At 36.6% G+C, this 72,089-nt stretch overlaps 1 protein-coding gene and 1 pseudogene across 5 annotated transcripts; both read right to left on the minus strand.

Moving 5' to 3' along the window:
- Positions 1–4,515: 4,515 nt before the first annotated feature.
- TMEM196 (transmembrane protein 196) lies at positions 4,516–57,572 on the minus strand. 5 transcript variants are annotated; one of them, XM_044246173.1, is made up of 5 exons: positions 56,465–57,572; positions 15,629–15,685; positions 11,258–11,512; positions 10,032–10,105; positions 7,283–7,334 (listed from the first exon to the last, which is right to left on the minus strand). In XM_044246173.1, exons 1-5 carry the CDS (start codon positions 56,609–56,611, stop codon positions 7,328–7,330), a joined length of 540 nt encoding a protein of 179 aa, XP_044102108.1. In that variant the 5' UTR covers positions 56,612–57,572; the 3' UTR covers positions 7,283–7,327. The 5 variants fall into 5 exon arrangements, with proteins under 5 accessions (XP_044102111.1, XP_044102109.1, XP_044102108.1 ...); XM_044246172.1 differs by having other exon boundaries at positions 56,447–57,572; XM_044246177.1 differs by lacking the exon at positions 56,465–57,572 and adding an exon at positions 54,664–54,706.
- Positions 27,475–27,597, minus strand: LOC122905661 (annotated as a pseudogene).
- Positions 57,573–72,089: the final 14,517 nt, after the last annotated feature.

Here is a 72,089-nt window from a genome sequence, read left to right on the forward strand (position 1 = left end):
GGTGGTGGGGCTCCTTTCTGGAGCTATGATGTCATCTTCATATGATTTACTGTCCTTTTATGAGGCCTATGGCTGTTAGGTTGTAGGTAGGTGAGGCTGGTATTTCTTCTAAGGCCCTAGTTCCTTTCCAAATGGACTTTTCTAAAAAAAAAAAAAGGATTTTATTTATTTATTTGACACATAGAGTTCGTGAAAGAGAGAGAGCACAATCAGGGGGCGCTGCAGACAGAGGGAGAGGAAGAAGCATACTCCACTGAGCAGGGAGCCTAATGCTGGGCTCTATCCAGGACCCTGGGATCATGATCTGAGCTGAAGGCAGAGGTTTAACCCACTGAGCCACCCAGGTGCCCTCCAACTAGATTTTACTGCAACAAAGTTTCAACATCTTTTGAAAGGTTTTCAAATCCAAGGAATTAGCCAGTAATATTAACCATGGTGCTTTCAAGAATACCTTTGGACATTCTCATTTAGTTCCATCTGCCTTTAGCTCACTGCAGAACAAAAATAGAAAACCATTTCCTTTTTTTTTTTTTTTTTTAACCATTACCTTAAAGCTGTAGTTTAATAAACCACCTGCTGCCTGCAGAGTCTGTGTGGGCATGAATTCACAGATCCTTGACACTAAATACATTCCGAAGAATGTGATAAGGAAAGTTTGAGGGTGGAAAGTAGATAAAAATGAAAATTAGACACGATGTATTTTGATACACAATTTACTCTCAAGTCATTAAACAAAATGCATATTAATGGATCATATCCAGACTCCCTCTTATGGCCACAGGGGACTCTTAATAATTCTGCACTTTGGAAATTATTACAATAATGAATTCATCTTTATCCTGTGGCAAAGGGGACTTTCCCACTTGTGAAAGAATGCAACAGTGAGTAGAACTTTTTAAGGGAAGATATTACATAAAAACCACAATTTTCCAATAAAATAAAAAATCTAGACCTCCAATATTCACACTGAAAGGGGTGTTCCTCGTTGAGAAGGACCAATGACTAATGAAATCTTCCCTTGTGTCTCACTTTCCCTTGATGTTTCTTGTGACTCCTGCTGTCATGCACATACTGGCTTTAGACAAACACTGTATAAAGTGTCAGCTCCCTTGAACAAAACCTCTTCCTCCAATGTTCTTGGCACAGATGAGTAGGCTAAGCTAGAGATATGAAAGAAGAAATGACAGACACTACAAGCAATGAACTTACCTGGTAAATAAAGGCAAAATTTTGGTCATAACAAAATTAGTTTTTTTCTACAGCTTGCTGATCCCATCCCCTCAAGAAACCCAGGGGGAAAATAATCTTGCCTCAGTTTCTCACGGCTTCCTGCCTGTCTCCAATGACCTCATAGATTTTTCCATCCTCTTTACATTCAAGATATGGACAGCTCCTGTTTTCTCTTGAGTTGTCCTTTAGGATCCTTCTTTGGCATTCATGTCTCCAGCTGGAGCACACGCCTGTCTGCTGGTGACTAACATTTTTGTTGAAGCTGCTTTTGTCACTAGCTGCTGCCCGCTTGGTGACCAAGGCTGGATTTCACCAGTGGTTCGGGGGTGGGAGACCCGTTAAACAAATCCGAGTGCCTAGAGCAAGGTGAGTAGCTATAGCAGTCAAAACTTGACAACTACAGAGAGTAAAGTCTCAGGTTCAAATGCAGGACCCAGAAACTGAAATCAAAGCACTGCCACAGAACCAGAAATTTGGATCTGAAATCAGAAGAAGCTGAACAAATACAGGGCCGTGGTTCCAAGGGGATGGAGTTACGGTTTTATGGACTGGAGAGTACATAAGTTACATGACATGATTGAATGGCTCTAAGATTCATGGGTACAGCAAGAAATGACCTTACCTTTCAGGTGAAATATTAATAATGTCTTACCACGTTATCCACATTTCATGTTAAATAAATTATATTAATATGACTGAGGAATATTCACATTTATAGTTGATGCACATTATCACAACCCTTGATAAATGGTTTTCACCTGCTGTACTACCATCCTTTTTGTTGATAGATAGCACTAGGCTAGTATTATCACTACTTACTCTCTTGTGTCTTGGAAACATTCTTTCTAGCAATTTGTTTTATCTTAGAAGACCTAGAACCCTCTTAATAAGTTTAAAATTTTCTTCTCAAAGATCAATGTAAATGTATTGATAAAATTAGAAGATAAAAAAGACAGAGAAGTCCAGATCTCAAAAGATATTTTAGATATTGGGAGTGAAGTGCACATCTAGCCAGCATTCGTACACTTCGAGGACTTATGTATGAGTAAGACTGAATATCACCTCTTTCCTTGGCTGATTGACAATGGGGGACAGAATGAGGGATGGTAGAACCCCCCACAATGGGAACTGTAGATTTTCTTTCCTGAGCAATGATCTTGGAGAGCCCGAGGGATATCTTCCAGTCCTCCATCAGGATGTTGTGAAATGACATTGGAGGACCCCTGTCTTAGGGAGGAAGGGAGGACAAATATCCTGATTGATTAGTAACAAGGAGCAGTCATGAGTCCTGATTCCTTGAGGTTAGCTAAACACTTGAGGCAAATTTGACAAGATTTTAGAATTTTCTGTGAAGCTCCAGCCCAATTCTAGTCTCTCTGGCAATTTTCAGCAGCATAGTACATTTTGGCTTTTGGGGTAGGGCTTGCAATATATTATGTGGCTAAGGGAGTAGAGCCTCTGGGGGTTAATGAAGAGAAAACTTTGAAATCAAAAGTCCCTAGCTGATGTGAAGGAAAGTTTAAAGATGGAACCTAGTTCTTAAGGATTTCTAGTAAAATGAAGGCTACGTCCTTATAACTAGTTAATATAGACAATGTTGAACTATTAAAATATTGAAATCAATCTGTTTAGACCTAGAGTTTGACTTTTTATAATACATTTCCTGGGAAATACATTCCTAGTAAAAGACCCTTATATCAGTAAATATTTTTACTGGCATAAAGAATAATAAAAAAACACTTTTGTATAATTTTACTAGGCATCGACATTTCAAGCAATTTCTGAGTTGGTTTCCTCTGCTCTGAGTAACTCACAACCTGTGATTTATGGTTTTGGAATAATTGAATTTCTTGGCTGTCACATACTTTGAGTAAGAAGTATTACATATGTTTCCAGGAAAATAATTTAAGGAAGACAAGAATGAAGTGATGCCAAGTTCTGAAACTTTATTTGGAAACCGTGTTCTAACCAAATGGTACTTAAGATGCTCTATCTAAATTTCTGAAACATGTTTGCTAAATAATCTTTGAAAATGCAGCCTTGGACATACGGTTTCTAAACATGCCACTTTTGAGCTTAAGTCAGTGAAAAGAGTAGAGGACCACAGATTGTTGTTCTCACCTTCCCAAGCATAAGAAATGCAGAATTTTTCATTGATGCATGGTAATAGGCTGAGTAAATTTCTTCAAAAATAGAAGTTACACAACATCTCATTTTACCTGTCAAACACAAAATATTTAGTTATTTATAGGAATATTTCTATGACCAGAATTTTTTTTTTTAAAACATGAAAACTCAAGCAACTTTTAGACTTTATTATGGATTTGGCCTACACTGTATTTTTTCTTGTTCTTCTTGGTCTATGGACTTAACTGGTCCATCAACTTCAAATTTCATGGAGAGTTTACCAATTTTTTTTTACATTTTATTTTAATGATAAGGACTGTGGTTTTGACTAGCATTGACTGATAAGACTTTCTGAGGTGATGTTTACCCTGTGTGGTTATCGAGTACCCGGAATGTGGCTAGCTCTATTCAGCTGAGAAACTGAATACTTAATTTTGTTTTGATTAATTTATATATACATTTAATCACACATGGATAGATTAGTGGCTACACTATCAAAGAATATAGGTAGACCTTAGAAAAGTGAGTTTATGACCCTGAGCAATTCACGTCTACATTTCTACGTAGCATTAACACTGCTGCTTTGGATTGTGTTCTAGGGTTTTCCTCAGTGGCTCTCAATTAGCAGGCAATACTTACCTGCCAAAGAGAGAAGTGAAAATTTGTTAGGACATTTTTGTTTGTCCTGGGGTATCCTCCTGACATTTACTAGATAGGGGACCAGAGATGCTTAATGGCTTAAAATGTAAAAGGCAGTTTGCACAATTACTGTCCACCCCAAAAGCCAGTAGCAACAATTTGACAAGCACCAGGTCAGCAGAGTTCTCTGAATACTGTGATTTCATCTGTGAGATCCCCTGCAACTTCAGTCCTATCTATAGCTAAATCTGTCTCCTACAATGTGTATCTTATCAATGCCTGCCTCCAGGGGACCTCACTTTCTTATGGTCATTTGTTCTGCATCTTCAACCACTCCTCCTCGACATTTCCCGTTGCAGAAAATACCCTGTCTGAATTCCATATCCACTAGCTGGGACTCTCTCTCCTCTTCATTCACAGCACCCTGTCCTCTGCCAATCTAGGGGACAATCCTGTCCCCCAGAACCTAGTGGGGGAAACTATTTTTTCTATTATGATGAAAAGAGAGTTCACACCATATGCAGTTTCAAAGCACACCATTTTATTACATAGACACATCAATAGAGTTATCATACCATGTTCCACTTCTAAACAACTGTAGATGTGTGTGTGTGTTTAAACACACACATGTTTAAGTTTCCAAGCAGAATCCACTTTTATTCTTTTATGCTTACAATAACTTCACCTTTTTGTAGCTAGTTTCTACAGCACACCACCACACTAGTGTCACATATTTTGTTTCTTCATTTACTTTCCCCCAAGGGTAGGCTCACACTAAAACTATAATGTAGTCACTTAAAGTATTCTAGTTCATAGATCAATTTATTGTGAAAGTTGAATTTTCAAGTACTCGAACAATGTCTTCCTAACGTCCCCTAATTATCTCAGAAAGAATCACTCTACGTCCCAAATAAATCCCTCTAAATAACTGAGCCCTGAAAATATTGGGTTAAAAGAACTACATTTAAAGACGTATCTATGTCTGGTTATATACACGGTAGCCTATTTGGGTAACTGTCATGATTGCATCTCTTCTTAAGTCTATATTGAAGCAGTGATATGCCTACTTTGTCCTTTGATGGGTGATTTCATAAATTATTTCAAAAGGCATTAAAACATCTTACTGATGTATTAGAACTCTGTATTATACAAATATGTCTACAAAGAAATGCCACCTAGAGTCAGTGGTTATTCCTTCAGTACAAAACTACATCCTTGAGTAAATTCAGTAGAGCCACATATATATAAAATATCTGTATCTATAGTTTAGATTTTCAGTGATAAAGCTTATGCCTGTTGATGGCATCAAAAGAATAGTGATAATGTTAATTCACTATTTGAGGTTGCATTTATGGGCAGCTTCTGTAATCTACTGGATATTGAAGTTATTCATATGAGTTAGGAGCCTTCAAGCACTACAGCAAACAACCATAGCCCAGCTATTTTATTTGACTATCTACAGCCAGAATTTTTTTTATGAGTCAACTTAAATAGGGTAGGTGATGATCACGATACTCTAAAACTAGAAGACCTTCAGATTTTCATTAACTGGAGTTATTATTTTGTTATCATAATTAAAACCCATATTTTGTTTCTAAATGATAACATGTTCTCATCCTGAGTGTTAAAGGTTGAATTTACCTGTGGTTCAATAAGTAACTCATACAAATGACCTGAAAATTGATTAGCTTTGGGGAAAAATGAAAGTATCCAATACAATGAAAACCACATATTTTGAAATATTAGATTTCTTTATCTGTTATCAGAGGTTGTGTTCTCATAAATATTTTCAAAGACCGTGCTATTTTCTTGCCTATTCATATTGTCACAGGTGGCTATTTTAACATTTCCCTGTGGAAAAGAAGGACTGAATCTAACTACATAAATGTAAGCCTATCTTTTTATTTCGTTCTACAAAGAACTCTTTCAGGTTCTTTGGATATGCATATTCTTAAAAATGGTCTGTTTATATTATTTTCATAAATTATAAAATTTTAAAAATATCTAAATTAAATTCTAGCAAAGTAAATTTTAACTTTACCTTTTGCGCAGACATCATCTGTCCTTTTATATAATTTAATTGGGCTGCAAAGTGTTTGAAATGTAAGTATCATGAAAATCACGTGTCATTGTATCTACATTAATAAATGTGTAAGTATGTGATTTAAAGTTGTTATGTTTATAAATCAGTATTAATCATCGTTATTACAGAAATGCCATTAATAGTAAAATAGCCAGATAAGTAATCTATCTTTATACTACACTATTCAGATCACTCAACTCCATAAATATCAGTCACAATGATATTTACACACAGCAGACATAATAAAAAGAATAAAAATGAACAAATTTAGTAGAAATCAAACGTGATTTTTGTGGGCATAGAAAAGCCTTGAAAAATTGCTTTCCCATCTCTTTGGGAATAGAATCCTGATAATACCCCAACAGCATTACAATTTCTTTTTGATTATCTATTTACATTCATGTATGCTATAAATATATGCTGTATATATTTTCTATATTTACAGTATATATACACACACATACACACATGTGTTATTTTATTCTTAGGCTCATTCATGAACATGCAGATCAATCTGCACAGTATAATCAAAACATATTTATTTTCCTTAAATGATATTCATTTATAACTTTTCACCCTTGTGCAAAAATGCAAAAATATCATACAGATTAGTATGGTTTCTCTCTAAAAAAATTTTCTTCTTTATGCTTTAGGGTTTTTAGTCATTTATAAATAAATTATGAAATATAGTTCATTCACAAATTGGAAATAACTTTAATGTTTTTACACCAAGGCATTACTGAGGTTTTGAATTGTGGTATTCTTGAAGCCACTGTCTTTCAAAACAAAGACATAAATAACTTATTGTTATTTCTTGATATTTGTACTTTATTTATATGAAATATGTCATTACAAATTTAATACTCATGCTAGTCAAATAGTGTTTTTGTAGAATATGAATTTTTCTTTCTGTTTATTCCTTTTTTTTTTTTTTCCTGAAAAGTCTTTAGAACAATCTGGAATGTCTGTTCAAATTACTGCACCAGAACATTTCTGGAAGATTCTCACGCAAAAAGAAAAAAAAAAAAAAAAAGCTGAAGAAGTAATTGAGGCAAACTGAGGGAGAATGATTATACTGGGTGCCCATGAGGGAAAACAGCAAATACAAGAACTGCTTTAATTTTATCCCCTACTCCTTTGGTATCTCCTTTCCTCATGAAAATCCTAAAAAATGTTCAGTTCTTTAAAACATTGATTATACTCTTCCGTTAAATATCAGTTGTGGTCCTCCATTGCTCATGTTGTCTGTCATTTCCTGTTAGGAAAATAAGATGAATTAGTTAAAATTTACTTTCAGAGTAAGATATTGATTTGGCTAATGGGTTTGCAAAACAGAAATTTCAAGCCACTGAAAAACTTCCTGAATTTTGGGGAAGGGCAAGGATTGATACTGTTGTTGCATTTGAGAAAATGGAATTTCATGGCATCTTGGAGCACATGAAAATGCTGAAATGATAGTCTGTTAGACCAAAGTCTTCAATGCACAAAAACACTTCATTCTGCCCCCAGTGCCCTGAGTCTCTCCTTTTCTTTCTCAACTTTATTTTGGAAAGAACTCACCTAGAAAGAAGATGGTTAAATGCCTACACTTACCCCTTGCATTGGCTTCTCTGCTGAGCGTGTCAGCGAAGTGCCCACATAGCGTAGGGGTTATCTCATTCTATAGAAAAATGTGTGGCCTTTTTGCAAAGAACTGAAATAGGTACACAGGGGGATTATTGCTTATATGCAACGGTGGATCACAGTGGGGAAGATTGGCTTTCATGACACTATCATTCATACAGTTAAAAAAAAAAAAAAAAAGCCCAACCAAACAAATAGTAAAACTACTTAATACGTTTCTTAAGGGATCAATTACGAGGACGCTAATAAGGAAAACTACATGGAAGGCAAATGAAAACTTAGATAGAAAGGATGAACTAACGTTAAGTTCCATTTGCAATTTGAGAAAATGTTACTTTAAAAAAAATTTAGATGTTTTGAACTCATACTTATCATTGAACATTAAACTCCTCCCTAAATATGAGAAGGTAATGAGATGCGAAGCCCATTCACATGTATAATGGTTAGTGTGCCATATTATAAGGAATATTTAAGCAAAAATAATCTAAAAATCTTTCCACATGTGAACAAGCCTATTTGCAAAAGTGTAGTAAGGAAAATTCAAATCCAAATTCTTGTTCATTTACCTTAAGCCTATCAGTTTATATTTGATTGACATTTGGGGGAGAATTAGAAATGTGTGCTTTTGTAAACTTTAGAAATTCTTCCCAATATTTATTTGAAAAATGAAAAGGTATCCATGCCCTATTTTGACTCTCTTCTCTTAGAAAATCCAATATAGGAGATGAAATAGAATAAAGATACTAGCTTCTTGCTTTGGCTGGTTTGGAAAGTTGCTCAGGCAGAGGATCTGTGAGGGACGGGAAGGTAGAAATTGGCCTGGGTTTTGAACTTTGCTTTTGAAAACTTTGTTGTTTTGAAAGATGTGGTAGAACTTCTCCCAAGAAAATTGGGAGAAAGGAGACAAGAGGCACTGGGGACGTGTCCTACTATCACATCAAGCTCTGTCTCTCCAGGCAAAGTGCCTGGCCTCTTCCAGGTCCTAAGGAGTAATCTCGTACCTGGCTGGCTATCCACTATATCTCCCTGGTAAAGTGCCAAGAAAATACTAGAAAAAAGCCGAGAAACTCAAACTCTTTTAGGATGAAGACTCTGACAGGAAGTGAAGAAGGTTCTTTGGCACCAGCAGCCTGTTTCTGTGGCCTGGTGATGGTTCAGTGACTGGCTCACTGGGCGTGCAGATGGTAAAAGTAGGCGTGGAAACACAGTGGGATTGTTGGGCTGAGATTAAGTTCATCAGCAGGAAACCCGATTTGAGGCTTCATTCAAAAACTCACTGTGGGTGGCAAGTTAAATAGAAGCGATTCTTCAAAAATGATCTTTAACAAAATTTACTCATATGGCTTTTTCTATTCCGCATACGAGTACAAAAACAATTTCATAATGAACTGATAAAAGTAAAATTCTTAGGTGCTTCTTCTCTCTAAATGAATTTGCATTCAGAACAGTAGCTTAGAAACCATAAAAACTAATCTAATGTAGAATATTTAATTGCAGCATTAAGAAAAAAAAATCCAGTTTTCAAAAAGCTTAAAAATGAAAAGCATTTTCCTAACTAAACTCATACTAATGTGGACACTGTAAAATCAAGGGTAGGAGAAAAGAGCAAAAATTGGATTTTAAACGCATTAGCATTTTTAGTTTATTTGCAAATAGGCATGTCCAATTTGGTAAGAAGAATATGTTCTAAATTTGGGCAGGACCAAATGTGACTATTTGCAAGTGGATATACTCTCCACCACTGGGCCATAGTATCAATGAGACTTTCTGGATTTCCACTTATATCACTTAACCAAAGAGAGAATGACGACTATTTCTTTTTAGCAACCGTAAGTATAGGAAATAAATGTGAAATGTATCACAACAGATAATTTTGTCAAAAGACAGGTCTCGCACAGCATTTTTACTGTATTAGTGTCAAACTTATGTCATTTACTCATGCAACTTTGGCATGAAGGAGATACTGTTTGTCGTTATCAGATACACCTATTATTAAAAACAGAACTTGGGTCTGTGAATGATGGTATTGAGTCAGAATCATGATGTAGCAGAAAATAAAGGAGTCATGAATCATCCAAACAGGAGTGTGTTTGGATGCTTATAGGAGGCTGAATATTTTAAATACTCAACCAACTTTCAAGCTGCAAGACTCTGCCATGTAGGTTTCTGTTGGGTCCTCAAAGTAGTTCTCTTGACAGTGATACTTTGAGGAGCAACAAGCATCTCAGCATCAGGTCAGACTGATCTGCTGACATCATGGCTTCCTAGAAAGAGGCATCGCTTCCTGTGGTGACATTACAACATGGTAACTCCCTAGAAATCAGCGTACCTTGTAGGTAACTCTGGTGTCGGGGGCACCACCGGGCAGCTGGGCAAGTCGGTTATTTCAATAGCCCTCAATCTCTAATATAAATATAACAATCATATAATAAATATTGTACAAACATACACACACACAAAAACTAAATCACAGTAGTATAAAAATAGAGCACAAATAAGCTACTATCCAAATACTTAACGGTAATCTATTTTTAACAACCCATTTCTTTAAATTATCAGTCCCGCTAATTACACCATAGTTTTTTTTAAGAACAAGCGTACATCAGTTCCAAATCACTTTTTTCATGGAGCAATTTAAGAATATCTACTCTCTTTATTTGAATGTATTGATTGCATACAAAATAGAAACACTTAAAACTATGGAATACATATTTTTTTCTTCAGAATCACATTACGAAGGAATATGAGGTAGTAACTCTTGCTTACTCTGTCTTCTATTCTGTGGTTCTATTTCCATGATATCAAGTGAAATATTATCTTAGCCAGTTTAGTTTACAGATGTTTTAGCTTTTCCTTCATAGATCCAATAACAGGAACTGAATTAAGAAATACGTGCAAAATGCAACAGAAACACAGCTCACTATATCATCTGTCCTTCAAGCAATAAATGTTATTACTTCCTGTTTGAATGAGTTTTATGAAACAATTAGGCAAGAATATTATTTAAAATATAGGCAAAGCTACCCAAATATGCATGAAGTTTAGATGAGAATTTAATGTTGCCTTATGTGGACTGTACTATCTGCACTGGCAGGCAAGGCTTTTTGTTGCCTTATTAAAAGGTCCTTTTATGCTTCAAAATCTAATTTACATAATCAGATGCATCTACTTACAAGCACAAGAGGTGAGCTAGAAAGGGGAATTCATCAGATTTCTAAAACTGGCATTGTTGAGAGGGTATTTAGTTTTATGTGTTTTTCCTCAGTATAATACACAAAAATCCATATTTATAAGCCATTCACTATTTTATGAAATGCTATTTTAGGAACTGTGTTTTGGTATAGATAGAGAGCTATGAAACTGTTGAAAATAGGTGTGCCCAAAATAGCAGAGAAAAAAAAATAATACAAAATTTCTATTCTTAGCCCAATAGGGCCAAAGTTGTAGAAAATCCAATTCCTCAAATTCTCGTCTAAAGCTGCCAGTTGACTGACCAAGATTTGACTGCAGTCTCCGTCACATGCTAGCGGTGGGCTGAAGAGGCACAAAACTTACTTTCTCAGCCATTTCATGGGAGTGGTGCAGTGAGTGCTCCCTCTCCGAGAACATCCTCCTCTGTTCGTAGCTGGCTAGTCGACAAGTTAGCCAGGAAGAGAGGGTGCAGCCGCCGATCCCGATGCACGCAAGGGACATGGAGGCAAGATGTAAAGGATAGAGGGAAGAGGTCTTCTTTGTCACTGCCCGAAGGAACTGAACATTCAGGATGCCCCCAATGAGTCCACAGATGCAGCAGGCAGAGAAAAGGATCATCTGGGAAGAAAAAAGAAAGGGAGTGTCAAAATTGAGGGAGCCAGGCAGACCCAGAACACAGTGCCTTGTCCTGCTGCACCTCAAGGATGTCTGAGCTACAGTCAAGGGAAGGGGCTTTGGTGCTTCTCAGAGGGCAGGCACTCTCCTTCACCAAGTTTCTGTGCAAGCGGACTCAGTGGGGAGAGCACAGACTGCAGTGTTTCAGGACAGCTGACTGTATAAAGGCTAAGGACACATCTTTTGAAAACCCTGAAGTAAGCAAAATTTGTCTTCAAGGTAGATTCAGACTTAAATCATATTTAGTTACTATGTGCTTCCTATGCGAGGAACCTGAACAGATACCATCTCACCCAGCAAACCTCTGAGAGAAATTGTAATAGACATTTTGGAATATGAATGGTGAGCAGGTAACACTCAAGTTTAGGGACTGAATCCAGATTTTCTGACTCTAAACCTAGTTTCACTATGTTAATCCCCCTAAAATATAGAAATATCTTCTCATTGAACTGTCAGGAGTCCCACCAAACTTCAGATCTTGATACTTCTCTAGAAATGTGGGTGTGGGGAGTTTGCTTCCTTCTCTTTTTCATTCCTGGGAGTTTTATTGTGTGTCTGTCTCCCCAAATGATAGTTTAGGGACTCCCTGTAAACTGGCCCTTAATATTACAATTTTTTTTGTTACTCTGTGCACCACAGTGAAGAATATACAATAGACATTCCAAAAATACTGTCTTGTTGTTTTGGGGGAAACACAGGATAGGGCTTTGCTTTTGATCCTATTACTGGTTTGATCTGGATCTCTGTTAAGAGACCTTGGGGGTGTTATTCTACCTAAATATCATAAATTTAACTGAATATTCCAAAAGCTTTAATGATTTTATTTTATATTTGCATTTAGTTCAAATTCCCCCATGGGCTCTCCTTATACTTTATAGTGTGATACTAATATAATTATCCACATTTACTTCCATTTTTCTCCAGAACATGGTCTTCACTCCAGTCCTCTGCCTTGCCAATCCTACAGCTTGTTCATTCCCACCTCAATGACATTTTCCATTTCCTGGAAATGATGTCGCTTCTTTCTTGGACTCCTAGATGAAAGACCCAAAGGCAGTCCTAACTTCTTCAGAAAGCCTTCCTGGATTTGCTGCTCTCCTCCTTTGGCAAAATTCCATTGGGCAAATAAGTATGTAACATAATATAACATTTAATTTTACAGTATCAGGAATTATTTGCTGTTGATGTGAGCTGAGTTTAAAATGTATTTATTGAGCACCTAGCATCTTTTAGGCCCTGAGTGAGGGAGCTTCTGGCATTATTAAAAAAAGAATAACTCATAGTTATTGCCCTTGTGTATGCTGGGCTCTTATGTGAGAGAGATCCAACATTTCAACCTGGCATGGCAAATATTAAGAAAGACGGATGAATTGGTTGCCCTTGGAATGAGGAGGAGCTCATGAGCTTCAGACAAAGCTTCCCTGATAACATGTCATCTAAACTAAGGGCATACAGTTCCCAGAAAAGGGTAAGACCCCAGATATCTGAAATAGCTTAGTGAAATAGCATGATGGGCAGAAAGAATTATAAGCACTTTGCAACTTGTAACTCTAACTTAATTCAGCATCCTTATTGTGTCTGTTTCGCAGTATCTATCTCCAAGACTGCAAATCCAATGATGGATGAGTATATTTTTACAGTGGATTAAATATAATACTGAGTATCAATGACCAAATAATTGAATCATCCCAAGTGGGAACCTGTTGCTCCCAGTTTCATATAGAATCAATATACTATCTTTAAAGTATATTCAGACAGTATGCAGTTTCTTAGGAAATACTTTGGTGTTGGCTCATTCTCAGAAAATACAGGAAGATGTTACACTCTAGCCTTCAAATAATGAATACTGTTAATTAAGAAAGTAAATGACAAATTACTTGACTATTATAAGAAAACATGTAATCTCTCCTGCTATTAGTCTCATTCAGTCTTGAAAGTCATGACATTTCATTAACACGCGCCAACAGAACATTCTCACCTAGGAATTAAAATGTTAAAATCTATACCTACATTTATAACCACACATGATTTTCAAACCTCACCAGACTAGAGAATTTAGACTCCAGAGATATTTGGAGTGGAGAAATTATCATGCAATTTGATTGAAGGGTAGAGAACCCTTGATAGCTAAATGTCATCTATGGGAATATCAAAGAGTAAAAGAGGTTAAAGTGAATGGTGGTTTATAAAAAGTTCAGCTCTAATGAATTTTTTATAACTCTTAAGAGAATTTAGAAAAACAGAAAAAAGACACTAGTGCCTTTTTAAAAATTCCTTCTTTTCCCTTCTCCTATGAACTGAATATTTGTGTCCCTCTAAATTCAACTGTTGAAGGCTAATCCCTAATGCTACAGTATCTGAAGGTGGGAACATAATTTGGTCAGGAAGATAATCTTGCAAGATAATTAGATCAGGAAGGTGGAGTCCTCCTAATTAAGGTCAGTGTCTTTATAAAAGAGATTCTAGAGAGTTCTCTTTCCCCTTTTGCCAGATGAGGACACAGTCAAACATTTGCAACCTGGAAGAGAATCTTACCAGAACCCAACTACACTCATCTGGGTCCCTAATCTGGGTCCAGCCTCCAGACCCCTGAGAAAGAGATTTCTGTTGTTTATAAGCCACCCAGGCTACATTCTTTGTTATAACAACCCAAATAGATGAAGACATCTCTCCCCCTTTTCCTTCCCCTGTTCCTTCTCCTCTGCCTCGCCCTATTTTTCCTCTCCCTTCCTATTTCTGTCTTTGCCCTTTTCTTCCTTTCTCTTCCTCTTTCTCTCCCCCTTTCTTTTATTCCTTCCTTCCTTCCATCCTTCCTCTCTCTCTCCCTCTCTTTTCATTCCTTCCTTTCACCGTTTCTCCCTCCCTCCCTTCTTCCCTTCCTTCTCTCTTTCCCCTCTTCTCTCTCTCCCTTTTTCTCTTTCTTTCTTCCAAATCCCAAGAAATTGTTATTATATAGCCATAAAGACTCTGGTAAAATAAAAGTAGGGAGGGAATGAAGGTCATGTTTAATAAGTGATGGGAGATTCATAGATGCAAACTATAAGCCTCCAAAAATTTGTATCTAACACTTTCCCTTTAGGTAATTTTAAAAAATTACATCTCACATGGCTAAAGCAATAGGTGCTTCATTTTTTTGGTCACAAGAGGTACACACACACACACACACACACACACAAAATATGTGATTTGAAAACGTAGTTAAACAAAAATAACTAATACTCACATCCCTGCCCTCCTGAGATAACTGGCCTCCCCCTGGAAACCTCCTTTTAGGATCAAAGACCACTTTCTAGGGTCCAAGTGTAGTATTAATTTTGCTAACTTAACAACAGTCTCTGATCTTTCCTATCGCACACAAAAAAACGAAAAATGCTTTTTCCCTCTTTTGAACTCTCCAAAAAAACATCATGGAGGGAAGTGGGGAATCCCCACTTCAGCACTTCAGCATACAGAAGTTCTCCTCCAGCCATTATCACAGTTAACTGGGAGCATGTTCCATACCCCGGAAACCCATGATAATACTGTAAAACATCTGAAAACACTTATGTTTGCATTCACAGTAATAAAATAAAATTAAATAAAAAAATAATTGGGAAGTAACTGTAACTATAACAACACAGCTGTTTTGCTGCATTGCTAAATTGACTTCACAGTCAAAGCCAGTAATCCGTAGGCCCAGTTCCACATTTAAACAGTTAAATTTCCCATGAACTCAAGCCATGTCTTTTTTAGCTTATTGAAAGATTCATGTATCTGAGTGTTTAGGCGTCTATAAACTGGAAAAGTGGAGACTGTCAACCACAGCAGTCATTATGGGTTCCATATTCATGCATTTAAAGAGTATCTCAAAGCTTTTCTTTCTTTTTTGTCATAGTCTCTAATATTCTTGATAGGCTTTTTTTTTTTTTTAATGAAAAAGCCACTATTTATTTGTCAGTCCTCTTTTCATCCTAAATAAGTAATATTCAGTATGTGAAAGTTGGCTTGTCATCATTTCCATTTTTGGGTTCCTACATTTCAAATACTTCAATGCAAAATACAAACAAGGCAGAAACTTACGACAAGTCCAGATTTTTTTTTGGCGCACAATATTCCACATATGCCACAAAGAAGGAACTGGAAGGGAAAAGAACAACAATTATTCTATATTCAAAGATAAGAAAAGCTCTATTTTATTTTATTTTATTTTATTTTTTAGCTTATAGCTCACTCATGACACTTGCTCCAGGGAAGAATGAAAATTTTACATTCCCATCAAAAGCTGGAAAGGAAAATACCTCATTCTAGAAGAGTCAGAGATAAAAAGGCTAACTTTAGTGAAAATTTGTTCTTTGCCAAGTTGATATAGATAATCCTGGTACTTAAGCAAAACTGGAGTCAGTTTTATATCAGGCAAAATTATGAAGTAAATAAATTTGGAGTTTTGTTCCTCCTATTTTCTTTCATTGTCTTCTTATCCCTTTCTACTTTCTTAGGGAGAAAAGTGGTGTGATATATTCATTCATAATTGATTTCTAAGCAATTAGAAATCAATGGGCTCTACTACAGGTCAATCTCACACAAACAAGAAGAGAAGGCATCAGAAAGGGAGATGTCCTTTAGGGACATTCTTTTTACCTCTTAAACTATGTCAGATAAAATGGTGACCTCATTCTACCAGAAATATGGTCCGTGTGCATACGTTGTTAGAACTCAAGGAGATGAAGCTGTTGGTGGCATGTCATTTCTTGTAAATAAGCACATAGGTCACATAATTGCTTTGCAAAGAAGAAGCATCCAATAGTCTACCAATGACACACTATTAGATACTTTGGTTATCGGAAAATGGTAAATCATTTAACTCGGTTAGAAACATTTAGAGCCAAAAGAAAAAAAAAGAAACATTTAGAGCCATTTGAATGTGCATTTATACATACATCTGGCTGGAAGCAAACCATATAAATAAAATAATACAGTCATTAATAAATAATAAGCCCACCAAGGGCTTTCAGACTAGCAAATAAAGCTTATAAAACAGTGCAGTTAAGTTTTTCCTTTTGATCTTCTTTTAAATTGTTTTATCTCAAGTCAGAACTAATAATGTAAGTGGTTTTAATTGGGTTTCACACATCGGTAGACTTTATAAATATATACATAAAAATATTCTAAGAATTATCTAAAATAAATAAAATGCTTGTGAGAAACATCATCAAAATTGGGAAAAGAAATAATAAGTTACTGAAGTTTCCCTTTGCAGGGATCTTTCCATATAAGGGAACAAAATAATTATAAAGCAGGCAATGATGCAGCAAGACAGATCAGAGCACAAGGATATATAAGGATTTGCTTAAAACATAGATGATCTTTCAAACTAAAGGTAAAAAGATCAAGATCCAATGGAATTAGGGCAGTTTACAAACTTTCCCTAACATAATACACAAAATATCTATGAAACAGTTTGAATATGTAAATGTATAAAAAAAAAGTATAGTAACATTCAGCAAAGTTAAATATTAATGTAATTTTAGAGGAGTGAGAAGGATTTATATAACATAACAGCAAAGTCACAGACCAAAATGGAAAGTACTTATAAATATTAATACATAAAAATATATTTTTATGTATTATATAATACATATGTATTATATTTATGTATTAAATAATACACCTCTCAAAAGCAAAAAATAAATTGGGATCATATTTAGAAAGCCTATGACAAACAAGGGTTAACATATTATTAATTTAATGAAGTAATTTTAATACCTGAAACCATGAGAACATAAAAATTCAGAACTTTATAAAACTTGAATACTCGTATAGCTTTCAGAAGTTTTAAAAAGCTACTTCTGAGTAACCATTTGTCACCCCCCACCTTTGTGTCTTGGGTCCAAATGAACTTGTCCTTAAGAGTCCATAAAAATATATTTTTATGTATTATATAATACATATGTATTATATTTATGTATTAAATAATACACCTCTCAAAAGCAAAAAATAAATTGGGATCATATTTAGAAAGCCTATGACAAACAAGGGTTAACATATTATTAATTTAATGAAGTAATTTTAATACCTGAAACCATGAGAACATAAAAATTCAGAACTTTATAAAACTTGAATACTCGTATAGCTTTCAGAAGTTTTAAAAAGCTACTTCTGAGTAACCATTTGTCACCCCCCACCTTTGTGTCTTGGGTCCAAATGAACTTGTCCTTAAGAGTCCTTAGGACTCCTCCTTACCGATCCTGTCTCATGTCTATTAAGGCTGTGCTCAAGCCATTCCACTTTGTACCCCTCGGTGCTTCCAAGCTTCAGATCAAACCCTCAGCATGCCCTTGTCCTTGCTTGCCTGACTAACCCATTACTCACGCTGAAAGTCCACTCACCCAGAACTCATTCCTGAAGTAATATGAAAGCAATATAGTTTTGTGTTCCTTGGATCTCTTCTGAAATCTGTAAACATTGCCATTATTTATTCACAGCCAAGCTCGAGGGGACCTCAGGAGTTTAGGCCCAGTTCTCCTTCCCAGCCACTTGGTTAGAACATCTAAGTGGCAATAAAATTACTTCCTTCTATGGTCCACTAAGGAAGGAAGGAAGGTCTGGGCTTGGGGGTGTGGGGGAGGTAGAATATAAGGGGAATCAAACAATATGTTTCTACTCCCAATCAGGCCTGGAGAATAAATACTTCCTGATAGTTACTTCTGTCAGGGTATCTAAAATCCTCATTCCCTGGAGGAAACTTGTAATCTGAGAAAACATCTACATATGTAATGGGCAGTATATAAAATCAAGAAATTTATGAGGAGGCTTTAAGGGATGTTAGCTGAAATTTAGCCATCACAGTTTATAGAGAAGTATAAAAACAGCACAAGAAAGCAGTAAATGATCTTTCAATTTCACAGGCAGTCTGTAACCCCAAATCAGAACGCTGGAATGGATCTTAAAAGATGACTTAACTTAGTCCTTGCAGTTTGCACATGGGGAAGTACAGGTCCACACAGGCTTGGTGACTTGCTGAAGTCACTCATCAAGGTCACAAATCACCCATGTAATCTAAGGCTTTTTTAAGTGTCTGAGTTAATTTACTTCTAATAATGTAATGAAATGCTCTTCAAAAGGATTTTTCAGTGCTAGTACAGGACATCATACTAGCAAATCCAACCAGAAGTATTCAATGAACACCTGGTCATCTATAATTGCTCTCTTTGCCCTTCCTGTTGTTAATTTTTGTTGTAATAAGAATGATTATAAGACCAATCATAAAACAGTCTACAATTAAGCAAACCTTATTATATAGGGAATTTGTTATATTTCAAAATTTTTTTTTTTTTTTTTTTTTTTGCTCAATATAACTTTATCAAGGGTGCAAAACGCTCATACCACATTATGAAACAAGTGAAAAACAGATCTGTTTAAAAAAACAAAATTGACAGCTGGAAACATGTATATCTGAATTAGAGACACACTTTTACATGAGACAAATAATTGTATTTCTGAGAAAATAGGCTATGTAAACCCAGGAAGAGTTATTTGCTTTGCTTTTACTATAAAGTTATATAAATTAAATGATCTAATGACAGGGAGTGCAACTATGTAATGAAGCTCATTAGCCTTCTGAGCGGAATTCATCTGATTCTAACTTAGATTAAATTCAATAGATGACTAAGGTTGTGATTCATTGTAGGATGAAATGGAGCTGTAATGGAAATAGCATTCTGTATTTTGAGTGGATGCTCTTCATGCACAGAGCCTTCTGCTTTTGCTTAGGATGGAAAAAGAACAAAGATGTCATTCCCATGTAAACAATAAGAAAAAGCCAAAAAATGAAGACAGGGGTAACTTTGAGAGCCCATCAGAATGCTGAAGTCCAAGGCAATGAAATACCTGCAATTCAAAGAAGAATAAGGCCCTGGAAGGAAATTCTGGACACACACTGTGTCTTTTGTTGCAGAGACAGGAGAAGGGGATGTGGGTTGTCGCATAAGTGGGTGTGGGTGAGGGAGGGGGAGGCGGAGGAAAGCTCTGCTCTGTCCTTAGGCTTTCTTTGTTATGAAGCAAATGCTTTAAGCCCCTTGCAAAGGGTAGCAAAGCTTATCATTTCCAGGATTTATGCAAATACAGATTGCAACTCTAACTAGAGGAATTAGAGAAAAAGATAAATGCACCAAAGATAATCACTGTAATAGCACAATCAGTTCCTAACTAGAATGACTGCCTTTTGCACTAACAGCCTAGGAGAATATATGAAGAAAAAATACGGACAAGATTCTGAAAAAAAAAAAGTACATTTGAACTTTTGACATCCAGTCAAATTCTCTTTCACACAAGAGGTTACAAAAAAGACAGGATCATTTGGGCAAAAGCACTGTGGTGGGCTGAATTATGGCTCTTCCGAGAGATGTATGTCCTAATGCTCCAGAATCCATGAATGTTACCTATACAACAACAACAACAAAACCTTTGCAGATATGATTAAGGATTGTCCAGGTAGGCCCTAAATATCATCACAAGGGTCCTTTAAGAGGAAGAGAAGAAGGCGGAAAGAGACAGAAGGTTCCAAGAAGACACAGAGGGACACAGGGAAGGAGATGTGAAGAGTCCACACTGCTGGCTGTGAGGGGGAGGAGGACTGTGAGGCCCAGGATGTAGGCAGCCTCTGTGAGCTGGAAATGGATCCTTTCCTGCAGCCTCCAGAAGGAATCTAGCCCCACAGACCTATTTTAGATTTCTGGCCCCCAGAACCGCGAGAGAATAAATTTCTGTTGTTTTAAGCCACTAAGTTTGTGGTAGTTTGTTCCAGCAGGAATAGGCTAAGACAGGCTCCAAAACACTGTACACGACACACTCTACAAGAATTACTAGAAGTTGCTAAGGAAAACAAGCAGGGAAAACCATGAGATAAGAAAGAAATGTAGGAGAAAAACATAAAAGAAAACAAAACAATAAATCTTTTACATTCAAAAGTATTGATTGGAAAAATTAGTATCTGTTTAGAATGGATATCGCAGGCGATTCTGGCCTGAGACAGGGTGAGGTGGGGGTAAAGAGGATGTAAAGAGAGTTCAAAGACTCTTATCATTTAGCAGAATAACATAATAATTATAATACGCAATAATAACTAGAATAGCTAACTAGTTCTAGATATTGACGGAAAGTACAACTTTATTTTATTTTATTTTTTTGCATCTTGTAAGTCTTTAATTTTGCTCTAGGAAATTCAAGGTAGGGAAACAATTTGATTTTGATTTACTGGTGGCTCTATTAATACCTACAAATAACAAAAGTTTGCTTTGACAACTAAAGTGCAAGCGTTTTTACAAATATTTTACTTTTATATATTTTTAGGCATTTAAGTGACTTTAAAAAAAATTTTTATTTATGGGACGCCAGGGTGGCTCAGTTGGTTGGACGACTGCCTTCGGCTCGGGTCATGATCCCGGAGTCCCGGGATCGAGTCCCACATCGGGCTCCCAGCTCCATGGGGAGTCTGCTTCTCTCTCTGACCTTCTCCTCGCTCATGCTCTCTCTCACTGTCTCTCTCTCAAATAAATAAACAAAATATTAAAAAAAAATTTTATTTAATATATTTTTATTTTATTTAATATATTTTTATCCCCAGGTGTACAGGTCATTGAATCGCCGGGTTTACACACTTCACAGCAGGAAAGTACAACTTTAAATCTGTGCCTTGAAATACAGAGACTGAGAAAATAAAAATAAAGAGAAAAATACAATTTGATAGTAAAGACTGAACTGACAGATGCCAGGAAAGTTTTAAAAAGTGAAAGGAAATAAAGTGAAACTATAAAATAAGCTGGTATAAGTAATTCAGTAGTGTTAGCAATCAGACTAAATGTGAATGCATTCAGTTTTCCTCATTAGAGGGAAATAGAAGGGAAAAAACAGTCCACTAGGTAAAGAACGAAAGGGATTTGCTAAAAGATCCCTAAAATGAACAAATGAATGAAAACCTCTTCTTTCCTTCTGCCTTTCTGTCTCTGTCTGCCTCTCTGTTTCATTTCTCTCTGACTTAGATGTTTGTTAATGAATACTTTATGGAGTATTTCTTTCTGTCCAAGAAAAGTTTATTCTGGGAAAAGACTTTGAGTAAAAAAAAAATAGGGATCTTGGGGCACCTGGGTGGCTCAGTGGGTTAAAGCCTCTGCCTTCGGCTCAGGTCATGATCCTAGGGTCCTGGGATCGAGCCCCACATCGGGCTCTCGGCTCTGCAGGGCGCCTGCTTCCTCCTCTCTCTCTCTCTCTCTCTCTGCCTACTTGTGATTTCTGTCTGTCAAATAAATAAATAAAATCTTAAAAAAAAAAAAGGGATCTTGTAGAATTTCTCAATTTTAAGTTATATAATGGACAAATGTTGAAACCGTGGTTGTAATGGAAGCAGATAAAAACAGGGACCAGAAGAACAAGGAAGTGTTAGGTGAAGGGATTATGAAAGATAGTGGGCCAATCTTATTTTAAGAGGGCTATTAAAACTTTTGCCACATCACATTGAACCATCTCAGATGAAACAATCTTCACTGAAATTCACTGCCCATTACACAAGATACACATAGTAGAAAGTAGAAACAATGCTACTCCCCCCCCCTCCCGTCAACATAATGAGCTGAACCACAAATTGAACTTAAAACTTTGATAAGCTTTGGGACACCTGGGTGGCTCAGTGGGTTAAAGCCTCTGCCTTCGGCTCAGGTCATGATCTCAGGGTCCTGGGATCCAGGCTCTCTGCTCAGCGGGGAGTCTGCTTCTCCCCACCCCCACCTCTGCCTGCCTCTCAGCCTACTTGTGATCTGTCAAATAAATAAAATCTTTAAAAAAATACTTTGATAAGCTTTAATGATTTATATAATTTTGTGAAAATTAATGGTTTCTTTAAAAGACAGAGAAAAATGATCAAGAAAACAAATATTAAATTTTGAGAGACTGATTGGAAAGAAATCTATTTCTGGTTAAACTGTGTATCTCTCCTTGTACATGGATTGAAAGTTTGATGATTTGCTTTGCTACCACCCGTTCTTGTGTATTTTTATTCTACTTCAATCACCTGTTCAAGTATGATAACTGGAGTCTCTTAAAGAATTATTTTGTAGCTTAGCACACAAAACGCTACTGTGCTAATGTAGTTCATATTTTCCCTGATATTGTTGCTGATGTGATAGTGATTTTCTGGCTGTCCTTATCAGGATGAGTAGTTTTATTATCAATTAAATATAATGAATTATAAGCCACTGCATAAAGTAGATGTAGCTTCCATGACCATCACATTGCATTTTTAATTGGAAAGTTCTTTTCAGTTCAACACAGTCATAGTAGTGGCTGAAATACAGTATTTATGTTGCAAAGCATTTTGATTGTCTCTCAATTCTCTAGCGGAAAAAATGTATTGAAAAAGGGATTTTTCTTTCACGATGGGCAAGGAAGTAAAGAAAAGAAATTATGGAGCAAAGAAACAGTTTTGAACCTCATGCTATGTAAAAGTGCAATTGAATGTATTATTTCATTTGCCATTACTGGTACTGTTAGGGTGAGAGATTATCTATTTTTATATCCGACTTTGCCACAGCTATGCTGTTGAAAAGAAGTTTCTAGATAACACGATGGAATTTCAAACTGAATGAATGAATTGGTAGATGGGTAGTTGAATGTATCACAGGATACAAGGGGAGGGGCAGGAACTAATCAGATTTAGCCAATTACCGATGCATAACTGGGTGCAATTGTTCTTTTCATTGAATCAAATCGCATTAACTTCTTTTTTGTTTTCCTGAAACACTCCTGATTGGTCAGATTAGGTTAATTCTCTTCTCAATGGTGGCATTTGAAAATAATTTGGATGGTATTGACCTTTTAAATGTCACAATCCTAGCTTTGTGGGTTTCAAAAGTTTCCTTCCCAAACCTCAGATGTCCTTGAGATGTCAGCATGAGTAGAACTTTCTATTAAAAAAAAAAAAAAAATGTTGGGGTGCCTGGGTGGCTCAGTGGGTTAAAGCCTCTGCCTTTAACTCAGGTCATGGTCCCAGGTCCTGGGATCGAGCCCCACATCAGGCTCTCTGCTCGACGAGGAGCCTGCTTCCTCCTTTCTCTCTGCCTATCTCCTCTGCCTACTTGTAATCTCTGTCAAATAAATAAATAAAAACCTTTTTTAAAAAAGTGCTGAAAAAAATATTACCTTGACACTGAATGGTAACTGCCAGAAGATCCTTTTTAAATGTGAGTAACTTCCCAAACTAAAAAAGGTTGTAATCTTTTAAAAACCTTTATTGATGTATAGTTGACATATAACATTATATTAGTTTGTATTCTTAATTATGTGAGACAGAAAATGGCTTGGGAAAGGGCCCTATGATTATATATCCCAGCTGTTGATTTATTTTCTCTCAATAGACAAAGCATAGGTATTTCCCCTTGGTGTAACTAGAAATTGGGCAGTGTCTCAACACTCTCAACTGAATGCTCTTACTTACTATCACCTAGTCTGTTCTGTAAACAGCTCTGACTGATTATAATTCAATCTCCACTTTAAATGTCCTTTATACAGACACTGTCCCTTGATGCACACACTATCCCAGTCACATTCAGAAACTTGCTCCTGGAAGAAATCAGATACTTGTCATTTAGTCAAGATCAAATAATGTAAAAAATAGTCAACAGGTATCACCAAAAGCTTCAGGACATTAAAAAAATCAGAATATAATTTGTTAAAACGTGAGATCAATCGGTCTGTTACTCTGGGGTTCTTTTAAGCCCTTGGGTACTATGGCTGGCAAGCGTTTCTGCCTGAAAGCAGAGATTCTAAAGGAAAAAGAAGAGTTCCTCATTTTATAATTATAAGCCATGGCCTGTTCCTGGATGGACCATAACTAAAGGCAGGTAACTACCATCTATATGTGTTCCCTCTGAGGAAAAAGAGAATACTATGGTAGGCAGAGTAGGGTCCCTAAAAACAACTTCATTAAACTTTAGAGCTTATGTCACAATTATAACAATCCAGACCACATGAATCCTCCTTGAAATCTTTTGTAAGACCTCAAAGTGAAGGGATCTCTTCCCGGTTGAGGGCAGATGTCTCATCTGAATTCCATCTGAATATTTATCCAGTTCCAAGTACCAAGATTTCCCTCAACAACCAGATAATCCAAGAAAACACTTTTGGCTAACTTCATGATTAGACCCAATTCAGATTATATGACCTCAGTTAAGAAGCCTTGACAAGAATTTTTCAAGTAATTGCCTCTGTGAACCATTTTTATCAGAATGACATGGGGATATCTGTTATAAATGCACAGTCATGGGCCCCCACTGAATCAAATTTTGGTGGGGTGGGGTCCCAGAATCTGCATCTTGGATAAATTCCGCAGTAACTGTGATGCTCCTTAGAGTAGGAAAACCTTAGGTATAGAATCACAGGACTGATTTATTTCTCCCGTTTGGCTTAGGTGAGCTGACACCACCCGGAGCTGGCCACATGTGGGACCCACCATGGGACCCTGAAGGGAGGAGCGATGGATGGATGTCTAATACCAGACTCCAGAGACTCCCTAGGCTTATGATGAACGAAGGTTCTTCTCTTTCCCGAAGGATTTAACAGAGTATTTGTCTCTTCATTCCCAGGGGCAAAGACAGTTATCAGAAGCACCCCAGGAGAAGTAAGGGTGTTTTGCTCATTCATATTTCTATCAACCATGATTGGGAGGGTAGGGAAGGAAATTGATGTTGTCTTTTCTGGATCCTACTGTAGACATTTTATGCACTTGCATGGCAAGATTTACGTACCTTCTCTTTGACAGGTTCACGTCCCCCATCAAAGAATAGTGGCTTTTAAGGTCTTTATGCTTTTTCTCCTCCCCCACCCCATTTCCCCGATGATAAATCACTTCTGGTGATCAGAACACCTAGACTAAAGCAAAAGTGGAGCTCTCCGTGCTCCACAGAGAGCCTCTAAGGAAGAGAACTGGTTCTTTAAAGGACATTAACAAAGGGAAGTTTTCTTGCCCAACTTTTTCTCTTTATTGTTGTCTGTCTCCCTCTCTCTTTTAAGAGAGTCTGGAACAGGTGATTAGAGTCTTGCAAAAGTTAACACAGAGAAGAATTTTACTCCTACTCTGTGGTTCAGTATTATAGTTTATATGACTTAGCCAAGCTACAGTTCTCATAACGAATATTTTGGATCGGGTAGGAAATAATAGTTTTCTTCCTGAATGTATTTATGCCAGAGACTGTCAGCATACATAATTGGACTGTGAAAACCATTAGGTTGGAAAGAGTAAGTTAGTATGTTTCCAAACTCCATGGGTAATCACAGTTGCAGAGCACTATTTTTAACACACCTGAAATTTACTAGCGGTGCAAGTGTCCTTTCTCTCCACTTCCCTATTTAGTTAACTTCAAACTGATTTTAAATAACGCCAAACATGCATGACATCTTTCCTGTATCCTCATCCAATCTGACTGCCAGAGAGCCTTCAAGCAAGATAAACAGGGAAACTTGTAAATCAATCCTCAAAAGAGGTCAGTGGAAAATTTACAAAACTGAGAGCTGATTAAAAATTCCTCATTGCCTTAAAAGATCTAAAATAATATCTCTTAAGAACACAAATTAGGGGGCGCTTGGGTGGCTCAGTGGCTTAAGCCGCTGCCTTCAGCTCAGGTCATGATGTCAGGGTCCTGGGATAGAGTCCCGCATGGGGCTCTCTGCTCAGCAGGGGGCCTGCTTCCTCCTCTCTCTCTCTCTCTCTGCCTGCCTCTCTGCCTACTTGTGCTCTCTCTCTGTCAAATAAATAAATAAAGTCTTTAAAAAAAAAAAAGAACACAAATTAGGCTGTTAACACTAACAGATGCTGGGAAGCGACTCTGGAGAATGAGGCTTTTGAGGACCAAATTTGGGAAGGAATCATTAAATTGAAGTACAATAATGGTGCAGGAGATTTATAAACTTAAGTTAATAAAGGACCCAGGGAACATGCTGAGTTTCTGAATTGTTTCAGAACAGTTCTGAATGGTGGTTTCTGAGCCTCAATGATTTATGTTATTGATGTGATGGCTTTCAGCTTTCTCTGGATAAAGAGGACCATCATAACATAATTTTGAGCCCTCCTTCCAACCTCCCACTGATTCATTTCTTTATTATTCAGCAGCTGTCTTATCCCAGTGAAGTTGCATGGACAGTCTTCATAGTATTAAAAGGTGATACTACAGTGAATAAGAAAATGTTACATCAGAGAGCCAGACATTAGGTACTGGCTCTTAAAGGGGCAAAAAGATTAAGCCTGACATATTTTCCATTTCCTAGAATTAAGGTGTGCTTTTACCTAAAAACCCACAAAGATTGTAGGAAGAAATAATAAAGTAGAAAAAAGAAACAATTTGGGAGCATTAAAAAACAGACATGGGTAATGGGCTCTGGAGAAAATATTAAATGCTGCACTCTCCAGCAAGATCCTTCAGCACAAAGATTATTTGCCTTACTGGAAGAAAGTTTACAAGATATCTTAGCAGACAGACCTTTACCCTCATCTTCCAGTTCTTTTAGTTTGATTCCTGTTAAAGGACCCCAAATGGATACACTTTCTCAAGTATTCTGATGGGATAAATTCTCAAATTTCCAAAGTTTACTTTTTCAGAAGTTCACAACACATACTATTTGGGTTCTCTCTCCCAGTATTTCTGGGAAGGCTAAAACAACCACTCTACTATTTCCACTTTGTGGGGGGAGGAATTAAGAAGCCAAAAAAATCATACAGTAAGTCAGTGGCAGAAGTTCAATGAGAGCAGAACATGGGGGTTCCCAAATTATTACTTATTGTGCATTATACCCCATTTCATGTTAGCTCTAAGTAAATTAGAAACACCTTGTCCAAAAATGTGTTTTTTGTACCCTGTACCCTTTGGGGCAAACAATACATTATATATTAATAAAAAAATTTAAAAATTTAAACAAAAAAAGAATGACTATCACCTTAGTTTTCAATTAGCAATAATCGTGCCTCGGATAAACCTCATTGGCTACGATACTGCCTTTGGAATTTGTGTTCTCTTTTTCCTCACAGTCACTATCATTCTTGGCCTCAGCTGTGGATATAACCTAAAGTAAGTTAAGTCCCTGTCTATCACCTTAATATAACTAAAATAAGCCGATATTTTCAAAAGAACTTGATAAAAAAAAAAATCAAAGAGGGTACAAGAGCAACATTAAGGAAGGCATTGTAAGACACACAGCAGTGGTCCCCTTCCTGATGCATAGCTTGTCAGCTCTGAAGGCCCTGGGCCATCCCACTTCCCATCTGAAGGACCCAGGACCGATGATTCCAAGAGGATACCAAACTTCTGGAGAGAAAGTGTCAGGGGCCACTTTCGGGTTCAACACCACCCAATTAAAATTATTCTTTTGAGGATTCTATGAGTTAATTTGATAAAAATGGTGATTTTTTTTTTTTTTTGCATTTCATTCTGATTTCTTTCTTTTCTTTTTTTTTAAGATTTTATTTATTTATTTGACAGAGAGAGATCACAAGTAAGCAGAGAGGCAGGCAGAGAGAGAAGAGGAAGCAGGCTCCCCGCTGAACAGAGAGGCCGATGCGGGGCTTGATCCCAGGACCCTGAGATCATGACCTGAGCCAAAGGCAGAGGCTTTACCCACTGAGCCACCCAGGAGCCCTTCATTCTGATTTCTATCCAGATTTCATGAAATAACTTTGAGGACCTTTATTTTTATTCATTTTAAAATACCGAGACCATAAAAATGCCTATCTATGAGATTAGCTGATTGAGGAAAGATAAATCATAAAGAACAGGTACATTCGGTCCTGTAGGACATGCATATTCATAGGTTGGAACAGGACTATCAAAAATTCTGTTCATTGGAGTATCTGGGAAATGGGGTTGGTTGAAAGTGTTGCCTATAATTTCTGGATTGAAGTGTTGTAATCAAGAATAATGGCTAGGAGTTAGACAGAGGGAGATTTCCACTCATTACCAGGAGCATTTTTCTTATGAGTAGATGTCCACAATGTAGCCTGGGCTTCCTCAGAACAGGAATGAGGTCCCTCCGGGAATGTTTGGAGAGTGACTGAATGGCCACCTCTGAGGGTGCAGAGTACAGTTCTGACAAGAGATTGAAGTAGGATTCTATGAAATATACTGACATTCTGATTGAGATTTACCACATGGCTACAGGATCCATTTTCAAAGAAGTGGAGTGTAGTGACCAGAAGTGGCACTGCAATCTACCTCTGATGCAACAGAAGACATTTCAGGCTCCTCAGCATCTTGGGCTGTTTGCTGTTGTGACCATAAATTAGCCAGGACAATGTATACAGGTATGGTTAATTGCCACTACCGAATATAGAAAGCCAGGTAACAATTTACTGTAAGTGCAGAAACAGCCGTGCTATTTTTACCTTTCTTTTTATTTAAGGTTAATAATAGATGACTCTTTACGGCATCTATTATAACTGGCATCCACAGACAGATTTTATAGTTTAGGCCACTTGCCAAAACATTAGTTAATTTATATTCTTTATAGTGCTGTGGGAGTTGGGGGATTTTAATACTTTGCCTAGAACCTCAGCAGGAAGGAACTACAGCCAGATCTAGATTTAGAACTTAGGGTGACGTGATCAAGATGGTGATATAGATTGATCCTGACTTTGCTCCCCCTCGTGAGAAGAAGTAACAGCTATTCAGGAAGATCCCACTGAAAGAACTGTGGAACACGGGGGTGAGACTGAAGCACCCCACGGCCCCACAGAGACCAAGATAGACTATATTTGTAGGGTAAGAAAGGCAGCGACATATTGACCACATTGCCCCTCCCCCAGACCACACGTCACCGTGAAGCCAAGTCTTGCATGAGCCTCTGGTTCCTCCAGCGAGAAAAAAGAGAACCCAGAAGGGATAACCAACCCTACCAGCACTGTGGGTCATTTTGTGGGAGCCCCTACTCTGACCTCATACCATGGGGATTAAAGGGGAAATCTAGGGGATTTAACCATCAGGAATGTGACTGTGATAGAGAAGCAGGGGAGAGGTTTGCAACCACCAGCACACGGATCTCAGTAGAATGAGTTTGTACCTGAGCTGGTATTGCCCAAGGGAACCCAACCACCATCTCTGTCCACCTGTAGAACCAGGTCAGGGGCACACACAAACTAACCAGGGAACTCAACAGGGTGCAGATATGCCTGATTCAGATACCCAGTGAGGAGTTCTGCCGGCCCTAGAGCCCGATTTGCCCATGCACAGGGAGAGAGCTGATTCACAGCCTTCCCTGCTGTGGGGAGTGTTTTCTGGGCCCATCTGACCAGAACGGCTGGCAACAAGCCCTGAAGCTGTACGGCCCAGTGGCACTCAAGCAGAGAGCAGGAAGGCAGAGCTGAACGCCCCTAGAGCAAAGCTAGTACCAGATGTGGAGCCCAAAGTCAGCAGAAGAAAGGATATAATAGAGATTAGAGCAGAAACAAATGTAGGAGAGAATGGAAAAGCAATAGAAAAGATGAACCAAACTAAGAATTGGTTCTTTGAAAAGATAAACAAAATAGATAAACCCTTACTTAGACTAATCAAGGAAAAGAGAAAGGACCCAATAAACAAATAATAAATGAAAAAAAAAAAAGAGAGAGACATTATAACTGATACCTAAAAAGACTCCAAATAGGGACGCCTGGGTGGCTCAGTTGGTTGGACGACTGCCTTCGGCTCAGGGCGTGATCCTGGAGTCCCGGGATCGAGTCCCGCATCAGGCTCCCAGCTCCATGGGGAGTCTGCTTCGCTCTCTGACCTTCTCCTCGCTCATGCTCTCTCTCACTGTCTCTCTCTCTCAAATAAATAAATAAAATCTTTAAAAAAAAAAAAAAAAAGACTCCAAATAGCCAAACAAATCCTGAGATAAAAAGGACAAAGCAGGAGGCATCACACTTCCTGAATTCTGCAGGTACTATAAAGTGATAGTCATCAAAACAGTATGGTACTGGCATTAAAACAGAAAAACAGAACAATAGAATAGACTCATGAGCCCAGAAATAAGCTGACGCATATACACTCAACTACTATTTGACAAGATGTTCAACAGAGAAATAAATGGTGCTGAGATAATTGGATAGTCACATGTAAAAGAATGAAACTATCTTACCACTCACAAAAAGTAACTCAAAATGCATTAAAGACTTCAATGTAAAACCTAAAACCATGAAACTTCTAGAAGAAAGTATAGGAAGAAATCTGTTTAACATGGATCTTGATAATGATTTTTTGAGTATGACACTTAAAGCACCTACAACAAAATAAAAAATAAACACGTGGGACTAGATCAAACTAAAAAGGCAACTGCACAGCAAAAGAAACTGTCAACAAAGTGAAAAGAGAACCTACAGAATGGGGAAGAAAATTTGCAATCATATATCTGATAAGGGATTAATATCCAGAATATCTAAATATATAACCAAAATATATTAAAAAACACATACAATTCAATATATTAAAAACTAAAACCAAACCAAGCAAAACAATTAAAAAACAGGCAAAGGACCTGAATCGACATTTCTATAAGGACAACATGTACGCGAACAGATGCTCATCATTACTAGTCATTAAGGAAATGCAAATTAAAGCCATAATGAGATACTACCTCATGCTCATTAGGATGGCCATTATCAAAAAGATAAGAGATAACATTTGTTGAGCCCTTGCTAGATATCAGGCTCTGGGCTAAACATTTTAAACACATCACCTAATTTAAGTCACATATTCAGTTGAGAAAATTGATCCTCAGACAAATTTTTCAAAGCATACCACTGGCATTTGGTACAAGCGGTATTCCAACACTGGCCTTTCTAACTCTAGCAGCTGAACTAATTTAGGATTTTCTAATAATAATTTTACCCCAACTCTTTGTTAGGGTAGTGATGCAATGGGAACAGATGAAGGAAGGTCCACAGATAAATTACCAAATTGTGGTAAGGGAACTTTTCCCCCTAAAGGCTACTGGATCCTAGTCTTTAAAGAAGTATTCTCCTACCACTTGGTGGCAGTAGCTACCAATTAATTCACAGCCCTGTTTTTCAATTTAACTTCAGTCGTGGTCTGTCTTCTATATGGGAGCAGTTCTTTAAAAAAATTTCTCCTTTCAATTAATTAACCTTTTCATGTAATACATTTATTTCCAATAAATAAATATATTTATTATTACTATTATTAATTATTGTCTTGGATATCATTCAGTTCTGTGGATTTCCCGTTAGAATAAAGGTCACAGGTAAAGACAATAGAAAAGTTTCCAGTTTCCTCCATTCAACCTACAGCTTCAGAGGTGTTCGCTGTGTGGCTGACCAAAATCGGATAATTTCAGAGCTTGGAAAGAACAGACAGGATGGCTTATCAAACTGTAAATAGAAGGGAACTTATAATCAATAAGTATTAGCGTGGGATTATAATAATCAAGAAACTTCAAGCATGTTTTCTCAATCCACATGTACAGTCCATTTCACAGAAGACTAAGCGAAGGTCCAGAGAAGTCTAAGTGATCTTACAAAAGAGACCCCGGGAGTATACAGCTAAGAAATGGCAGAAGCAGAATTCAAATCCTGATCACTCTGACGCCCAAGTGTGTGCACTCTTCCCTGTCTCATCCTACCTTTCTGACAATGGTATTATTATTCTAAAGAAGAAAGCAGTCAAAAGATTGCTGATTTTCAGGATCAAAAGGGAATATTAAAATTCTAAGGATGTTTAACTCTCCAATATAGATAGAGACAAGAAAAAGAAAGGAGTTTATGGTCATAAAGAATATATTTAGTTTAGCTTTAAAGTCAGGTAGAAAGTTAAAGTAGTCTACCAAAATGAACTAAGACAAACCTTTTTTGGGGAGGTGCAGGTAATAGTAGTCTTAAATAATTGTATGGAACTATGTGAAAGCAGAAGACTGAACTAAGGTACTAAAATTTAGGACTTGAAATCATGGTATTTTTCATATTTTAGAATATGTTAGGCCATGATGAAATGCTACAACACCATTTTAACAAAATAGCAGACTACAAAACTAGGCACATTTTGTTCTTATGTTGCAAAAATTATTATTTTCATACATGCAAAGCCAGGGCAATAATATCACAATGTAAACAGTGACTTTGTCTGAGTGGTGGGATCACTGGTCATTTTAATGTCATTTTGGCTCTTTTATATTTTCCCAATTCTCTAATGAAAGTTTTATAAAATAATAGGACGTTTCATTTAATCTTTCCAGAACTTTGTTCTGATCACAAGATGCCATGTTGATCTATGGCGTTAGCATTTAGGAATTAATGAACATAAAAAGACAGGAAAAAAGGCAACAGAGGCAACTTTCTTAAAAGTGATAGAGAACCTCCTCATAAAGTATACTTTGGAAAGAGCTCATCAAAATATTTTACTTGATGGCTTTTAAGTTCCCACCATGTGAATGATTTATCTGAATTAAGTCACAGAATCCCCAAAGGGCATCCATTTAAAATCCATCCTATAACTTGGGTGGGTTTTACACACAAAAAATTAGTATCCATGTAGGAAAAACACCATTTTCCTGCTTTTTGTGTATGTGAGAATCCTCTATAATAATCCAGAGCAGTGCTAAATGTCCTGGAGAGTCCTGGTTTCAGGGAAAGTGAAGGTCAAGGTTTTTTGTGAGTTTGCCTTGTATTCATTAACAGCTCCTCCAGATTCCCCTCCTTCCTTAATCCTCTTTCTTCCAAATAAACAACTTTCACAAACAGTTCTGCTTACTGAGGCTAAGCTCCATCTGTTGTGTTGGAAACTAGAATGCCAGTGAATCCTAAGGTGTCCAACATCAATATTATTTGCAATTCTGACTTGACAAGAGTCTTTCCAGTTTATGATGGAGCTCTTTCACTAAGGGAGGCGGGATTTTTCAACTTAAAGTCATTCTGATTGTCAGAAAGTTTTTTCTTTCATTAAGCCTGAAGCCTTTATGCCTGTGATACCCACCCACTGCCCCCGCGTATGACAAATACACCATTTAACCTTGTGTTTTCTCTAGGGCAAGCATGCTCGGTTTCTCAGCCATCTTTGTCACCATTCTTTCTTACACCTTCTGTTGACTCTCTCTCTCCCTTTCTCTCTATCGCTTTTTACTTTTTAAAGTAGGTTCCACACCCAGCATGGAGCCCGGTGCGGGCCTTAAACTCATATAACCCTGAGATCAAGACCTGAGCTGCAATCAAAAGTCGGACACTTAACTGACTTGAGCCACCCCAGTACCCCACTGTCTCTGTGTCTCTTTAAGAAAAAAATGCCAGCCATGGAATAGCCTGGTAAGCAAATCAATAAATTGGCAGACCACCTTCTTTTAGCCAGGAGATTTCTTTCTAACAAATTTCCAGCTCTTTGATGTTCTTAACCATTATTACTTCTGGCCCATAACATTTGCCCTCCCTGATGGTATCTTCATCTCACGAGATCCAACACGCATCAGCCCTTACCTACCAAGACTGGCTGTCGAGTGGGAGACACTTTTAAGCGCGGGCCCTGTGGTGTTCTATACCAGTTGCCGGCCATTTTGTACTCTCGGAAAGCACAACACAGATTAAAATATACTGGGCCTACAACGTGTAGAAGTCTATAAACAAACACCATCCACTATCCATTTCCTTTCCTTTATGAGTAGTTGTATAATTTACAGAGCCCAAAAGAAATGACATCATTCCCTCAGAAATAAAGTGAGGCTTGCACAATTTGTAACCAAAGTACAGCTTCAGGATCTGTGAAGGAGGAACAATCATGTATTATGTCTTTTCAAATATTTGTTTTAAAGATTACAATTTCATAATGCTCGTTTCCGTGAATAGTGTTTTGTTCCCGAAGGTCTGTGAGGAGTAACTACAGTGGCTGGAACACGCTGAAGGGACTGGTTAAAATGTAACGTGATTTTAAGATTTACTCTGATTTCAGGGGGAAACAGTAAGAAGAACATCCAATTGGATAAAAGGGATATTACGGTTATTTTGGGTTTTAGTGCAGAAGTAGGAAGAAGGGGGTTGGCATGATTTTTCTGCTAAATCGCATGAAGAGGAAACACATATATTGGGAGAGAAAATAACCCCTTTGCCCTGACAAGATAGATAGTGTGATGGTTATGCATCAGCTGGCAGAATGAGATTACAAGTAGGAAAAAGGCGTTTGTGATGGCTTTTCATATTGAATTTGCTGGGTACTCTGGAACATTAGAGGAGTCATATGTAGGCCCCAGGACATTTCTCAATCTGGGGATAGGTTAGTTGGTGGGTGCTGTCGACTAGGGTCTGGGATTTAGAATCAGTACTGTTCTTTATGGGCAGAGCTTAAAAGATACTGCATATCTTTCTATATATAGCATAACGGTTCGGAGTACAGACTTTGGAGTAAGGAAAACATGGGCTTTAAATTTGGCTATGCCACACATATTAGTGGGACTTCTAGCATCTACTTAAACTCTCTGAATCTCAACTTCCCCATCTGTAAAATAGGCCCACTGCTACAAGTATCTTAAAACTTGCCTTGCAGTGCTATTAAAAGGATTAATGAGATGATGTTTATGATGTTTATGATACACTTGGTATAATTTCTAGTACCCAATATACCACAAATAAGTGAAGTTATTAATAAAATTATTAAAATTATATATATATATATTTAGTTTCTGATAAGTACAGACCAGTATCTGAATTCCTGATAGGAATTATAAAAACATATTTTAGATATTCATTCTTTGTTTTGTTTTGTTTTGTTCTCATTCACAGAATCTTGCCATGGGCCAAAAACTGTGTGTAACTTTGCTCTTGTTCCCTCCCTCATGGAGGTGGGTTGTTCCATATCAAATCAGTATGTACCCACTGATGTATGCACTATTGTTTTCTCTAATTTCCAGCAGTGATATGAGGAGCAGCAATTAACAAGACTTTAAGGCTTACTAGTGGAGTATCTTTTAGAAAGTAATTATCAGATGTATTAATTTCTATTTGATGTGGAGAAAGTCTTCTAAGTGTTCCCAATAATGTTTGCCGCTGCACGTGGTATTTCAAAGCAAAATGACACGTCTAAAGTGGGTCCATGTTCCAAGAGACCAGAGAATAACACAGGATGTTGGTCACCATGAAAGCGTCATCTATTTTTAGCTCAGCCTACAATCATTCTACAGCTCAGTGTGCTCACAGCCAGATGCATGGGAGTCAACAAAAGAGATCCAGCAGGGAGATTATGCTCACAAAATAGGAGTTTCAAATCTGCTTCCCCTCATTCCTCTCTTGTTTCTATCAGTCTAACCACTATTTTCACAAAACTCAGAGGTACTTTTGATTCCCTCCCTTTCCGTATCATTTCTACCAATCCAGTAACTGTGTGCCATGAATTCCACACCCACAGTGGACCTCTTATTTCATTCAGGCCCTCGCCAGCCAGATAATCCCCTGGATTATCTAAGAGCTTTCTAGAGAACCTCTCTGCCTCTCTTTCCGGAACATCATTTGAAGTCCATTCTAAGCATGATTTTTAGTATCTCACTCCTTCATACAATTTTTTTTTAATGACTCATCAAATGTCTTGGCTTGTTATCAGAGCCTAGATGGCTAGTTCCAATCCAGTTTGCAAACCCCTGCTGATACCCTACAGCCAAACTGGACTTAATAATCCTTGTATATATTCACTGTATCATCTTTGCTTATATCCACTTTTCCACTTACAAAATTCTGTTCTTATTCTTACCTATTCTCCAGGGCCCATCTCAAGTTTTCTGACCAGATGTGATTCCACTTTTTTTTCTGATTTCTCATAGTATCTTGTGTGCATCTTTTTGGAACTTGTTACATTTTGATTCAGTTATTTTCATGTTTATTACCTGTATCACTAGACATTAAGCTCCTTGAGAGATGTTTTTCATATTTATAACTACCACCAAGACCCTGCTCCCAAACAGAATACTTAGAATGGTCCCTGGTGTACAGTACACACTTAGGAAATTGTTGGAATGGAAGAGGAAGGTCTTTGGTCATGGTGCTGATCAAGCAGTAGGTTCTCACTAATTGTTTGTTGAATAAAGTAATACATATAGTTTTTATTCCTACCTTCAGTAAAATTGCTCATTCCAAGATTATCAATGATACTCTACTGACTATTCTTTTATTTTTGGAATAGTCTCTGCACAGGATTCCATTCCACACCCCTGACTGCCCTCCTCCTTTTCTGTCCTTCACTCATCAGTCCCACCATTGGGTTCATTTTCTCCTACCCTTACTCTCTGCTGGTATTGCTGAAGGGTCAGTTCTCACTCTGTACTCTTCGCAGCTTTCACTACTACTTCTCTGCCAAAAACTCACATCTATACATCGAGTACTGGCCTCCATCTGAACTCAGAAACAGAGTTCTAACTGTATTTTTCACAAAGATGCCCTTCCCCCAATATCAAACTACACATTTTTATCTTTCTTTATTCACTTCTACTGCTTCAGTTATTATATTTGGTGGCAGAAATCCATTATTTTGGTCTTTATAATTTATTTACCCATTTTCTGGCAATCCTACCTCTTTTTTTCTGCTGAGGAAGTCACTGTCCCTCACTTTCAGTCATGTGTTTCCTACCTCCCACAGCCCTGTGAACCAGCTTTAATGAATTGGATGTTCTGTCCTCCTCGTCACAGCGATTGCTTCAGAGATGACCACAAGATACAAGTAAGGCCAACCAGAGGGAATGAGAATAAATTCTAGAAATTTTGTTTCGTCATTCAGGGAGGCAGACTATCTTTTCCACTGGCTTAGGCATGGTGATGGTGTGATCCAAGAACTGCTAGTCAACTGCTAGTCATTGATAATCTTGGAATGAGCAATTTTACTGAAGGTAGGAATAAAAATTATATGTATTACTTATTCAACAAACAATTAGTGAGAACCTACTGCTTGATCAGCACCATGACCAAAGACCTTCCTCTTCCATTCCAGAAAAAATCAACCAGAAAAAATCAGGCACTGAGGTGCCTCACAAAAGTACTTGGCACTCAGAACGTCCTAATCATTTCTTGAAGATACTGAGAAAATATTCTCCTGAAAATACTGTTATCATCCCCCTGAAGATATTATCCTCCTCCAAAACTTCTCAATTCTGGAAATAGTATAGCCATCCACTGAGTTCTCACTCTTGACATCTGGGACTCTTTACTGACACCTCATTCAAACTCTTATGTATGTCAGTGAACCACACAGTATTCTTTTTGTCTTCAGAATATAGCTGAAATAGATGTGCTTCTGTTCACTCCCATTGCTTTCACTCTGTTCTAAACCACTATCATCTCTCAACTGTATTATAGCAAAAGCTTCCGAGTTTGTTTTTTTTTATCCTTGCCTTCATCAAACCCACTTTTCTCTGAACTTGTTACTTCCACATTCCAAATATTTCAATTTTATTCCATTGCCTTTAAGAAAAAACTCAAAATCTTTACATGGTCTATGAAGTGTTTCATAATCTGCTTTCCTTTACAGCCTCAGTCTTCATTGATTTCTCTCTTAACTTCTTGGAACTCATCAAATTCCTTCTTCCTCAAAGACTTGACATCTGATGTTTTCATAGCCTGAAATACTACTATTCATCTCTGACTGGCTAACTGTTATTCCAATTTTAATATTACCTAAATATTACTTCTTCATAGATGACCCCCTCTGAACTGTCTGGACTGAGTTCCCATTTTAAGCTCTTACAGCACTCTGACTTTTCCCCTTTGTATCATCATGATTAAATACTTGCTTGTATATTTATTTGTTTAATGTTTGCATCCCTACCACAGACTGTGTCTTGAAGGCAGGAACATTATCTTCTTGTTCTTTACAGTAACTCTAGAATATAACATAAGGTCTATTATAAATTGATGGATGAATATTTCATGAATAAATGAATCAAAGATGCACAGCTTGTCTAAACTTAATTTGTTTTCTTGCCCTACAGACCTGCCTCTGTTTTTGTTTTTCTGAGCACAGTATACTCTCATTCTCTTTAACCAGGGCAGAGAGTCAGCCTTAATTTCCAATCTCTTCAACTCTTATTTTTCATAGCTGTTTCCCACCAAGTCATCTTGAATCTGCCTCCATAAAATTTCTCATGTATGCCCTTTTTATTTCCATTGTGCCTAAAGTAAGCTTCCTTCTGATTCTAAATTTTAACCTGAAAGATGTACATAATCCCCCTGGCTCTAATTCTTCACACTGCTGCCTAGGTGATTATTCCTAAAATACATGTTGACTCATGTTACTTCTATCCTCAGAACCTTTAAAACATTCTTAGAACCATCTATTTCTTAAAAAGTATGCAATTCAAATTCCATAGTATACTCTATATTCCTCAAGTTCCCTACAGTTAGGTCAAGCCTACCTCTCTATATTCTCTTCTTTCTGCATATTGTATGTTCTGAAGCCAACATGCTTTTAACGATTCTCAAGCTCTCTGTGCATCATGTCTCTGCCAGTCTGGAATGCCTTTCCTTCTTCCCTTCCCAATAAGCCCTCACTACTTTATTTTTTCAGACGTGCCACCAAAGGCACATCCTCCATGAAGTCTTCTGTCTCTCTTTACTTTCCTTTGTGTATCCACAGGATGTTCCTACACTGCATTCTGTATTTAACCGTATTTATTTGGATTTAGTAGGAGACAATATAGTTTAGGGATAAGAATGGCTTCTCTACAGTCAAATGGGCTGGGTTTGAATCATGGTTTCATCATTTTCAATCTCTGTGACTTTGAGGAATTTTCTTAAATTATGTGCCACAGTTTTCTCTTTAATTGAATGCGTAAGAGAACACACTTCATAGAACTGCTGTAAATAACTGGATAAAACAACTGGGTCAAAGCACTTAGAAAGATTTAAATGTTCAATATCTGTTTCTTTGTTTTGTTTTGTTTTGTTTGCATACGTCTGTGCTATCGGCTGTAAAGCTCCTGGATCCAGAGTACAGATAATTATCTCTATCTACCTCCAAATTAGCAACAAAGTACTTCATTTAAAGTAAAACCAGTAATTGTCAAATTGATTAATTGGGAAGCTCTAGGGTCCTGTATATCTTGAGGCTTTGTATTACCACAACTGCCTCAAGAAGATCCTGTTAAACGTCTTGTTAAAGTAGCAAATATTTAGGAAAACAAGGAAAGGTTAGGGAGAATTATTAGAATTTTTTAAAAAGGGAGATGATGTGAAAACATTATCAAAAATATTGTAATTGCAACTCTAAACAGGAGAATACACAAAGGAATCTTATATAAAGAAGCTGAAGACTTAAAGTAAATGATAGTAGGGCTTGGTAAGTGTTGTTACCAAAGTGCATCTTTTGATGGAACTCTTCTTTGTAATTCCCGGGCTGAGAGGTTATGATCAGAGACTCTTGAGAAAAGTCTGTACTTTAGAACAGAACCCTATGCTCCCATTCAGTCCTCCTTTGTCATTTTAACTGCATTAGGCACCTCAACTAAATTCTCCTGGGCTTAACTTTTAAAGTGAGGGAGTTGGATTAGATGGGATTCCTGCGTTCCTTCTTGCTCTGACACTCTCTGATCACTAATCTAAGTGGCCCTGTTTTCTCCCTCCACTCATTTTTAGCAGACATTTCCCAGTATTTATGAGGTATTTTTTAAGTATCTACCACGACACTATCACAGTTCTCTGACACAGAATATGCCATTTGTAATGAAATGATATTCTCCATTCCCTTTACAGAAATGAGGAGACTAATACTAATATCATATGGTTATGGATCAAAAGAAACAATCCAGGTGAAAGTGCTCTTCCTGTGGTACATGGTGGGTGCCGATAAAAGTTTATATTCTCCCCCTAATTGGAAATTTTTTTCTTAAACCTCAAGATCCTGTAAATATATTAAGTTGGTCGGTGAAGTCTTTTCAACCCCTCAATGCACTCCTAGTCAGAACCTAACAAAATATATTATATTCAAGTCTCTTGTAATACTGATGTACTGATCATATTCTGTGGTAATTATTCACTACCCATCTGTCATTCCAAAAGGTTCTGAACTGTTAGTCAGGTGTTACATATTTGTAATCTTTAAAACTTTAGCACTAACACAGGACCTCACACATACAAAAAGTTCAATGAATACTTGCTGATGAATGGATGAATGAATGGTTGAATTTCCAGTTAGTAGAAGAAGTGGGAAAATCCTCTCTTCTCTCAAAACACTTTTGGTACTTGGCAAATGATACCTGTAATCCTCTTAATGAAAATTCACCCGCAGACTTGGATTTCACCATTTCAACAAGAAAGACTGAAACACTTTGTCATGGGGGCAAGTAACTTGGGTGTCCATTTTGGGAAATACCAATGGAAAACTTAGCAGTTTCTGCTGTCTCTACTAGTCAACTAAGTCAATTTAGCCTTCCAGTTCACTAATAACTCAAATTGTCTTGAAGGCTTTCCTCATCCATCTTAGATAAACAAAGCATGAAGATTTTCTGACTAGATAATTACTTCTCTTCATAGGAAAAATGTATCTAGATGAGAGAAATTAGAAATCTAACATAAGCCAAAGATTTGAGTCTCTTATACAACTTTGCAGTTTCTTATAGTTACCTTAAAAAAGAAAAAGATGAAAAATAATATATTTTATTCAACTCAATATATTCAAGTTATTACCATTTCTCCATAGACTCAACATTAAACAACTGAAATATTTAATAGTTCTTTTTTCCATACTCAATCCTTGAAATCCAAGTGTATATTTTATACTTATGGGACATCTCAACTTAGATCAGCTACATTTAAAGTGGTTAACAGATATATGTGGCTAATGGCTACTCTATTTGTGCAAATCTAGATGATACCTAATTCTAGTTATGGTCACAAGTTGAAGAAGACAGTTTCCACCCTAAGTATCTTTTTCTTTCTTTCTTTCCTTCTTTCTTTCTTTCTTTCTTTCTTTCTTTCTTTCTTTCTTTCTCTTTTTTTTTTAGAGAGAGGGAGAGAGCGAGCAAGCGAGCCTGTGAACAGAGGAATGGGGCAGAGGGAGATAGAGAACCTTCAAGCAAATTCTTCATTCACTGAGCATAGAGGCCGACATGGGGCTTGATCCCAGGGCCTTGAAATCATGACCTGAACCAAAACCAAGAGTCTGAGGCTTAACCAACTGAGCTACTCAGGCACCCCTTCCTCCCAAATATCTAATCACCCAGAAGACAGGAAGCCTTCCTAAATTAGTTAATTTCAGTTATGTGTGAGCTCTAGAGGCAACTTATTTTCAAGGGCCTGGCTTTCCTGATAAGCCATTGGGGGATGTCTGCCAAACTTCTATCTTTTAACTCATCTAATACTTTTACCTTGAAACTTCCTCAACTCTTCATATATCCCTCTAAGACTTTTTTGCATGTCTGGGTCCCTAAGATGTTTGGTGATACCTCCAGCTACAGCTGAAAAGACATTAGCAAAATCAGTTAAAGTTATATTTCTTTCTCAAAAAAACTGTCCCTTTGAGAAAATCATTTACTTTATAAGTGATTAGGGTATAAAGGTGGTGAATACTGATTTTCTTTCATAAGAAGGAAAATGTCTTAACGTCACAATAGAAAATTCATCTTACCCTATCACTAGTAAATACACTCTGCTATAACTATAGTCAAGGATGCATTTATGGAAAAGTGTACTTTTTTTAATATGGCCTTTTTAATTAACACATAATGTATTATTTGCTTCAGGGGTACAGGTTAATACAGCCTTTTAAAAGTCATCTATTTTTATAAAATATTTTGACATTTTTTAAAAACAGTATTGAATGAAGGCATACTACACACACACACGCGCACACACACACACACATTTGTTCCTACTTGCTTCAGGAAAATTATGTACTAAATCCAATTGTTAATTAGGATTTCTATATGTTCGAATTAAAAAGAAAACCCTCAGACAGAAAATATTCAGAACAACAGGACCTTGACATTCCCTGTCCAAGCTCTTCAAATGTGTATAGTTTGATAAATGAGCTTTGGAGTCTCTTTTTTAAAGGCTTCTTGAGCACAGTTTGCTTGCTTACCTAATGGATGACTAGCTCTTGTGGGTTTAGAAATACTAGCTAACCTTTAAAAATTACCTTCAATTTCCCTGTTGCTTTGGAAAAGCACCATGGAGAACATGCCAAAGTTTCTGAAGAAAACTGTTTCCTTGAAACTCCCAACTGGGAGGAGTCCCTTAAAATTTGTTAAAATCCTTATATCCTCATGATAGTTGAGCAGTGCCAATAATTTGAGACCATTCCTGTTCAGTGTGAGGCAGTGACCGAAAAACTGCATTTTCCTTTTGGTTGAGCATTTTCCTTAGGGATTACTTAATATTTTGAGGCATCTGTGAGAACTGTGTTGGACTAAGAATTAGATGACTTGCCCTTCTGTCCTGGTTCTACAGTCAGACAGGAGGGCTAGGTCTCTGAGCTTTAGTTTACTTACCTGTAAAAGGATGAATTATTTCTACGTTTCCATCCAGTTTATACTGTGTGACTTAATTATAATTCTCAACCGAATGAGGAAACATTTTAATGGTGTTCTCTTCTTTACCCTTAGCTATGCTAGACCTCAGATGAGATAGAAAACACAAGAGCCATCAGCAATTCCACTCACTGTTTGCCATTAAGTGTGACAAACTGTATCTTCAGTCATACTCATCTTGCTTTCTTTTCTTAATATACAAAAATAAAATTTAACAACACAAAACCTGTACTTCATCTCTAAATTCAATCACCCTTCATCTACTCAGATTTTCTCCTCCATTATTGACCTCAGCAAGGAAAAGCGTTCCAAAATCTCCCTTCAAAACAAAAACCTTCCTTGACTCTAAATCCTTTTATATCAATTGCTCTGTTTACACAGACCCTTCACCACCTTACTTACTGTTTCCATATTCTTACTTCTCACTCTATCTTTAGCAGACTTCGCACTGGAGTATATGTCCATGACTTCAACTGCTTTCGCTAAGATCTGCAATGACTTCCACGTTGCAGCCCTCATCTTACACGGAAGCTCTCTCCTTTGGACTTCTCTGACACCACAGTCTCCTGGTTTTCCACACAGTTCTCTGATCACAACTTCTCAGTCTCTCTTTTCTACCTCTTCATCAGGATCCAGCTTCTGAATTTTATATTAAAGGTTTTGTTTTGGGTGGTTTCAACCAGTAATGTGGCTTTAAAAATATCTTTAAATGTGCTTAAGGTATTAACAGACTACTCCCTTGTTTAGCTTTCTAGCACAGTCTTGTGTTCTGGACTGTAGACCCATCTGACAGTTCACAGGATGTCTCCAATCTCACAGGTGACTTTAACTCAACAGATCACAAGTAGATTCTTGATCTCTTCCCACCCTTCCACCCTACACAACTGTATCCTACACAGACACACAGATGCATCAACACACACACACACACACACACACAGAGGTTTTCCTTTTCTAATCATCTAATTCTCCAAAGAATACATGGGATCCTATCAGTTGCTTAGTTCCCAAATCCGAGACTCATTCTTTTTTAAATTTTTTTTCCTAAAGATTTTATTTATTTGTCAGGAAGAGAGAGACCGAGCATGCACGAGCAGGGAGAGTGGCAGGCAGGGGGAGAAGCATCCTGATGTGGGACTTGATCCCAGGACCCCAGGATCATGACCTGATCTGAAGGCAGATGCTTAATTGATTGAGCCACCCAGGCAGCTGAGACTTATGCAGCCCCAAGCGAGCTTCTTTAAGTGTCAGTATAATCTTGTCACTTTTCTGCCTAAATTGTATTACTTTTAATAGGCTCCTGTTATAATTAAGGGGGGATCAAAACACTGTAGCTTGTATATAAAGCCTTAAGTGATTTCTCCCCCCATTTGTCCCTTCACCTCAGTGAGGACCTTCTGTCTCCTCCTGTTCATTTGCCATAAACCAGTCATCCTGGCCTTCTTTCAGATTTTCAAACACATCAAACCTTTCTTGTCTGAGGGTCTCTACCCATGCTATTCCTTCCAGTTTGAACAATATTTCCCCCCAGCTTCATCTGGGTAGTGCCTCAATATCCTTTATAAGATTTTGCTTCTTCAGCGATGTTTTTGCTGATTCACCCATTATTTTTTTTATTCTCCCATTATCATTAAGTTATATTCTTCACATTTCTCCTGTTTAACATGTCACAACCTGTAATTGTTAATCTGTGCATTATTTGTTCATTGTCTATATATTTTTCAAGATTAAGTTTCAGAAGTTCAGGGATCATGATTGTTTTATTCCTAGCTAGATCCTTAAAACCTTACTCAGACCGTAAAATGCTGTAGCTGTAGAATCAGTATTTGTTGACTAAATCTTACAGGAAAGAGTACTAAGGAGAATGAGCGTCTGACTCATGAGAATTGAATTAGGAACCCGACTCTTCTGATTTACTGTGGCACTTTGTTCACACTACATTGTCATTCCTCTTCTTGACTCATCCCAACCCAGAGTTGCTCAGGCCCATTAAGTGTCTTTACCACCGACCTCAACAACATCTCCATAAGCCTAACCCCTAGAGATCCCAGGCCCTGAGCTATGCTCTCCCACAACACAGCTCCCTGAGATTTCTCTGCCTTTTTTAGATTTACAGATCTCAATGGCCTTGGCGTTCCCCTCTCCCAATTTCTTTTGCATTTTTAGCATAGTGCTCATCTTTTAAAAAAGTCACTTTTCCACTTTCCTATTTATATTTCTTTCTTTTCTTAGTCCATGGAAAACCCTGCTAATTATGCAGTGTTATTTTTTCCCTTAAGCCAGAACTAATTTCTTATTTGCCACCCCAAAATGGAGCACTGAAAAAAGCAAGGCACATAGATCTATAATACCATACTTCCTCCACTGCAGAAAATGTTGAAATGTTCAATATTTCAAAAATTCAACTTGGTAAATGTACATTTTTATCAATAAAGCCATGACCTCTCACAAATATGATTATCTTCTCAATAAAAAACTAACAAACAAACAAACAAAAACCAAGAGACTAAGGTGTACAACAGATATACTGTTGTGATAAGCATCAGGCCATCTTGGTGGCTTAACAGATAGCATGGGATAAGAGGCAACCATAGTGAATAAAGAAATCAAACCAAAAGCGCTCAGGGGAAAGATGGAAAGAAAAACCCCACAGTGGTAAATTGGAATGCACAGCAGGTAGTGAGAGAAACCTTTTTCAGAGACTGTAAAGCAACTGAATAAGACCAACAATCCCGAGAATGAATCCCAGAAGATATCATCAAACATAGTATGTAGGTGATTGGCATGTCAAACTCTTCTACATGAATCCAAGTTCAAAAACCTAAGAAACTTCCCACAGCCCCAGTACCCAATTTTTTCAGTGTACAGGAAAAAAAAAAAAAAAAAAAAAAAAGCCTTGATTCTCAGAATGCCATCCCTTCACATCTCTCTTTCAGTATTTGTGAAATGCAGTCTCTCTTGTATCTAATGCATTATACATTGTGTTCTATTTACCTCTGCTTTGTGACAGTCTTTCCTTTTAAAAAAAATAATTTGTTGACTATTTTGAGTATGCTGAGTCAATAAGGCTTTTTAGTGTTAGAGCTGTTTCTGCTCCAAAAATAGGAGGAAATTTTAACTAAAGGGGAATTTTAGCTAAACTTGTGAATTTTGGGTCAGAAGGACTTTGAATCTGCAGTACATTTAAGTGTCAATTGTCCAAATAATTTTTATGTATAGTCATTACTCATGCTAATCTTTAAAATGAGACAAAATAAAACCATCTCATAGATTTCAGTAACAAAATCTGAGGAGTTTGTTTCCTGAGCCCAGATTTCTGTTATTTTAGCAAATTGTGATAAATAAATGAATTTAAAAATTAAAGCTAATAAAAAATTGAAGAAATGATTATTTCTGGAGGGAAGCAAAAGATGCAATCAATACTGAACACCCAACTATGGAAATATTATCAATAACATTCTGTTTATTAAGACAAATTTATATATATATATATAAAATATGTATATAATATATATTATACACATATACTTTACATATATAGATACATTTAGTTTATATATATTATACAGGACCTCTGTACGATCTATTTCATGGTAATAATGTAGTAAGTACTTGTATATGTTTTAAGATAATTTAACCTAATGTGGGTTATACCAATTTGCATTATTTCTATTTATATGTTTAAGAATTCTTATCTCTTCTAAGTAAAATTAATGTAGATGCTGTATTATATTTGGACAATACTCCAAATATAACACCCACAACTTGATACATGTGGAAAACACAACAAAGTTTATAATGTAGAAGATGGATTTGGTGAGGATGAAACCAAAATAAGTATTCCCTTGGGTATGTGCCAGCTTTGAGTCTATGATTTGTGACCTGTTCTCACAGAATTGAAAACAGCCATGGACTCCAGGGGACTAGAGGGTAGAAGTTATGCTCTTCCCAAGAATTGTCAACACCGCAGAAGAATGTCCATCCAACATGCCTGGCAGTTTCTGAAAACCAGTCAGTAATGAAAATAAGTTGTAACTCATAGAGGACCACAATATCGTGAACTTGTGCCCAAATCAGGAAAACAACAGCCTACATGCAGCATACGTTGCATATCAGTGACAATTACCAACTTCCTTGTATGAGTTTCTTATCTCTTCATCTCCCCTGCACACAATAAGAGCACATGCATGTGCACACACACACACACACACACACAAACACATGAGTGCACTCTTTCTGCAGGTGATTTTGATCGCTAAATCCTAAACCCTTCAGGTTCTCATCCCTTAAGTGAAGAAACTCATCTGCTGAGATAAATGGTACAACAAAGCAGTTGGAATTTTTAGGTGATGTAGTATATTGTGAATATAGACTGCCATTGTTACTATTATTAATATCATTATTATCATTATTATTTTAATTCCTCAGTGTAAATGATATACAAAAATAGTTGGTGGGAAACAAGTTGAAAGAACTAGGAATTCCAACAGCCCAGCCAAAAATAATGATAAAATCAAATACACATCTTCATTTGGTAGAACAAAAAAAAAGTATACCTTTTTATCCCAATATTGACCTAGAAAATATTTCTAGGACCCTGGGACATGCACACTAAATCACAACTATTAATGTTCAAAATTGGTTATGAAAATTACATATTTTCTAAGACAGGGTATATGACTTAACTGATACCAAGCCTTAAGTCCAAGATCAATCTCATCAAAGGCTTTACAAGAAGCTCTCCCTCAGAAATGTATAAAAATAAAATGTCTATTAATATACAAATAGAAACCACATAGAGAAAATTGATTTTCCAGAAATACAGCACTAGCATGTAGTCATTGCTGTGGGCTAGTCATGGTTATTAAACACTTGATATGTATAAAGCCTTTTATATAAATATTACTTTTTAAATTTTTGAACTCCATGAGATAGATAGTAGTATGGCTATTTTGCAGATAAGTTAGCTGATTGCTCAGGGAGGTAATGTAACTCACTCAAACTTAAAACAACTATCAAATGCTAGAGTTAGAATTTGAACCCAAGTCTTAATATCTTCAAAATCTATTTTTATTTCTTAATGTCATTCTGATTTCTCCAATTAAATAAATACATTATTATTTTTATATGTCAGGCAGCTGTAAGAATAATTCAACACAAGGAAATTATGATCTTACAAATGCACCATCAAGAGGAAAGTCACTTGAAATGGTGTTAGGATTGTGATGGTTGATTTACACTTCCCTCAAGTCCCAAGATTTCCAAATCTTTCCTTTGAAAGAAGACACACATTGTGGAATCATGGGCTGGTGTTTTGCCTTGAATTTGAGCAGCAATGCCTAGCCCAACCGCACTGGCCTCCTGATCACCAAGTTCTACCCTCCAGAGTTCACCAAGTTTAGTTAGGAATCAAGGGCAGAAGAGTCTTACTCTTTTAGGACATTTTAAAAACTGGTCCCATTGCATTTAGATGAATTAGATCTTCACTCGCCAGTTATTATGTGAACGTATCTTTGCTTTAACAAGTCCAGTCTCTTCAATACTCCACAAATTCTCCATTTTATTATTCCTTCCATGACTTTACACATGTTAATAGCTCTGATTAGCACATCTTCTCTCCTCTGCCCACTGGAAAGCTGCCCAATCTCCAAGGGCTGGATAAAGATCTCCCTCCATATGGGAGTCAACCCTGGTCCCTCACATAACTCTCATTTTGAACTATGTTTAAATATGTTATTTTTTTTTTGTCTTCCTGACTTGCTCTCATAATATTTAATGATCATTTGAGATGCATAATTTTGTTTTACTTTTTAAGGTTAAAGCCTAAGCTCTAAAGGTAGGAACAATTTAGTCTAATATTTCACACTCTTCGGGGATATGGAGGTTGTGCTTGTTGATCAGCTGACTATTCCATTCTCTTCTGGGAAACAGAGACAAACAGTGATGGGGATTGGTCTTTATGCCATTTTGCCTGATTTGTATATTCAGGGGTGAAAGCAAAGAATGAGGTCAGATCTCAGTGAATGAATTTTTCATGACAATTTTCCTTGTTCCACACAATGCAATAGAAAAAGTACAGATTTAAAATAAGACTGTCAGCTTTAAATACTAACTCAGCTGATTAAACAATAGTGGGTTCTAGGTAAATCCCTTTCCCTTCATAAATTTTATAAAATACTACATTCTTCATAGAGTTATTAAGGCTGGAAAAAATAATGTATATAAAAGCATCTGGAACACAGTTAACTAATAATAAATCACATCTTGTATTATTTCTATAGGAGAAATAGCTCAAGGCCCTCTGTCTCCCACGGTGGTCTTCTTAACCACTAATATTTTCTTTCGTCTTGACCACATAATTTTGTTCAGTATTTAATAATAGATCATGAACTAATAGAACTTATGATTTCTGATACTGATGTTAAAAACCATGAGCACTAATTAATGTTATAAGAACTATTGTTGAAATATAGATATTTCATTGATGCATCTATTAATAATACAACATGTAATAAACATTTCTTCAAAAGTACTTGGATAGTTTAAGCAAAACTTAGAAGTCTCCAAGATATTAAGTATCTTTATTAAAAGTATTAATTTGTACTTTTATTTTGACTAATGACAAGAGCTCCTATAGTTTAAATGCTCTCAAGGACTTTGTGCCATAAATAGTGGTTCCTATATCCCTACTTTTTGACTTGCCTAACTTAGATAATTGTCTAATTTATCTCATTATTGAATATTTTTATGTGTCTTATAGCAGCAGCTGTTTCCCCATTCAGTTTTAAGCTGAATATTTTACGTGACCTCTCCCGTGTAGAGATTTTGGTGCATTTTTGTAGTTGCTAACATATATACATGAATTAAATCAAAAGCAAATGACACATACTTTGAGGAGTTAAAAAGATGAGTTAGAGTTGATTGAGGGTGCTAGAGAAATGTTTAGAACCAGTACTAGTGTGGTCTAGGTCCCAGGCAGACATAGGACAACATGACAGTAGAGAGAAGAAGCAACAAATGCTCACTGAACACTCTATGCCAGGCTTGGTACTGAGAGTAACCCATGAAACTGGTACTTGTGTTTCTCTCCTGGACTTCATGAAGAAACATAAGTGATCCAGTACCACAGTTACATGGAGTGAGATATATGAATCCAATCTGTCATTCAATTTGAATAAAGTATATACAGATTAGATCTGCATTCATGAGAAGAACTGCATAGTATCCTATATCACAGAGGAAAGCAGTCAGACAATTTCCTCTCTCTCTCTCTCCTAGAAATATGCTGAATGAGAGTCTATCATCCATTTATTCTGGAATTGTCCACTTGGCATGTTGAAATAAACATCTATCTGCAGAGTGACCACCTGGTAATTTTACTAAATTACCAAAACAGTAAAGTCAAATATATTTGAAGACTCTGACCTTAGTTATTCATACATCAAAATGACATTTAAATGAATAAATTATATAAAGATATATATAGTACAGTAGTAGAATGAAATTTTGTTGAATTCACAAGTAAATGATCCAATGTCATTTGGACATAAAATTATTGGGGTTTTCTCCCTTTCAGGGGGTGTATACACACATATTCACCAAACTCTATTCTAGTTTTTGTGGAATTTTGAAGACAAGCATTTCCGTTTGGATAGCTGGGCTATGCTTCCCATCTAACCACAGAATTAAATATTATCTGAGGGCTAAGTGAATATACAAAAAGTTAAATTTCATGGCCATATTTGAAACATGCATTGGATGACCTGGTTAATAATCATGTCAATATTTAAAGCCAACGTGAGTGTTTTAAGCAAAATCATACAAATAAAGGGATTTGACTCTTCAGATCATGTTTCTATCAAGCAACTTGTCAACAACTGGGTGACCAAGCAATTATTATCAGTTATTCCCTAATAGTTCTATGCCAAAGTCTTCAAGATCAGTTATACCCTTGAATACCAGCCAAAATCCCGAGACAGAATTTGTCATAGGCTCTAGACAGAAATTCAAACACATGTCACTTATATGTGGATGAAATACAGACTAAAACAAAACATCTGATCAGATAATGGCAAAAGTGACCATTTTTCTTCTTTTATAGCATTACCAATCGATACCAGCTATAGACATTTTACATGTATTTCTTTGGCACACAATATAGTTTCTTGGATAATAACTACACTTCCTAGTAGTTTGGCTTGTCTAACTGATTTAATTGCCAAGTATCTAATAGCCTTAACCCCAGTAGATAAAAGTGGCACTTAAGAATAACAGTATGAATCAGATAAGGAAGATTCTTTATCTGGGGTCTACAGAGTCCGCAAATGGGCTTTAATATAACCAAGAACTTAAAATTGATCTGTATGTTCAAATAATACTATTTCTATGTGGGAAAGTATCTGTGCAATTACACACTAAATTTATAATGGTGACTAATTTTGATGAGGTGGTAGAGAACTTTAGTTTTGATTGTTTTTAGTTTTGATTCTTATTTACCCTTTGAAATATTTGTGCATGAATAACATATGACTAAAACTAACTCCAAAATTGGTTATAAATGTATATTTGTAATATTTTATGAAGATGGGGCAATGATTTCATCTCATGCTAGGAAATATGAACTTTTTATGTTATATATTTTGAATCTGGAATAAAGTGATATATCATCTGGTTAGAGACATATTAACTTCAAATTTTATATATTGGAAGTAATGTCAAATGTTTGAGAGGTTTCTTTGACCTTGTTGTGTTTGTTATTCCTTAAATGAATTGGACTAGATTTACTCATCAAAATAAATACTTTGAGGCAGCTCTCATTTATGTATAGCACCTCTCTTATATTGCTATAGTATGGATCAGAATGTACAGTAGATGGATTTCACCACAAACCTACAAATGGCTGGGTTGTTGCCATGGTGAACCAGGAGTCCACATATCAGGTGGTCTTGATTATGCTATAAATTTCACTCACCTAAAGTATCAGATTTATTAAGTGGAGAAAGCTATAATATACAAATAAAGTATTGTCTAGAAAAATAAGCAATAAAAATCATTCAAACTTTATATGATTTAGGTATTTTTTTTATTATTATTTAAGAAGACTGTGTTTACATGTGGGGTAAACTAGGCTTAGAAAAGTTCCTTTGATGGGGCGCCTGGGTGGCTCAGTGGGTTAAAGCCTCTGCCTTCAGCTCAGGTCATGATCCCAGGGTCCTGGGATCAAGCCCCGCATAAGGCTCTCTGCTCCGTGGGGAGTCTGCTTCCACCTCTCTCTGTCAGCCTCTCTGCCTACTTGTGATCTCTGTCTGTAAAATAAATAAACAAAATCTTTAAAAAGAAAAGAAAAGCAAAGGCCCTCTGAGGGGTACCTGGGTGGTTCAGTCGGTTAAGTGTCTGCCTTCAGCTCAGGTCATGATCTCAGAATCCTGGGATCGAGTCCTGCATTGGGCAACTTGCTCATCAAGGAGCCTGTTTCTCCCTCTGCCTGTTGCTTCCCTTGCTTGTGCTCTCTCTCTCTCTCTCTGACAAGTAAATAAATAAAATCTTTAAGAGAACACTTCCTTTTAACACATTTAATTTATAGAATAATTATTAGATATAGATGGATGGAATTTGGGATGGTAGATACCAAATACAACTTAGCACCAGATGTTGTTCTGGACACAACAATCTGAATCTCTATATTTCTAAGTGCCAATCTAGAACAACAAAAAGAATCTATCCTCTTAGAACCATTAATCTGTGTACCACTAAATATAGTCCATTTCCATTAGAGATGATGCACTGGAGACAGAGAAAAGTGACTATTGCATAGTAACTTAGAAACAGCCCTGTCTGTTTAACTCTGTCAATAAATCTTACACATCAATTATATTTTACATGACTGTCTTTTCCAAGGCAGTTGACCCAATGGTTCCCGCATTGTTATCTGAAAGTATTGTCTTCCTTTAGGCTTCCAACAGGTGACTCTATTAGCTATAACAGGTGACTAAGAAGAAGCTAAAACCCTGTAAGGCATTCACGGCTTTCTTTCTCTATAAAATTTCAATGAAATAATTCTTTCCCTAATTGTCCACACCTTTAGCTGATCACAGGGAACACCCTTGCCTGACTATGAAATAGTGACTCGAAATATAAGCACCCATCCCATGGATTCTTAAGCTCTTTATTTTATTTTATTTTACTATTTTATTTTTAAGCCACATTTAAAAAAATGTGTGTATTTGGGTTCAAAGATCAAAATAGTTGCCTGAATTCTTAGTGCACTTGACCTAGATAGAAAGCTTATGATGTCAGAATACATACATAAAAAGTAATACCTTCATAGTACACTTTTATTTGACTTCAAAAATTTAATTCAAAGATCTTATAATAATGACAATAATGTGCTGAAAAAGACTTCATGACACCAATCAAAACACACTGATTATAGACTGTGGTTATCACGACAGGTTAATTATTATAGAATCCCATCTAGTGTTCATAAATAATACAGATTTTTAAATTCCTAAAATACCAAAGAGATCAATAATGTTGATCTACTTTTCCTTTGCATTTCCTTGAATCTTTTCGGGAAGTGAGAATTGGCATAGTTGTTATTATTATTATTATTATTATTATTAAAAGGCTGAGGAAATAAATCCGTTGCCTCCAACTGGCACGTAGCCTCTCATGGTCTGGCCCCAACCATTCTTTCCATTCTTATCTTCCCCTCACACATAAGCACCAGAAAAATAGAGGAGACTATTCCATCTGGAATATAACCCATACCATCCCAGTTCGTGCCTTCATCCAGGCTACCTGAAAGGTTCTCATTTCTCATGTCCTTCACTGTCAGTCTGAGCACCCAATATTAGTGGCTTGCATTCATTCAATGCTTACTATGCACAGTGCATTTACTAAGAGCGTTATTTCATTTATGCCTTTTAACAATCCTATTTTACAGAATATGAGAAACTTTGGTAGTCATCCAGATAGTAAATGACAGATCTGGGATCTGCACCCAGGTAGACTTCAGATTTCACCTGTGATGCATTAACTTAACACTGTGATACATAAATTACAAGTCCAGTAAACTGTCAAGGTCTAGAGAAAACAATTGTTCTCCCATGGATATTTCATTGACTTCCCCAACTTCTCTCCACTATATCTGCCCCTGTGTCTCTCTGAGTCAAACCTTAATTTCTCACCACTGATAAAGTTAGTAATGTACTCCTCTCATTTCCTCTGCTAGGTATTCTGATTCATCTTAATAGTCTTTGTGTCAAAGAGTAAATGTGCAATGGTAAGCCCTCTATTGATAACGGTTACGTGAATTCATCATTGACAGATATGAGATAATTCAGACTATATCACAAATGACCTCTGAAAAACAATTTAAAAAAATCAATTTAGCACATCTATAATGTAATAAGTAATGATCAAGACTGAGTATTCACAAATTAGATTTTTTAACTTAGGTTTATAAGAATGATCAAGAAGTGATCCATTTGGGCATCCCAGTTTCAAAATTCATTCATTCAATTATATACATTTAAAAAAAATTTTTAAGCAGAATTCAAAACATTGTTCAAGGATTCTAGGGGAATTCTGGTTACTCTAAATTTACTTACTTTTGCATTACAGTCATTATCATGACTTGCTTTTATTTGCTTTTTATTGAGCTGATTCGAAAATTTATTTTTTTTTACTTGCTTTTTATAGAGCTGATTCAAAAATTAATTTTTTTTGTACAAATACGTATGTTGACTCATTTTGATAATGGTAAATTGTCTGGGAAGAAAAAAAAATAATTGTTTTTCTTAAATATGCCAAGCAAATATAACCACTTTTTAAATTCTTGAAGATAAAATGGATACTTTAATACCATTTACAGACAACCTTCGTTTATTCACCCAATTTCTCACATTTAAGAGGGGAAGTGATTTGAAGAGTTATTTGTATCTCCTCTCTTGCAAGCCATCAAAAGGTCACTTTTTCTCACCTTTGTTTTAAATTTTGATATTATATTTTATTTTGACAATTGTCTCACAGAAGTTTTGAAGTCTATTTCTGTTTAAATAATAATAATAACACACAAGATATAGAATGACCAAATTTAAGGTTTGCCTTTTAACCTTTCATATTTAAATTTAAAGTGTATATTGATCATTACATAATAAAGAAAAGGGTAATTATTTGCAGGTTATAGTAATTTACTGAATTCAGAACAAGGATTCCTAGGGAAAAACTCAGTGTTAAAAATGAGTACCACCTTTACTTTTCCTTTTAACTTTTGCAATTTAAAAACCTTTGCCTCATTTTGAAAAATTAAAATAAAAAAAAACTTTTTCCACAGCACAATTGTACTGGTTTTTTAAATGCTAGAACTTCCTTCAGGAATGAATTACTTCAAAAGGATTTTCTTAAACTTAGTCATTTTTCCCTCTCAGTGACTCAAAGCACAAATAACAAAACCATGATTGTTAATTACACCTATTGATCATCGGTGACAGAATAGCATCCTATTAAATTATCTTGGAAACTGGAAACAAGCTACAAACCAAGAAACCAGCTATAGAACTTAAAGGAGAAGAAAAAATTATTTTCACTATTAGGCCCACACTAGGAATAATGCAGTTATTTTATTTATTGTTGGTGGAAGAAGTGGGTCTCTGAGTCTTTCCTGGAGATTCCCCCAAAGCAAATAAGAAGGTCATTGGGTCTGACACCTGACCTAGAGGAAATTAATGACCTTTTCTCTGAGCATTAGGTACTCTTTAAGCTGAGTTATTTTCCAATTAGAATGTTGTTACATATCATAGCATTCATTGTTCAACTTACTGCCTAGAACTTACAAAAGAGTTTTTAGATGTGAAATATCAGAAAGCTTGCAAAGAGAGATTAAGAGCAATGTTTTCTGGGATAAAATACTCCTTTTACACTCACACATTTTTGTTCTATCAGTGTTGCCTTTAGTGTACCTTGGACACTGTTGCCCGGAAATAAATGCATAAATCTACCCTTGCTTGTTTCTGATACAAGAAAATGATGTAACACGTTCATTTTGGTTATTCCTTGTAAAAGAAACAGGCTAAGTGAATCTGCCCTTGACAGGTGACTCCCTAATCAGCACCACTAGGCAGCCTTATGCAGCTTCAGCTAGTGGAAACTCCCATCCCCCACCCCCAACTTTAAACAAAGCCATTTAATTTGGTCTTAAGCCAAGGTAAGAGAAAAAAAAAATACCAATTAGTAAATAAAAGGACAACATAAAGAGGCAGAGTCTGCCAACAAGAACCCACATGCAAGCCAGAGGAGATTTATGATTTTCTTCCCCAGGGAGGGAGTGACTAACGCACGCACACTGACCATCACCGTAAAGAGGTAAAGAGAGAGTGAAATGGCTCAACGTACACACACCCCGCTCCATACCGGGGACGAGTCTCCGAGCTGCGGCTTGTGCTCTCGGAGGGCCAGGCTGAAGCTGACCGCCCCCACGGCCACGCTGGATACCCCCAGCCCTATCTCCAGCACAGAGAGCACCAAGAGGCTCCCAATAATCTGGCCGCTGGTGCACATCCTTCCTCGGTCATCATTCCTTCCAGATCAGAGAGGGAAACCAACCATCCACCTTCTTCCTTCCACTATCCTCCTTACCCCTTCCGCCCCCTACCAGACCCCAAAACTTTTCTTTCTTCACCAGCGAAGCATTATCCACAAGAAATAGATTTCCAGAACCGGAGACCCTCTTCCCGGACTGGGCCAGAGCAAAAGAGTCGTTCCACCCCCTGGCACGTTCAGGCAGGAATCGTAGAATTTTCCTGGGTTTGGTGGTCGGAGTCCAGGAGAAGAGAGTGCACCGGTAGAAGGGCTTTCAAGAGGCAGCCAGAAACCTGGAGGAGCCAGGAGCAAGGAGCCCCGCTCGCGAGGCGCTGTCCAGAGTTCTGCCGCTTCCCAAGTCTCCGCAGGAAACCTGCTCCGTTCTAACCTCCCAGACCCCTCAGGCTCCCCTTTCTTTCCTGGCGGAGGAGATGAACCTTGCTTCCCGGAGATTTAAAGCGGAACTGCTCAGAGCTTCTCTCTCTCTCTCTCTCTCTCTCTCTCTCTCCCCTCCTCTTCTCCTCTCCTTTGTTTTCGTGGTAATACAAAGTGCTTCTGCGAGTCCTTCGGTCCCCAGGCTGAGCGGGCGGATATATTCAGTACCACGCTCCTCGCTGTTGCTGTATCGCCAGAAAAAGCGACCTTGTCTGATGGCCTTTTCCCGTCTGGGTTTCTTCTCCCTCGTCGTCGTCCTCTTCCTCCCCCTCTCTCTTGGTCTGATTCTCTTTCATTTCAGTGACCTCATTGGGATTTGAGAGGTTGATGGAGGAAGGAAAAGCTGATGTGGGTCTACTCTTGGCTGGCTCCTGACCAGCCTCGCCTGGGGACCCTGACCACAGTGATACAAAGGATCCCTACCTCTTCATCTTCCCTACTCGCGCCCTTACGGGCTTTTATCCAGATGGAAGGGGAGGGATGCCTACGTCAACGTGGGGCTCATTCTGTGTGAAACTTTCTTCTGCGTGCACACGGGGTAGAGTGGGGGCGCCCTGGGCAAAGAAAGGCAGAAAGAGCAGAGAGGTGGAGAAAGGCCAGACTCCTAAATTCCCTAGGACTCCTAAGGACTCTCACCCAGGAACGCCTCTTTCTAAAGAGCGAGACTCAAGCCTGTTCCTAAGGAGCGCCTACTCTCCGTTGTCACGACCTGTCCCTGTGTGTCAGTGGCAGAATGGCGTGGAGACGCAACTGGAGGGAGAGTCTTCTGTGGGGATATTGGTCGCTGTGCCTCTCCAACCGGCAGACCCTTACTCTTATCCAGCAGCAATGCTACACGTTTGGGATACTTTATCAGATTGAGCACAACTGGGACCCTGTGTTTTCGAATTCAAGAGATGTATACATTTAAGTATTTCATTGGAAAGGGCATTGTTAAAAACAAAAATCTGGCTCATTGAACAACTGACAGTCATTCAGAATCATTAGGGAAGAAGCCAACACTAGCTTGGGTGTTTTGTGTTGTAGTCTGATGCATATGGGACTCCAGAAGTCTAGGAATTGCTGTGTCTGGACCCCATTTTCATGTTCCTGATTTTACCTCATGAAAAATCACAAGGTAGTTCATCAGGGAGATTCAGGAAGCAGGGAGATGAGAAGGTGTTTTGGGGGTATGAGCCATCCTTCTCAAAAACTGGGTTTCACAGTTGGAGATAAATTGAAGGAAAATAGAAGAAAGGACGGTTGAGTTAAGAAACATTTTACAAAACCAGGACATCTTGACCTCTGAATACATGCAAACTAGTGAAATGCAGACATCTCTCTGATTAGAAGTTTCTTTTTTTAAAGCCTCAATGCTGAAATCACTAAAGCTGAGTGATATACGATCTATACAGCATAAGTGCCAATTTCAGTTTTCTTAAAATTTGGTTTCAGGGCTTGTTTAATAGTTTAAATTCAATTCTATACTATAATATACTTTCTTTATATTTATACTCTACATTTTAAAAAACTTGAGTTCTCTCTTCTCTTAAAAATATCAAAGCAGGAAGAATTATAACTTATTAGTTCTTAAAGAGTCTTCAGGTTTTGTGAAATTTGGGGAACTTAAACATTTATGCTAATTAGTGAATTCATTTTCCATATCTTGAAAACTCAGTCTGCCAGACAGCCAATTGTTAGAATCCTTCAAATATTTTTTGGGTTTTAATGAAGCACAGTTGATTTTATTTAAATCTTGTAGAAGTCATCTAAATGGTCCAATTTATATGTAGAAATAATGAAGTATCTAGGTTGTCTAATTTTGGTCTGTCTTTAGTTATATCTTTTCCTTTTTTTTTTTTTTTTCAAATTCTTCTCCTTTTGAAAGAGAATAACAAGCTACAGTAATTACTAAAACAGATTGGTTAATGAAGACATTTGGGAGGAGTGTAACTTATAGGAAAGGAAATTAATTTTATAGGAAACATACAGGTAGTGTTAACAATAGGTGGATTTCAAAGAGAGAAAGAAATGAGTAAGTCACATATTATGTTTGAATTATCCCTGAATGTGATGACTAGAAATATGTTTACTTAAATACCCCAAAGCCTAATCATATGCCTGAATATAACTAACCTTGAGTGATCCTGTGTCATTAATGCAAAGCCCAAACCTTATGAAAATCAAAAATATATGGAAAAAAACTATAGCCTTCTTCACTTACCAATAATTACAAGTGAGTCACACTTAAACAGAAACATTTATAGGAATAAAATGAAAAATAATAATTATCCATAGGAAATTATGTTTTGTGTTTAAAAACATGGGGATCGATATTATTAGTCTTTTAAGAGAATATTACCTGTTCTGGGAAAAAAAAATCTATTTTGCACACCCTTTTAAATGATATAAAAGTAAACAAAAGGAACACTAAAATTTACTCATAATCATGGAAACCATAACAAAAATGGATTCAAACTGCCATTTTATATCTTGCAAAACTATTTGTTAGAGAAAGAATTATAGGATAAAACAGCAAATCGAATTAAGACTAAATAAATATATGCATAAATAGGGTACATTGTTATGCAAATACCAAGGGCTCTACAATAAAAAGGTTTCATTTTTTTTTAATGTCATGTTACACCATTAGAGTTATTCATGAGATCCAACGATACAAGGCTCAATACTTGCACATTTTCAATAAAAGCCATAGTTTGAAATATCTCAAGTTTGCCACCTGCTGGCTTGTTTATGATACAGTGAACATGATTGTGTAGGCAACTTAAAATAATTCTTATTAAACTTATTAGCTAATCAGAAAAAAAATCCTTCATAATCACCCTCTTTAAGGACCTGCATTCTGCCAATAAGTATTTAAGAGTTCTGAGAAACTCGTGCCTTCATCTTCCCAAATAAGACCTATTGAAATTTTAATATATGGGTAACAAAAATTATAAGAGTTGGTAAAAAAAATACCACCTGTCTTAATATAATGAATCAAGTAGATGAAATAAGCAACTCAATCACTAATACAGATTTAGTAACTGAAAGGTCAAAATTTTAAACTGATCAGTTTTGGAATCTGATTTAAATTGTTCAAGCTTTTATAAACTAAATTTATATGGTGACCCAAGCACTAGACTGAATGACTAATGAAGTCTAAAGATTAAGAAAAAGAAAAAAAAAACCCACAAAATCATTACAAACAATTTAGCAGTTTTTAAGTGTTACAAGTCTGTATCTTAATACTCTAGAGTCAATGTTGTTAGAAATGATTGTATCTAAAGACTTAGGATTTGATAAAGAGACTGCTAAAAAGGGGAAAAAGAAAACAATATTTTGAAGATACTTTTTAAAATTCAAATATTAGGAAGCAGAGATAAAGGTGATTTTGTCTTTTCTTTTTTTTCTATTATCTACTAAGTTAGTAGATCTTAGAAGTCATTATCTAATAGTATTGTCAGTGCTTACAAAAATTAGAGAAAGCACAGTAGTACTTAGTACTGTAACACAATTTCTCATTTATGTCTGAAATATTCTTTGATTACTAACAACTGTTATCATGAAAAAAACCCCAAATGTATTTTACAGTATATCTACTCTTAATAAAGTATGGATGGGTATTTCTACTCCTGGCCATTACAGGGTAAATGGACTGGACTACCTCCCTACTATATACAATGTATTCAAATAAACTTCAGATACTGTATGACAAGCAGTACAGCACTGTAATCTCCAGGAAAGGAGAAATAAGCAAGGTTTTCTGTTCTGGTCTTTCTATGAGAAAAGGAGTATCAAGCAGAACATGGTGGTCTTACTGAATTTCTGGGGCATATAGCAGAGTTTCTGGAGGCTATTTCCAGGACAAAGTATTAGAAAGGAGGGTATTTCATGGAGAAATAGATCTCCATAGGAATCACTTGAGTCCGCTGTTAAATTCTTAGCCACACAGTCACAGGATACAACTCCATAAGCCCTCAAGCAGAATGATTAGAGAACTAAAATCTGAAGCTTACAAGATGTCACAGAACATTGAGATTTATAGCAGCCAACAAGACTCTTCATTAAACACTCAGCCTTCAGGGGTGCCTGGGTGGCTCAGTGGGTTAAGCCGCTGCCTTCGGCTCAGGTCATGATCTCAGGGTCCTGGGATCGAGTCCCGCATCGGGCTCTCTGCTCAGCAGGGAGCCTGCTTCCCTCTCTCTCTCTGCCTACCTCTCCATCTACTTGTGATTTCTCTCTGTCAAATAAATACATAAAAAATCTTAAAAAAAAAACAAAAAAACAAACACTCAGCCTTCAGTGGAACTCAGGTGGGGCACACATAGGTAATAGGGCTAACCTACACCTGGAGTAAAGGCAACTCTATATCTGACCTGAAAATACTTCAAAACAGGCCTCTAAAGTATCAGTCTATTCTGTAAGTAACTTAATAAAGTTTAACACATCTTAAAGAAAATGATAAACCATCACTCAACAGTATAAGAGTCAGAGTATACACCATCCAGTTATCTGAAATACAAAAAAAAGTTGGAAAATGTGATCGATAACGGAGATATCAGAGATGATGAAATTAGATAACACTTTAAAATCTCTATTATAAATATTAGAAATATGTTCAAAAATGAAGAGGAAAACATTAATGTGATACTATATAAATTGAAGATATAGCAACAAAGTACAGCTTCTACAGATGAAAAACTGTATATCTGAAATTTTAAAAAAGTACATTTGAGGGATGCCTGGGTGGCTCAGTTGGTTAAGCAGCTGCCTTCGGCTCAGGTCATGATCCCAGGGTCCTGCGATCGAGTCCCGCATCGGGCTCCTTGCTCGGCAGGGAGCCTGCTTCTTCCTCTGCCTCTGCCTGCCATTCTGTCTGCCTCTGCTCACTCTCTCCCCCCCCCTCTGATAAATAAATAAAATCTTTAAAAAAATTTTAAAAAAGTACATTTGAAAGTAATAGCAGATTAGACACTAAAGAAGAAAAGATCAGTGAACATTAAGATACAACAACAGAAATTAGAATTACAGCCAAAAAAACCCCAAAACAAAAAACCCCAAACCCACAATATAAATTAATCACCAAAAAACTAAAAATGAAAGAGAGAGAGAGAGAGACTCATTAACATGTAGGGGAATTCAAGAAGTGAGGCATAGATGTAGTATAAATTCTAGAAGAAGAGGCAAGCAAAAATACTTGAAGTAATACTGGCTTATTATTTTCCAAATGTGGTGAAAACTACAAACTCACATATCCAAGAAGTTTAATAAACCACAAGTAGGATAACACAACAAGGCATATTACAATCAAATTGCTGGAAATCAGTGATAAGGATTAACAATTAGAAGCAGTCAGAGGAAAAAGGACAAATATGTACAGAGGAAAAGATGCAGGAATTCCAGACTTCTCATCTAAAATTACTCAATCCAGAGGACAAATGAATGACATTTTAAAGTACTGAAATTTAAAAACAAACAAAAACCTCTATTAACCCAGAACTGTATATACAGAAAAATGCTTTAAAAATGAAAAAAAAACAAAAAAAAACAGATTCATTCAGACCAAATGCTGAAAGAATTTACTTAGTAAATATGTTTAATAAAGACATAAGATATTCACCATAAGAAATACTAAAAGAAATATTCTTCAAGCAGAATTATAAGATATGCCAGAAGGAAACTCGGGTCTCTACAAAGGAATACTGCGCATCATAATGGTAGATATGTTGGTAACCAGAAGCAATGTTTTTGCATTGCTTCTGTAATCAAGACCAGAGATGCCATGCAAGATACAATTTCCAATTCTAGCACAGCCAGGAAAATTAACAGCTAAAACAAAGGAGAAGGCCCAAATTCTTGCAGCCAGAAAAGATGCAGGTTTCACACCACGTCCTTTCTTTTTTATTTTGTTAAGTTTTCATTTAAATTCCAGTTAGTTACAATATAGGGTAATATTAGTTTCATGTGTACAATACAGTGATTCAACACTTCCACACAACACCTGGTGCTTATGATAATAAGTGCCCTCTTTAATTCTCATTACCAATTTCACCCATCCCTCCACCCTCTAACCCTCTGGTAACCAGCAGTTTGTTCTCTACAGTTAAAAATCTGTTTTTTGGTTTGTTTCTCTCCTCCCCCCCCTTTGCTCATTTGTTTTGTTTCTTAAATTCTACATATGATGAAATGATATGAAATTTGTCTTTCCCTGACTTATTCCACTTAGCATAATACTCTCTAGCTCCATTCTTGTCATTGCAAATGGCAAAATTTCATTCTTTTTTATTGGCTCAGTAATATTATATTTTTTCTAAATATACCACTTCTTCTTTATCTGTTCATCTATTGATGGACACTTGGGCTGTTTCCATACTTTGGCTATTGTTGACAATGTTGCTATAAATATTGGGATGCATGTATCCCTTTGAATTAGTATTTTTGTATTCGTTGGGTAAATACCTACTAGTACAGTTGGCTGGATTATAGGGTATTTCTATTCTTGACTTTTTAAGGGAATGCCATATTGTTTTCCAGAGTGGCTGCACCAATTGGCATTCCTACCAACAATGCAAGAGGTTTCACCTTTCTCCACATCCTTGCCAATACTTGTTGTTTTCTGTGTTGTTAATTTTAGCCAGTCTGACAGGTGTGAGGTGACATCTCATGTAGATTTGATTTGTATTTCCCTGATGATGAGTGATATTAAGCATCTTTTCATGTGTCTGTTGGCCATCTGGATGTCCTTGGAGAAATGTGTATTCATGTCCTCTGCCCAATTTTTAATTGGGTTACTTGATTTTGGGGTGTTGAGCTTTATTAGTTCTTTATAAATAAACAACCTAACCTTATACCTAAAGGAGATAGAAAGAGAACAAATAGAACCTAAAGTCAGCAGAAGGAAGGAAATAATAAAGATTAGAGTGGAATTAAATGATACAAAAGCTAAAAACAATAAAACAAATCAATGAAACCAGGGTCTGGTTTTTTGAAAAAATTAATACAATTGATAAACCTTTAGCCAGACTTATTTTTTTTAAAGAATTTATTTTTATTTATTTGACAGACAGAGATGACAAGCAAGCAGAGAGGCAGGCAGAGAGAGAGGAGGAAGCAGGCTCCTCACTGAGCAGAGAGACTGATGTGGGGATCGATCCCAGGACCCTGGGATCATGACCTGAGCCGAAGGCAGAGGCTTTAACCCACTGAGCCACCCAGGTGCCCCCGTTAGCCAGACTTATTAAAAAGAAAGGAGAAAGGACCCAAATAAATAATATCACAAATGAGAGAGGAGAAATCATAACTCACACCATAGAAATACAATTATAAGAGAATATTATGAAACACTACTATGTATGTCAGCAAATCAGAAAACCTGGAAGAAATGGATGAATTCCTAAGAGCATATAAACCATCAAAACCAAAACAGGAAGACTAGAAAACTTGAACAGACTGATGATCAGTAATGAAACTGGATCCGTACACAAGAAACTTACAGCAAATAAAAGTTCAGGGCTGGATGGCTTCACAGGGGAATTCTACCAAACATTGAAGGAAGAGTTAATATCAATTTTTCTCAACCTACACCCATTTCTAATTTCTGATACTCTTATATTTAAAAAATGAGTGCTAAGATATAATACTTCTGTTATATATATCTCAACTGGGGGCCATTTATATAATTACTCCAGGGGCAAAGAAATTGATAAGAACAAGCTCTTAGGTTGCACTAATAAACACAAAAGTAGATTAGCACAGAATGGCAGAAGTGATAGAACCTTGAGAAACCCTCTTGTTCGACTTCATTCTATATTTAGATCCTTTCTACCACATTTCTGACTTCTTCCTCAACTCTTCCTGTCACCAGGAACAGATTACACTTTAAAAATTCTGCATATTAAACCAACACTTACATTTTTGTGAATTCTATCCACTGCACTCAATTCTATCTTCTGGAGTAACAAAAAACAAGTAAACACTATTTTTATTGTCATAATCATGCAAATATCATTCAATTTTCATGACTATGTCACATCTAGTGTTTACAGGAGAAATTTCCAAGTCCCTTCAAGATCATTAAAAAATGACCCAGGGGCGCCTGGGTGGTTCAGCGGGTTAAGCCGCTGCCTTCGGCTTGGGTCATGAACTTGGAGTCCTGGGATCGAGCCCCGCATCGGGCTCTCTGCTCAGCAGGGAGCCTGCTTCCTCCTCTCTCTCTGCCTGCCTCTCTGCCTGCTTGTGATCTCTCTCAATAAATCTCTCTCAAATAAATAAATAAAATCTTTAAAAAAAAATGACCCAGACCACTGATAATAGGGAGTTTTAACTTGTCCCTGTTTCTCTAAAGTGAAAATACATATTTGAAGAATAACGTGTGCATACCATCCAATAAGAACCAAGTAGTGGAGGATAATTGTCTCGGTAGTTCTATATTTTTGTAAATGTGTCCTGTGAACCATTGATTCAGGCCAAATTTTCAACCAATTAAAACTCCTGATTATTTTTCCAGTGGACTGTCCTGTTTCCCCAATCTTGTACTCAGACAGTTGATTTTTTTTTTTTTTAACCTAAGGGCAGTTTCATTCATTTATCACTATCTAATTTCATCTTGTTGGCTTTGGCCCATAAATTTTTCCTGCTGGGATCTTTTTGAATGCTCTTTCTGTCATGGCATGCACTAGCTTGTCCTTCCAGAATTATATGTCATATGCCCCCAAGCAGTGGGCCTCTTCTGGCCTCATTCTTCTTGTTCTGAACATTTCTAAAAATGTCATTTTTGTTGTCTTTGGCATTTTTAACAACTTCTGCTCATTTACGCTTTGCTTTGCTCTTTATTTCCAGATTTCGGCTACTCTAGAGTTTATCATCATGTATACATCCCAACTTTCAGCTTTTCATATTTCCCTCAAATATATGCTTATCTGAATAGTTCTTGGACAGGTTCAAGATTTAATGATTTTTACCCTTTTCTTGTCCCTTAAATGGGGAGTTATAGTTATAATCAGATTAGTTTTAAGAGATTCCTGTCCAGTTCAGCTATCAGATAGCTGAAGTATCTGGCTAGGGGCTTTTCTTAAAACAATTTGTAGAAATTTGGGTATATATCTTACTAGGTCAATATTTGTTTCCCCTATCTTGAGTTGACACTAGCTTATAAACTCACTGAATAAATACTTAACAAATATCTGTTGAATACATGAAAAATAAAAATAAAAAAAGAATGATTGAAAACAGAGAGATGTTATTTTTCCAGTACTTTATCCACAACTTCAACTACTTATATTTATTACAAAAAATCAAATCAACATGGTAATCCCTCTACTTGCTTCCTTCACTGACTCATTTAAAAATAAAATGTAAAAGGCAAATAATGACCTGGGAAAAAAGTGAGAAACAATTATGACAGTTTCATTCTTCACATATAAATAGCTATTTCCAGCCAAAAAGAAAGCAACTTGATTGAAAATATCACAATGTATGAACAAGCCCAATGTATGAACAAACCATGTTCATACCCAAACGAATATAACAAATGGCTAGTTTTTATAAAAAAAAATGATAATTAGTGTCACTGGGGCGAAGTTAAATGGCTATTTTCATAAATACTGTAGAGACCTAAATAGGTACAATATTTTTAAAAGGTATTTAGTAATATATTTAATATATTTATACATTTTATCTATTTTAAAAGATATTTAGTAATATAATTCAGGACTTTGTAATTTGACTTTTGCATTTTTATTCTAGTAAACTATTGATAATCAAAAGGATTACATATAAAAATGTTTATAACAGTATCATTTGAAGAAAAAAGTTAAAACCAGCTTAATTTCCAGTTAAAGACTAAAACTAAAGAACTGTAAAGTTATAAAATAGGATAATTTACAGTCATTAAAATTATATTTTAAAATCATATATTATCTAGCAATAAATGACTTGAAACTGCCCTTTAAAAGTCATGTACGTAAACAAAACAATCCTAATTTTCTTAACAAGTATGAATATAAAGAACACTGCAAGAAATTACACATTTTATTAGTGCTCTAGGTGGTGATTATAGATGTTTTTATTCTCTCCTTTATACTTTCTGTACTTTTCAATTTGTGAACAAAAACTTGTATTAATTTTTAATCAGAAAAAGTTATACAATGAGAAACAGGAACTAAAAAGCACAGCAGTCTGGGGTTGCTTAATGTGGATGGGAAAATATCTATGACTCTCAATCCCTCCACAGAATGTCATTATATGTAAATTCAGTTTAAAATTCTAAGGTAATGATAATGTTTGAAAATTAAAGTTATATTAAATATTCCCAGCTTAAGAAGCTAGGGTAAGAAATCAGAAGTTTAAAAACAACTTTTTTTAATCATAAATCTTAAAATTAAAATAAATATACATTCTTCTGCCCTTAAGGAATAATAAGGGAATAGGGAAATCACAATGAGAAGACAGAGTTTATTCTTCCAGTGATAGGCCATAACTGTGGTAGATCATATGCCACAAGGACTGAGTAAGCATAAGGTTTCTGAGATTTCAAAGCAAACACTTTTTGTTCAGCTGAGGCTCTATCCTCTTAGCTTGTATGCCAGTTGCTGGGAATAAGTAAGAAACATCATTAGTTCAGTTCACTTTCTGAGGTCACTGAGACACAAATAAAATTAGTATTTTATTTTACTACCTGCTTCTTCAATTAGTAAGATCTTGAAGAATAAAAGCAGCTTTTCCATTTCATTGATAACTTAGGAGTGTTCTTTGTTCAGACTCTGTACATAGCAAAAGGCAGTTAAAAATTTTAGGTTTACGGGGCGCCTGGGTGGCTCAGTGGGTTAAGCCGCTGCCTTCGGCTCAGGTCATGATCTCGGGGTCCCGGGATTGAGTCCTGCATCGGGCTCTCTGCTCAGCGGGGAGCCTGCTTCCCTCTCTCTCTCTCTGCCTGCCTCTCTTTCAGGTCTTGCTCGTATGATATGTGATACTGAACATTGCCAAGGAGATACTCTTTCTTTGGGGCACCTACTTCAGTAGTCAGGTGCAAACATTTTCCATGGATTAAGTGGCTAAAGAGATGACCCAAAGGATTACTGGTGCCTAAGGATCACTGAAGCAGCACAAGGTGACAGAGTCAGGGGAAGGGGGATAGGTGGCCAGATGAAAGCTTCTAGAGGGCACAGCCTTAGGTAGTGTGTCTTTATTTTATATTGGAAAAAATTACTTTTGTGACGATTTTAAAATTTATTTATTTGAGACAGAGAGAGCATGAGTATGGGGAAGGGCAGAGGGAGACAGAACAGCAGACATCCCACTGAGCAGGGAGCCTGAAGGTGGCTCCTTCCCAGGACCCTGGTATCATGACCTGAGCCAAAGGCAGATGCCTAACTGATTAAGACACTGAGGTGCTCTGAAAAAATTTTTTTAAAGATTTAAAATCTTTTTTTAAAAGATTTTTTTTTAAAGAGACAGAGGGAACAGAGGGGAGGACCAGAGGGAGAGAACCTCCAGCAGACTCCCAACTGAGAACAGAACCCAAAGTGAGGCTCCATGTGGGGTTCCATGAGGGACTCCACATGGGGGTTGATGAAGGGCTTGATCCCAGACTCTAAGATCATGACTGTGAGATCATGACCTGAACTGAAATCAAAAGTTGGGTGCTTAACCAACTGAGACACCCAAGTGCCCCATTGGAAAATAAGTTTTAAGACTCTTGTGCCCTTTTAATTCCATGTAGGCCAGTTGCAAGCAGTCTTGCAATTATAGATGGTTATTAGGAAGCACTTGATATAAAAATATCTTCTTGAATTTGAGGAATATTCATGTTACTATAACAAATTTCACAAGTGTATGTGTAAATTACAGAAAAGAAATAGTGTTACAATTTTTACATTTCAAATATTACTTATGGTGATTTATAGTAATGACTTAAAATTATTATCAACTACTGATCCAAATATAGATTCTTGTCAAGAATTTGAAAAGACCATTTTGACAAAGTTTTGATTAGGGATGATGTATGGGGGAAAAAACTTGATATAATCTTATTTTCATAATTTTATGACATTATATTTGGAAATTTTATACAAATTCAAAATGTAATATTTTCTCTAATACTTTATATGATTTTAATCATAATTATACCATCTAAAGAAAATGTAATTATTTATCAAACCTCATAAGAATGTCCCCAAATTCCCACCAATTTTCCCCCGTAGGCCATACATCTTCCATCATCTTCTCTATGTGCCTTGATTTGAGGAAGATCAGGAAACTCACTTAATACTATACCTCAGGAAGGAACAGTTAAGAACCTGGAGGTAATTCAGATGCTCATGTCTAGATAAACTGAGAACTTACCTTGCCCTACTGCTTTTCAGAAAGAGCCCTAGGCTCTTTCAGAAAGAATTGGGGTAATATCTTTTCTTTCAAAAGAGCAAACTCATCTTGAGACTTGCTTTGCTTCAAGAGAAAGCCGAAAGCTTTGTTTTAGTAGAAGGAAAAGAATTGGAGGTCTTTGGTAGGGTTGAAAGAAAAGATAGGGAAGACCGAATTTCCCAGAATTCAGAGACAATTAGAGGAAGTAATTTCCTTGTGAGTGATAAAATCTGGTCCCTGTGCTCATGCAGGATTTTGGGAGGTGGAAGGACATCTGATGGAGCTATTATATCTGATTCTTGGTACAGGAAAGATCCTTGGAGATGTCAAAAAGTCCCACTAGCTGAGAGGAGATGAATGGATACTGTAAGTCATCAAGGAATAGACCTAAAATGGATCACATATGAATTAGGCCGCCCTTTCCCAGCCAAGGTTCTGCAAACAAAACAAAACAAAACAAAACAAAAAAACAAAAACAAACCAGGAAATGAATATTTTGTCAATTTTAGCAAGGATGGTTTGTAGGTAGTACTATTTTAAGAACATAGGAGAAAAGATAATTCATTACATATAATGAATACCTTAGGACTGTAGGGCTTAACTCTTATGGAACCCCTGGTTGAGAAGGGCTGAGTTGGACAATAACCCTCTCGGGACAGACCATGATGGATCCAGAACAAAATTATTCTCCAACTTTTTGGATTGTGTATGATCTCTTGAGCTCTTATAGAACAATTCGTGGGTGGAGAAAATATCTCCCTGGCCCTCCATCATACTGACTTTTATGAGAAACTCTGAAATCAGTAATTTAAATTTGAATTAAAAACAATGTGATTTTTCATATAATATATGTTTTCAGGAGAATGTTTATGCCAATTTTATGTAATAAACAATTATAAATCAGAAGACAGCAGAAGAGTGAACAAATGCCGCTTTCATGAGAATTTGATCATCCCAAGAGGTATGGCTTAGTCTAAGATTCTTATCATTGTATTTTGCATTACATGTTTAACACTTAGAGAAGATTGAGAAGAATCTGACGAAACAGGTTTCCTCTGTGAGGAAAAGTGGTATCCCAGCAAAACAGTAACCTGACCATTTCATCAAATATGGTTTTGTTTAATGTTCTATATGATCAATGATACAAAAGATTTGGTAAGTAGAGTTTGGCAGATTCAGACATTCTTATTGTAACTTCATTGTAATACTGTACTACTCTTTGAACTTTGAAGAGTTTTAAGGGATAAGAAAATATAAAATGATCGATTTCTAAATATACAAGGATTGAACTTATTCCATAGCACTTAAATACCCTAATAGAATTTGGATTCAATATGGTGCCAATAATTAGATTTGGCATAGCATAATAATTTGCCCATTTTATATATAAATACTAAGCCAAATTTGGGCATGGACATTTTCCTTTGAGTTCAATCTTTTTATTATTTATTCAAAAATATATTTACTGCCTGCCTACAAAGAACTGTTTTATGAGCTGAGAATGGAAAAATCTATTCTCTTTTTTTTGCTCAAAAAATTTAAAATATCATTAGTTTTAATGAAATTACAGACATATTAATATATTTCATAAAACAGATCCTTTATCTTTCTTATCCACCCACTCAGAGACAAATAATTGGTAAAAAGCTAAAAACAAAGGAAAAATTGTGCATCTGAAGTTAGTTAACTCTTAGTATAGTTTAAGACCCAGTATATATGGAGACCAATTTTCATATTTTGGATGCTAAACAAAACTAAATCTTGTAGCAAAGCATTACTCCCATAACTCACCCTCTGGCTGCTCAGACTACTTTTGTTTGCACCGTCTTGAGAAATGGAGCTCGCATTGCTTCTCTGAAATGAGTATTCCATAGCTGAATAGTTATTACTCTCAGGAGACTTTTCTTTCATGTTTAACCTAAATTGTATTTTAAACAATGATGTCTACTACTCATAGATACACCTTCTTACACTCAACTACAGTCATTTATCCTTCTTTTATTTTAGAATTTACACCCTTCTCCTATCTAGGAGCTATTATGTTCATTCTCACTGACAAAGCAAAACAATGTGCATTTTTAACCTATCATCTTTTGTTTTTCTTTCTTTTTTTTTTTTTTTAAGATTTATGTATTTATTTGACAGAGAGAGAGATAGCGAGAGGGGGAACACAAACTGGGGGAATGGAAGAGGGAGAAGCAGGCCTCCCGCCAAGCAGGGAGCCTGATGCAGGGCTCGAACCTAGGACTCTTGACCTAAGCCAAAGGCAGATGCTTAACAACTAAGCCACCCAGTGCCCCTCGTTTTTCTTTTTCTTACAGGCATAGAACTTCATGGGTTCTTTGTACTACTTTCTAAGCTCCCCACCACTTGGTCTACTGCTGCGGACTCTTGAGCAGCCAAACATTAAAAAAATCATTTTCCAGGTGCAAACTTAACACAGTCATATGGAAAGTGATAATAATCCTCTCACCATGATACACACTGCCCAAAATAGCTATTGGCATCCTTCGACACTGTGAGGAAGCAAATTTTGCATTATCTTATTTCACTTTATATCCACTTGGCACTCATGCCACGTGACACAAGGACCCCCTTGACGACTGAGCTTGAGGTAATCATACTCTAGATAAAGAATACACAAAGTAACTGAAAATGAGGAGTACATCACTCATTTCTC

The sequence above is a fragment of the Neovison vison genome, chromosome 4, assembly GCF_020171115.1.
Source record: "Neovison vison isolate M4711 chromosome 4, ASM_NN_V1, whole genome shotgun sequence".
NCBI lineage: Eukaryota > Metazoa > Chordata > Mammalia > Carnivora > Mustelidae > Neogale > Neogale vison.

Excerpts from the sequence above, each read along its gene's own strand:
- TMEM196 (XM_044246172.1), bottom strand. The coding sequence starts at position 56,611 with ATGTGCACCAGCGGCCAGATTATTGGGAGCCTCTTGGTGCTCTCTGTG. Across the intron at positions 11,513-15,628 it reads AAAAAAAATCTGGACTTGTC|ATGATCCTTTTCTCTGCCTG; the intron begins GTAAGTTTCTGC and ends TTTTCTTCCCAG. Across the intron at positions 10,106-11,257 it reads CCCATGAAATGGCTGAGAAA|AGATTGAGGGCTATTGAAAT; the intron begins GTAAGTTTTGTG and ends TATTTATATTAG.